The 72,089-nt window shown below is 38.9% G+C and overlaps 1 protein-coding gene across 3 annotated transcripts; it reads left to right on the plus strand.

The window, feature by feature from the left end:
- Window positions 1-1,704: 1,704 nt before the first annotated feature.
- LOC131240189 (vacuolar sorting protein 39) lies at window positions 1,705-45,426 on the plus strand. Of its 3 annotated transcripts, none has more exons than XM_058238299.1 (13): window positions 1,705-2,175; window positions 8,276-8,487; window positions 14,721-14,852; window positions 14,939-15,082; window positions 16,489-16,601; window positions 24,047-24,473; window positions 25,379-25,708; window positions 30,249-30,470; window positions 31,447-31,689; window positions 32,235-32,675; window positions 33,631-33,729; window positions 34,245-34,462; window positions 44,838-45,426. In XM_058238299.1, exons 1-12 carry the CDS (start codon window positions 1,749-1,751, stop codon window positions 34,443-34,445), a joined length of 2,991 nt encoding a protein of 996 aa, XP_058094282.1. In that variant the 5' UTR covers window positions 1,705-1,748; the 3' UTR covers window positions 34,446-34,462; window positions 44,838-45,426. The 3 variants fall into 3 exon arrangements, with proteins under 3 accessions (XP_058094282.1, XP_058094281.1, XP_058094283.1); XM_058238298.1 differs by having other exon boundaries at window positions 44,857-45,426; XM_058238300.1 differs by lacking the exon at window positions 44,838-45,426 and adding an exon at window positions 43,488-44,163.
- The last annotated feature ends 26,663 nt before the right edge of the window (window positions 45,427-72,089 follow it).

A 72,089-nucleotide genomic window follows, 5' to 3' on the forward strand; every position in this document is an offset into this window, starting at 1 on the left:
TTGGTGATGTAACTTTAGTAACCGGCTCGCTACTCAACCTGTCAGTATCTAATCCACCGCGTACATCCACTTAAACGTGGATTGCGTCCTACCCCACCCAGACGGTAATCCATCCGGGCATGGCTCTGTGGGGCCAACGTGATGTAAGTGTTTTATCCACGCCGTTCAACGATTTTCTCGTATCATTTTAATATATGAACCAAAAAATGAGGCAGGTCCAAGGCTTAAGTGGACCATAAGGTGGGGATTGAACGTCTATCATTAAAAACTTATTGCGAGCTAGAGAAGATTCGGATTAAATTGATATTTGTGTTTTCACTTCACTCACATCTACATGACCTTATGAATATGTTTGATGGTAAAGAAACATAACGCTGACACTTATAAATGTTTCAATGGTGAGCATCATTATCAGTGCAGCCTCTTTTATCATGGTCCACTAGAGCTGTGGACGTGCCTCATTTTTAGGATAATAACTTAAAACGATGAGAAAATCTTTTAATAGTGTGAATAAAACACTTACATTACGGTGGGCCCCACAAAGCCCTGCTCGGATGGATTACTGTATGTGCGGGGGTAGGACACAATACGCGTGCTATTAAAAGTCGTAATGGACTCGCTAGACGCGGATTCTATGGATAGGTTACGTCACCAAGTTATCTAGGACCGACCATAAATGTATGTGTTATATCCATACTGTCCATTCAGTTGGAGATATCAATTTAAGGCATGAGACAAAGAATGAGCTAAATCCAAAGCTAGAATGTACCCACTATAGCAAAGTGGATAGAGTGACGCCGACCATTAACATTTTATAAGGGCCACAAAAGTTTTCGATCAAGCTGAAATTTGTATTTCCCTTTCATTCATGTATGTCTTAACTCATGAACAGGTGGACCTCAAATAAATATCATAGTAGACCTTAGTAAGTTTTCAACGGCGGGTGCAAGACTTTTGCAGAAAATATGCGAGAGATAAAATTTTTACCATCCGCAGAATAACCTGCGGCCAACACTAGACCTTATGGAAGGTATAATACGATCAAGCGTATAGTACATTTTCCACACACACACATATATATATAAACCCTATAGCACCATGTGGCCCAAGATCTATAGGACTCACTGTGATGTATTTGTTTTATCCACACTGTCCACCTGTTTTGTCATATCGTTTTAGAACATCAGCCCAAAAATGATGCAGATCCAAAGCTCGAGTGCACCACACTATAGAAACAGTGGAGATTGAATGCCCACCATTGAAGATTTTCAAGGGCCTCACGATGTCCTATTTACCACTCAACCTGTTCATAAGGTCAAACCGACCTCGATGGAGGCAAAACACAAATATAAGCTTTATGTGGCCCCCAATAAGTTTTCAACAGTGGGCATTCAGTCTCCACTTTTTTTTTTTTTGGTGTGGTCCAAGGTCCGTGGGGCGCAACCTGTATGGACGGTGTGGATAAAACACATACACCATGGTGGGCCCCACAGAGCTTGGGACACACGTCGTCCTACGGAGATATCCCTGTGGCGGGTGCTGCAGAAAATCCACTTCCGAGTGAAAGTGGTCGTATCATTTGTTGCTTTGTAATAGTTATACGGTTTACCACTGAACTGATAATCCTACGAGTACATCAAGATGGGCCCCACGTTCAGGGCCGCACCTAATCGGCTCCCGCGTTTCTCTATAAATACCATTTCCCCAGCGCTTCTTCCCTTCTCTCTGAGAGAGGGAAAAAAAGAAAAATGGTTCACGGTGCCTACGACTCGATCGAGCTCTTGAAGAGCTCCCCGGCGAAAATCTCCACCATTTCATCATACGGCTCCAATCTCCTCGTCGGATGCATCGACGGCTCCCTCCGCATCTACGCCCCTCAATCCCTCCAATCCCAGCCGTCCGATCACCATTCCGCCGGTATCCAGCGAGATGCTTACGTCCTCGAGAAGTCCGTGGCCGGATTCTCCAAAAGGCCCTTGATTTCGATGACGGTGTCCGGATCGAGGGACATCTTGCTGTCGCTGTCGGAGACAGTCGTGGCCCACCGGCTCCCCAACATCGAGGCGGTCGCTGTGATCCCGAAGGCGAAGGGGGCCAACATGTACGCATGGGATGATCGGAGGGGGTTTTTGTGCTTCGGAAGGCAGAAGAGGGTCGGGATTTTCCGGTACGAGGGTAAGTTCTGTAATTTTCTCTGATTTCTCTGGCCAATTGTTGATATGGTATGCATGGTGTGAAATTCTCATTCCTGCTTAGTGTGTTGGAATGTAATTTCCGTAAATTCCTCTCTTTTTGGGGTTTATATGGAAATGTGGGTGGTAATGTAGCAATGCTATAAAGATTCCGTGGAGCAATTTATGGGAAGCTCTGAGCTTTTTTTTTACTGGGAGTGGTAATTTCTGTATTATTTTAAAAGTTTTTTGGGGGTTTTGGTAGGGTAGAGTGCTCACTGTACAAAAGTTACCATACGGGTGTGGGTTTTTAGCCTTGGATTGCATCTTAGATGATGATCTGAACCGTTCATATTCTAGATTCTAGGCTTTTGAATGAATGATTGTCTATGAAGATGCATTTGGAACATTGAAAAGTAAAGTTTGAATGGATCATGTTCAAATCCAAGACTGAAATGTTAGGATCATCAATAAAGCATGTGTTAGGATTTTCGAAACACGGTGGAATTTGGGAAAAAAAAAAAAAAAGCAGCTTTAATAAACCATAGTCCGAAGGATCCCCATCTAGATGCTATTAAGTTTCTACAAAAATCTTACAACTTGAATTACCTCTTGTTGATGGCACCAGAAACCAAGTAGATTGTTGATGCCATTCCTCCGAGCTAGACAGTTTCTCTGATCCATCCCAGATGGAGGAGAAGGATGAGAACCAACACACCAACCTTAGAGCAGGGCTAAGGATGTGCAAGAGAGGCGTCCAAGGTGTGAACCCCTCACGTGTGGATGCGTGGATGTGAACGAAGAGAGAAAGAAGTTTCTCTCTCCTCTCTCCAATGGTGACGCCTAAGGGGTTAGAGATGTCCAAAGCTCTCTCTCTGTCTCTCTCTCATAGGATATATTTATGAGGAGGTATCACATTGATGTTACTTCAGTCTAGTGTTTGCAGTGTCGATAATATCATCCAATATCTCGCACCACAGCAATCCAAAACACTACTAATGGACATTTATTTCAGTGAATCGACAATCATATCGTGATATATAGCATTGTATCAATGATATTGTTGATGCAATGTGATATTTTCAAAATATTGTTGCCATCATAAGGGTGTACTGACAATAAATTCAAATGTATTGTCGATATTATTGATACCAACAACGATATTGGCCCTTTTATCAACCATACTTACCCTTTTCTCTCAAAAAAAAAAAAAAATCCAAAAAACTATACAAATTCACATTTTTTTTCTTCAAGCCTTTCACTTCTAATCCCTTAGGTGAATCTAACCAAGTCCTTTTGATTATTTGGAGGATAAAGTGGATTTTTTTATTATTATTATGGAAATCAAGATTGGATAGTGGGTGGGCCCGATTTTGAAACGATGAGTTTTTCTTATTTGATTCTCTCTCTCTCTCTCTCTCTCTCTCTCTCTCTCTCTCTCTGGTGTAAATCACTTGGAATCAGTAGAAATAAGATAAGAATCAATAATTTTGCATGTTTTGCATGCTTAATCATGGATTTCAACCTTTGATTTGGGGTTTTGGAGAAAGTGGGGGAACTTGTTTATGTTTTTTCATACATGGTCTGTAATCATGCCTTTCCACATACCCAAATTCACCAATTCCTTCACTAATTATGGCCATCCACCTTTGATCTTATACCCATGCCATTCAAGTGATGGACCACAAGATCTCATCCATTTGATTACAATCAAGCATGCTTAAAACATTTGTAAGGGTTAAAGTAAAATATCAATAGTTTAAAGCATTTAATAATACATTTAAAACCATTTAAGTGCCGGGCCCAACTAAAAACAACTTGATGGATGATCAAGATTTGAGCTACAAGAGCGTTCCTAGGTAACGAGTGGATCCCTTTTTTCATCATATTGAACTCAGTTGCATCCAAATGCATGCACCCAACCATACCCACATATGAGCAAGTGGAATTGTGCAAATGACTTTGTCAAGCAAGCTGCACATTACACTAAAACTTGTACTCCTCATTTGTGCTAAAGTCTAAGGATTAGTTAAAGTCGGTCATACGCAAGTTGATCTAGTCTAGGCATGACGAATTTCTTATTCTAGAGACTTGAATTGATCCTCCGATGTAAGTGTCCAACATATCCAGTAACAAGATTCTGTATACATGAACACTCATATTCCTATGTGGGGTAGGGCAAGGGCGCCAACTCATTGTTATGCCTGATGGTGGAGATCTTCCATTGATGGTCCCCTCACACATGATGACCACATAAAAATAACCACAAGCTCATCCTAAAACCTACTAGGTGTTCATGGAATACAGGGCATTAAGATCAATGGAAAACAAATCTCACTTGGCCATTGGTTGTTCCCAAACTCAAGTTCCCAAGGACAACAGAGGAAACCCTCTCCTGTAACCTATGTTCACATAGATGATTGAAGTAAGCCCACAAATTGATTATGGCACATTGATTACTTGTCTACATAGGACCTATGGTCATCATGATGAATGGACCAGATCATCAATATCAATGGTCAAGATCATTATTTGTCAATGAGCATGATCCATATTGTCAATGGACAAGATCCATATTGTCTTTTTAGGGCATACAATACTAGTGTTCATAGTATCAATATCGTTACATGTATCGTTGGTTGGGGATATAGAAACATGTATTGATATCTCCGATATTATTGCTGATACCGGGAAATGTAGTGCTGACTAAGGGAAACATTGGGGACACACCAGAAAATGGTGGAATTTCTCAATGAAACTTCAGGATATGCTAAAATACACATATTTGCATATTTAGGAATCAAAAAATTGTAAAAAAAAAAAAAAAACAAAAAAAAAACTAAAAAAACTCATACATAATAAGTTTCTCTTTAATAGAGGTCTAAAAAATGTAACGCTGACTCAAGGAAACATTGGAGAAACAAGGAGAAAATGGTGGAATTTTTCACTGGTACTTCAGGAGATGTTAAAATACACACACACGCACATTTTTGAAAGATAAATAGTTTGCATATTTAGGAATGCAATAATAAGTTTCCCTTTAATTGGGCCTAAAAGCACGTATCGTTGACTCAAGGAAACATTGGGGAAAATGGTGGATCCATCCATCCATTTAGCCCATACATACATAAAACACATGCATGATCCATCCATCCAAACGTGCACCCTCGCGCACACACATCCATCCAGCCATCCATGCATCCATGATCCATTTATTTGCCCATGAATGTATACAAACGGCGCTAAAGAAAGAATCTAACTTGAGTTCAAAAAAGCCCTCCGAGCACGAACACTTATCACGGAACGAATCTTAGAGCAGCCACATCTCTAGAGCAGTAGGTCATAGAAAAAAAAAAACCTGCATCATCCCTGCGCGGAGTCTCTCGTCTCTCTCTTTCTTCCTCCACTACCCGACATCCCCATCCTCCAGTCACCCCTCTTTCTCAATCCCGTCATCATCCCACCCCCGACATATACACACATGCATTTCATTATACAACCATGTGCCCATAAAAAAAAATTGAAATTAATTTTTTTTAATAAACAAAATTTTGGTGATATCAATACATTTACGATATTATCGAAATATTGTCGATACAATGGCGATATGAGCAACACCTAGAATTTACACAATTGAAAGTATTGGCGATACATTGGCGCTATCGATACAAGCGACGCTTGGAATTTACATAGTCGAAAATATTGGATATACATTGGCGATACTTGGCTATATATCACTAATACCTAGAATTTATGATACTACCGGTGTTATTAGTATCGCGCTGCCAATGTTATTGGTATTACCAAGTTGGAGATACGGATAATATCGGGGATATTTTAATAATATCGGTGATACTCCGAACAATGTACAACACTAACAACATGATTATAATTTCATAGCTTCTATTAGGTAGTAACAAGAACGTGAATGGTTCAGATCATCATTTAAAATGAAATCCAAGGTGAAAACCCACCCTTGTATGATATTGTTATACGGACACACCGTACCCTATCAAAACACCTCTTTTGGGTGTTTTGTTGGAACACTACCATGTTTTAGATTGAATTGATGGAACCATCCTCATCTTTTCAGAGTGGACAACAATGCCTTTGAAAATAATCACAGTGGCGTTACTTCACCCTATAGAGTGTTACATTGGTTGTCATGGGTATTCATGTCAATTTGGAAACTTTGGTGTTTTCCACCATTTTTTTGAACTTATATGTGTGCATGTGTGAATTGATGTATGCATTTGTAGAGCTTGACCGAGTTTCAACGTGTGTTTGAGGCAACTCATGTGCACACAATGTCTTGTGCTAGCATGACACACAGGCACAAGATTCAACAAATCCATAATGAGTGTCCCACTATGTTGATGTCCTGGTCCAAGAATCCAGATGGTCTAATAATCGGGTGGGCCACTATCTATGAAACAAATGTATGGCTGTATAAAACTCACTTAATTAGTGGCCAACTTGATTTTTGGTTGAGAACATTTGGATGGTCAGATCGACCTGATGGGTAGCTTGGATATTGCACCTGTTTGCACATGTGGTGGCCTTGTGCACGCATGTGGTTTAGCAAACCTCTGCGTACGTGCGCGCTCTCAGTTGCTTAATGTCCATTGGTGAGTCGTGTTGGACTGGTGATGTGGTTTTTTCATGGGTCTATTGGAGATCCTGTAAAATATTCTCTTCTTTGCGATACTTTCGGGGGTGTAGAAGAAGAGGAATAGAAGAATCTTTGAAGGTGAAGCCATTTTGTTGGAATATCTTAAGAAAAGAATATTTCTCATGGTCTCAAATTGGGCATTGTCGAAAAAAGAGTTTCAGGGTGTTTATTGGTGGACCTGTTAGGGTTTTGGTCTTGGGCGAGGGATAACCAAAATCAGTAGCTGTGTTTTGTTGGGGGTGACGGCCTGCCTCCTTCTCCTTCTTCTTATTTTGCGCTTGTTTTTATTTTGTTTTGGCCTGACAGCAGAGTGATGAGAGGGTAATTTTTTGTTTGCGGCTTCTCTCTCTCTCTCTCTCTCTCTCTCTCTCTCTCTCTCGCTCTCACTCATTTTAATAAAAGCATAGCATTTCGAAAAAATAAAAGAAGCTTAGTTTCTCTCTATTAATTTGTATTATTCTTTTTGGTTGTTTGTGAATTAGGTAGTTGATAATTTCATAAAAAATGTATCCAATGCAAACATTGCCTATGCAACTTACACCAAAGTCTGGCCTTTAATTGTTTCCCTGCAAGTTTTAATAATTGGTCAGGGATTGCGGGTTTGTGTTTGTTCAATTATTTATTTATAAATTGGGTTGGTGTGAATGTGATGGTTTTCTAGAAAAAAATAGAAAAGAAAAGACTAGCACTGGTCTTATGGGAAATTAATCGGACAAGTTGCCGTTGTCATAACATTGGCCTTTGGTATTTCGAATAATGGTTAGTGGTAACATTGTTGTAGCAAAGATGCAAAAAGTGGCTAAAATTTTTAAATTCATTGAACAACTTGCAAGAAAACCACTGTCAAGAATATATATATATATATATATATATATATATATATATATACACGAACTTTTTTAAGAACTCATCATACGTGATGTGACTCCAAAATATGAACGGTCCACGTGAAGCAGCACCTCATGAAACCCCCCAAGCCCAATTTTTACTTTGATCCAAAACTTTGGTGGGCCATGAAAAATGAAAACAGTTTCCTCCCTTGATTTGCATTTCTCTTTGCCATGGCCCACCGGAATTTTAGATCAGGGTGAAATTTTTTCCGTTGGGGTTTCATGGGATTTCGCATCACATGGTCCGTTCGGATTAGGCGCCCATGACACGTGTGCAAAGGTGCGCACGTGCGTAGGTGTGCAGATGAGCATGACTCTATATATATGTATTATTGGTTATGTCAAAAACTATTTTGTCTACCATGTCACATAAGTTCTTGGCTACCATGTCTGTTAATGGGAATTATGCAATGTCTTTGGAAAGTGGATGTTGGGAATTCGTTGGCTATGTTCTTTGTCTTGGTTGTTTTTGTTAAAGATAGTTTCCTTAATCATCTTTTGTTTTACAATAATGGTGCAAATTTGATGTGCTTGTCTGGTAGGGGGTCGAGAATTCGTAGAGGTGAAAGAGTTTAACATTCCTGACGTGGTGAAATCGATGGCTTGGTGTGGTGAAAATATATGTTTGGGTATTCGAAGGGAATACATGATATTAAACAGCACAAATGGTGCATTGTCTGAGATATTCCCTTCTGGGAGGATTGCACCACCTTTAGTTGTCCCTCTTCCTTCAGGGGAGCTTCTTCTTGGAAAGGTACTCATCTTTGACCATTTTATTCATAACTGTGTTTATTTTGTTGGTTCCCTTCTTGTTTGCATCACCAATGCTCCTTCTGAGCATCATATAAGAGACAAACTGGTTTCATTGTTACTAGTAAAGTTTGGAGACTTAAAGTCGAAGGGATGAATCGTGAGTAAATTGTGAGATGAATCATGGGTCAGCCATTGGATGAATTATGAGTTGGCCACGGGATGAATCTCGAGTCGGATGTGGACCCATGGGCTGACCACGGGTGGATCACAAGTTGTCTGCATTAGAGATGTAGCTGTAACTTGTTATGCATGCACAGGGACAGGGAAATGACACGTCTATTGACAAGTAGGGATGGATGCCCAGCTACCTTGTAGGTCCTCGTCCTCCAACTTCTATCCATCACTTGTGGGACAGACTGCATCGGGGGACTTGTGACTTGGAAGATTGTAGGAACTGCAATTTACTGCTCTGGGCATCATGGCCCGCTGGAAGATTTGATACGTGTGTCACCAATTGAGTGGTAGCTCGGCGAGCCATGAGACATCAAATCCCAGCCTTGGATTTTTCCCACTCTTCGACAAGGGAGAGGGACGAATCGATTAGATGCAGGGCTGAATCTGAGTAGATCGTGGGCAGCATTGATACCCTGCCGCCTGCAATGTGCAATTGTGTATTCAAGTCATCTGTGAAAGGATTCAGCTTGCTGTCTGAAAGGAATTTCTTTTCAAGATGACCCAACATGGCTTGTCGACTGTGGGAGCTTTCCCCAATGACACAAGCCAATGTGAGCCCAGAGGCCCTTCAGGTTGGCAAACAGGTGGCAATGCCATGCAACGAGGCTCACACACATATAGTGATCAGTCACAATATATATTATGTGTTTTCTGCGATTGACTAGGTTGAGATAATGAAAAAATTGTGAAATTTATGAGAAATAAGAGCTGTGCACCAATAAACCAAGATGCCTTTTCTCTTTTTGCACTCGTTATCACCATCACCATCACCATCATCATCATTTAAGACTTATCCCAACCAATTGGGGTCGGGTGCATGAATCCTGTCTCGCCATTCCACTCTATCACGGGCCATAACTTCAGCTAGACCATAAGTCATCAAGTATTTTCTCATTACCTCTAGCCATGTCTTTTTGGGCCTTTCCATTGCTCTTTTAGAGCCTTCAACTTGTATTAACTCACTGCTCTCCTTCGGCACTACTCATTGAAAAGTAGGTGGCTTCTCTCCTTCCAAAGACATCTAAGCATAATGAGCCCATTTGTGTAGATAGAGAGAGGGTGCCACTGATGTTTATGATGCCCAACCCTTGTTATGGTGGTACCAAGGTCCCAGAGGCACTCTTTATGGGAAAACCAAATAGAATTGGTTAGGCAAACAATGATATGAAAGTGGAATTGAATTCCCATCAACTCTTGATGAAAACCCAAATGGCTGAAATATAAGAGCAAAATACAACTCTCATAAACTTCCGACTATCTTGAAAGGAGATGGATCGAGGTATTCCATGTAAAATAATCTAGGAGGAGAGAGTTGCAAGAGATGGATAGGAAGAATCAGTCACGAGCCAATTGGGAGGAGAGAGTTGCCGTAGATGATTGAGATAGGAGAGAGATCAGTGGCAAGTGATTGAAGGTAAGTTTCGGGATGGTGATAGGGTGGTTTTGGAAGGTCCGAATGGTGAGGGTACGGTAATTGCAGAACACAGGGAAGAGGGTGGTGAATGGAGCATGATGCTTGAGAAGGAATCAGTAACTACATGGCCTCAGGTAGATGAAAGGATCCTCTTGGAAGGGCCTTGCGACGCCAACCAGGTGATTGCAGAATGGTAAAGAAGGCGGTACATGGAGTGTGAATACTTGCCAGGGATGTCTCCTAGAGATGCTTCAGCAATAGACTTTAGTAAAGGCCAGATTCAAGTGGGGGCTGGTAAAGGGAGTGGAGGAGGTGAAGGCTCCTCCCGCTATGCGAGTTGCTCTAACCCCAGACCTAGGAGGACTTATGATGATCAATGGAATCAAGAGAAAGACATCAGTGCTAGGGATCTCTCGAAAGGGAAAGGGATGATTGGAGGATCATGGTGGTACGACCAAGTGGGTTGCAAAGGAAGAGGTGTGGATTCTGACAGGGAAAGGTCGAAAGAAGCCTCAATCCCAGAAATTTAGACATCAATAGAAGGGGAGGAAGGTCAACATCTTAGGGACCTCACCATGCTTTTTGTGGACAACTTCCTGGAAGCGTGGATGGAACTCCACTTTTCTCGTGTATTTGGACATTATGGCAAGGTCATGGATGTAGCGATCTCTAGGGTGAAGGGCTCTTTTGCTATTAGGGGCTTCACCTTTGGAAGGATCTAGGTATTCTGTAACGGTAACAATGGCAGTAAAAGCCACCACCGTTACCTTTACGACATGGGCCGTAATGGCCGTTACAGCCCCTGTAACAGCCATTATGGTCTCTCTGTTTATTTATTTATTTATTGGAAAATAAAATCCAAAAAACCTATATTGGACCAGTAATGGACTGTTACGAGGTCGTAGCCAGATGTGTATGTGAAATCCACTTTGTCCATTAGGTTAGCAAAAAAACGTTTAGTTGTATGGCTAAAAAAATCAGCCACGTCAATAATTACGATGGGCTACATGAAGGGGAACAAGCAGGAGATGCCCACCATCCAAACCATGTCATTTGGTTTGGCACACATAAATCAAGCATAGGTATAATTGTTATTCCCCATGCATGAATTTTCTCAATGAAGTTAATGGTTGGAGTGGATTTCACATAAAAAGTATGGTGGACCATATAAAAATTCAATGATATCCATCCCTTCTCCCATTGTTTCCTTTAGGGCATGTTTGATTTTCTAAACCATAGGTAAATACAGTGAAAATGGGGTAATGATTATTTCCTCTAGTAATTGCGGCATTGTTACTGATGCTTGATTTGACGGTTACTTTTTTGAGCTCAGAAACTGAGGACACTGCGAAATATATTTGGGGGCCCACCTTGATGTATGTGGCTTATCCACACCGTCCATTTGTTATGCTAACTAAATTTAGGGATTGCCAAAAAAACGAAGCTGATACAAAGCTCAAGTGGACCACACCACAGGATTTAGGGAATCGAACATCTACCGTTAAAAACTTATCAGTGCCACTATTTCCTTTAGTGTGGGCCACTTGAGTGTTGGATCAGCCTCATTTTTTGGCTCATGGCTCAAAATGTTACGCTAAAATGGATGGACGGTGCAGATATATCATATATATCAGGGTGGGGCCCAAAAATTTAAACCGGTTTTTTTTTACTCGGTTTTCAAAGCTAAAATGTAAGTGCATTTTCAAACGGGGTGGATGAATAATAATTACTAATTCACAGGGCATTTACATGGGATTTGGAAAATCAAACATGCCCTTAGTGTGGCCCACTCGAATCATAGGTCTACCCGTTTTCTTAGCCCTACGGCTAAATTGCCAACACTGACCTGATGGTCAGAGTAGATTTCACGTATGCATCACTATAGGGTCCACCCTATTTAAGTTTCCAAGAGGATAGGGAGATGGAGCACACAAAAGTCTCTTGCGGTACAGTTTGCAAGAGACCATCACTCTCTCTCTCTCTCTATATATATATATATATATATATATATATATATATATATCAGTGTTTTAAATAGCGGTAGCGTGTTGCGTAGCATTCAACCCTCCGTAGCGTGTAGCGTAAGCTACTCAATACTTCTATTTTTTTATTTTATATATATATATATATATATATATATATATATATATATGATAAATATTAAATAGTAAGGAAAAAGCAAAATATATAAATGTCACATTCTTTAAAATAAAAATCCCAAAGTTAAGAGCATTAAGTACAATACAAATGTTGGATCCTTACTCTTGCTCGGGTGTAGACTCTCAGGAGTTTCAACACCTGGTCAAGGGTTCGAGTATCCTTAGGTGGTGAAATTCCACTAGCCTGAGTGTTTGGGGTGTGTGTGCGTGTGTAAAAAAAAAAAAAAAAAGTACAATACAAATGTCACATTCCTCAAAATCAATATCTCAAATTCTCAATAATTAGTCTTTAGACTCTAGTGTCTAAACTCTAAAGGTCATCTACATCTAATAGATCATCGTCGTTGTCGTCATCCTCATTCACTTCGTCACCAGGTCTAGGCCTTTCATCATTAGCGTCGGCATCTACATCTGCATGTACATCATCCACACCATAAACACTCATTCCTATATCTCCTTCCTCTCTTATAGGAGTAAGAAATCTTCCCATGGGACTACCTACACATTAATAATAATAAAAAAAGAAATTCATTCCTCTCCCCACGTGGGCCACACCATCGAAAACAATACACATCCACCCCTTCACGCACCTCAGTGGGCCCCATGTGGGCCACACCATGGAAAACAATGCACATCCACCCCTTTACGCACCTCAGTGGGTCCCATGTGGGCCACACCATAGAAAATAATGCACATCCACCCCTTCACGCACCCAAGTGGGCCCCACGTGGGGCCATACCACAGAAAAAGAAATGAAAAAAAGTATAAAGAACAAAAAAAGACAGTAACCGACATTTTAAAAAGGAAAAAAATGAGAAAAAAAAACTCAAAATACCAAGTTATTTTCATTGTACATTGAAAAAAATTCAAAAAAAAGGAATGAGCGTACCTATTTTTGTCTCAAGATGAGGTTGAATCAATGAAAACTGCAAAAGTTGAAGCTCCACAGCCGATCGCAATTGGAATAGGGGAAATCCGATTTCTCCGTCATTTCTTCTCCATTGTTGATGAAACTGTACCAAATGAAGCTCCTTGTAGTCTCCAACAATCGTTCAAAGAAGCCCCTTCGAAGGGCTTTTTGATCGCAAGATTGAAGAGTGGGGAAAGGAGCAGCGTCGGTTTGCGTTTGGAAGCCCTTTCGAATAGGGTTGTTTTTTTTTTTTTTAAAAAGAAAAAAAAAACTTAATTGCTTGCTTGTGGTGTGAGTTCACCACTGTTTGATATAGTGAAAAAAAAAAAAAAAAAACAGGTAGCGCGTGCTACCTGCGCTACACGCTACGCATCTATAGCGTATGCTACGACCCCTATAGCGTGCGCTACATGGGATATACGCTATTTGTTGCGCTACGTAGTGATTTCGCTACGCTACGCTATGCACACTACTCACAACATTGATATATATATATATATATATATATATATATTTTCAAACATCGTCAAATTTGAACTTTAATGTCTTCATTCAAAACAGTCATGGAGTTCAAGCCTATAGAATTGGATCTCCAAATATAGACTTGAGACAATCTGGTGCTACAGGTTGCACCAGTTGATGCAAGAGTGAGCAATTTGTTTCATGTTTAAAGATTTTATTATTTATTATTATTATTATTTTTGTTCTACATGGTTAATACATTGAGGATTTTGTTTACTTCTAATCAGTGTTTTAAATATCAACGATATTGGCCGATGTATCCCACGATATATCTTGTATCTCACCCGTGCGATACGAAACTCGCAAGTAGTGTGATATAGCTCACATGTTCAATTCGGTGAGCATTTTCGATTTTTGATCCTCTTTTTTTTTTTTTTTTTTTTTTCCAGTAAATCATGTTAAATCAGTGTCTATTGTTACAAATACATGGATTGGGAGCTTCAATTTTGAGATTTGGAGGAGATGGGCCGAGTTGCGGAAAGTTGAAAAAATCATAATCTCTCACTTGGTCGCAAATCGGTTGCAATCCTTATGTCCAAACATAAAATCAAACATGTATGTAACCTAATCTAGTGATTCTTCTTTTGCTTTTGAATGTATTGGTTGTGTTTCCACACGTCTTCTTATATTTATAAATTATATGAATGAACTTTGAATATACTTGCATCAATTCAGTTAGACAACGCATAGATTAGGACCCCATACAAAGAAAACCTATTACGTGCACATATTTTTGGTAATGTTTTGATTTATAATTGTGTGTTGATGTGTTTTTATACGCGATACAACCAATATATCCCATACGATAACTGATACGTCTATGTATCCCAAAGGTGCGATACATAACGCGATACCGATATTTCGAACACTGCTTCTGGTTACATTGAATTGCAATGGACAATCTGAATCATGGAATGAAAAAGTTGAACTTTCAAATGCAACAGCAAGTGGATTAGTGGTAATTAAACTCTTTTTTTTTTCCTTGTGTGCTCAAGGATAACATTGGAGTTTTTGTGGACCAAAATGGGAAACTTCTTAAAGATGGCAGGATATGTTGGTCTGAGGCCCCTGCAGCTGTTGTCATCCACATGCCATATGGAATAGCTCGCTTACCTAGACATATTGAGGTAAATCCACTATTCCTGTTGCTGCTCACAGATATTTTTCATTCCTTTTATAATTTGACTTTTCTCGTATTTTTTTAATGTGGCAGATACGATCCCTTAGAGCTCCTTATCAGTTAGTACAGACTGTTGCCCTTCGGGATGTTCATCTTCTTGTCGAGAGCAACAATTGTGTTATTGCTGCATTAGAGAATTCTGTTTATGGGCTGCTACCTGTTCCTCTTGGTGCCCAGGTTTGCTTTCTGTGTGATATTGCATGAATTCTTCAGCTGCTACTTGTTCCTCGCATCTAAATAACATGTTTACAATATTGCTGATCCAATCATCCAATGCTTGTGTAGCTTTATTGCAAATTAAATGTTCCTTTGATGCTTAATCTGGAAATGATGGTTCAATCGCATTTGCAGATGTAATTCCATAAATCTAGTGGTGCTTCTTTAATGTTTATTTATTTCACTTATGGATGACAAGATTTTGGCAGTGCAAATTATGTCACAGACATGTAATTTAACTAATTTAATCTGGAAATGATGGTTCAATCGCATTTGCAGATGTAATTACATAAATCTAGTGGTCCTTCATTAATGTTTATCTATTTCACTTATGGACGAAAAGATTTTGGCAGTGCAAATTATGTCACAGTCATGTAATTTAACTAATTTCTGAAGGCATAAGGTTCAGTTTTTATTGGTTCCACAGTTTCCAGGCAGTTAAGTAGTAGCTCTAAGGGCCTGTTTGGCCGGGCGGATTGGAAGGGATTGGAAGGAAAATCCCGGGATTGGCCGGGCGAGCCAAACAGACTCGGGATTCTGATCCCGGGATATAGCAATCCACTGACATCACCATCATTACCTTGAAATCCATCCAATCCATCCTAATCCCATTCAATTTTTCCTTGGACGTGTTTGGTTCAACGGATTGGAAGGGATTGGAAGGTGCAATCCCGGGATTGGACGGGCGTGCCAAACAGACTCAGTGTTGAAATCCCAGGATATAGCAATCCCATGGATCTTGCACCAATCCACTGACGCAGCCATCATTACCTTGAAAGTGATGCCATCCATCCTAATACCATTCAATCCCTTCCAATCCGCCCGGCCAAACATGCCCTAAAGGGATTCTTTTGTACTGAATGGTATAAACATCATGACTCAAGGTTTTGGACCATGAGAACTATTTCCTGGCTGGGAGTCAGTCCGGTCATCAAGCATAAAAGTTTTGGATGGTTAACTTGGGTTTTTAGCTTAGCATTGTAGATTTGAGGTATATTCCTCAAATGAAGTGCGGGCACATTTTGTAGGAAGCATCATATCATTTACATTGCTGCCATATTTAAGTCAGTTTTAACTATTGACTCCAAGCCTTTTCAATGAAAGCATCCTTGATGAATCATTTTATTTCATTAGATGTAGTTGCTATTTTCTGCATTTCCTGCCCAGTTGGCTAATGTGAATCTCTCCCATATACGGTTTGAAGAACCCAGGTAAAAGAGGAAGGTTTATGTCTTGTGGGCAACTGACCCGTAGAACTTTTGCCAATCTACCATTTAAAATCTAACTGGGAAAAAGGCCAAGATGATGCTCAGTTGCCACTGTTCTTGCTCATGTTTCTTTTTATTGTTTTGTCTTTTGAATTGCAGATTGTACAATTAACAGCTTCTGGGAATTTTGAGGAGGCCTTGGCTTTATGTAAGCTTCTACCTCCAGAGGATTCAACCCTCCGAGTGGCAAAGGAGGGCTCCATTCACATCCGGTGATTATTCAATTATTTACCTTGAGAACATTTGTAGTTGAATGACAATAAGCCACTTCGAAATGGGATATTTGAATTGCACACTAGTTTCTTGATCTGAATGAAGATGCTATGTTCAAATTTATACATGAATGCATACATACATTGCACACATGCATAGGAGGATGGTTGTGTAAGGTTGGCAGCCAGTGTCAAACTTTTGCCATAAATTTCATCATGGATCCAGACAATATGACATTCCAAACTCATGCCAGGGGGGTCAAACTTTTGCCATAAATTCATCATGGATCCAAACAGTGACATTCCAAACTCATGCCAGGGGGGTTATAGCTCTTAATAGTGGAACGGCAGAAAAGGATTCATATAGCCGACTCCAATTAGTTGGGAGAAGGCTGATATATATATATATATATATATATATATATACATACATACATACATATATATATATATATATATATATATATATATATATAGGGAAAAGGTACTATGCGCTCGACCTCACGATAAGCTCCCGTGAGGTCGAGCTGTGTGGGCCCCACCGTGATGCGTGTCGACCATCAACACCGTGCATTTGATGGGTCCCCTCTAAATTATGGGATATCCCAAAAATCAGCCGTATACGGAACTCAGGTGGGCCATACCATCTAAAATCATGTGAAGACACCGTTAAAACATATAAAAGCACTTGGTGGGGCCCACCTGAGTTTTTAATGCTGTTGAAACTTGGTCTGAACCCTCATCCAAGTGGGACACACATAATGGATGGGTTGGATTTGCAAACTACATCTCGGTGGGCCCAAAAAACTGATTATGAATGTTTTAATGGTGCACAGCCCCTCCCCACTTTTGTACGTGGTGTGGCCCACACAAGTCACAGATTGCCTTGATTTTTGAGACCGAGGCCCACAATGGAATGGTGCATCTGACTGATGAGGTAGATGTTCTAAACGCATCACAGTGGGGTCCACATAGCTCGACCTCATGGGAACTTCCCATGAGGTCGAGCTGTGTGGACCCCACCATGATGTGTGTCGAGCATCAACATCGTGCATTTGATGGGTCCCCTTTAAATTATGGGATATCCCAAAAATCAGCTGTATACGGAACTCAGGTGGGCCATACCATCTAGAATCATGTGAAGACATGCCTAAAACATATTCATATCTCGGTGGGCCCAACAAATGATTATGAATGTTTTAATGGGAGGATAACCCCTCTCAACTGTTGTATGTGGTGTGGCCCAAACAAGTCATGGATTGAATTGATTTTTAAGCCCAAGGCCCACCATGGAATGGTGCATCTAACAGATGGGGTAGATGTTCGACACGCATCACGGTGGGCCCACACAGCTTGACCTCATGGGAAGTTCCCATGAGGTCGACTGCATAGAACCATTTCCCTATATATATATATAGAGTAGTGGTCTCCTGCGCACCATCCCGCAGGAGACTTTCTTACGCACCAAGGTAGGCTTTCTTAGACAGTTGGACTGGGGTGGGCCCATTGTGATGTATTCGTGAAATCCACCCCAACCATTAGGTCTGTGAGAGAAATTAAGCTGTGAGACTCCAACATCAAGTTGATACTTGATTCATGAGGGCTACACGAAGGGAAACAGTGGGAGAGGGGGACGGCTACTGTTGACTTTGTACAGGGTCCACCGTGATGTTTATCTGGCATTCACTCCAAACATTATCTACCTTATGAAAATTCATGTATGGGGACCAAATTTTATGCCCATAAGTGATTTATGTGAGCTACACCAAGTTAAACAGTTTGGATGGTGAGCATCCCTTGCATTGTTTGTGCATATGTGGTCCAACATAAGTTATGAATGTCTTATGTTTGATCCCTATGGCTATGTTTTCCTCATGCACCATATGATTGGAGTTGATTTCACATACTCATCACGATTGGGCCATCTTCGGCCCTCCCACCTTGTTTTCCCACCCGTCTCATGCATGTTGACGTGATTCTTGCAAGTGGCAACCTATACTGGACGGTGTTGAAACTGCAATGTGGACCCACCATGATACATGCATGATCCAGATTGTCCATCCATTTTTCGATATCATTTAAGGGTATCAGACCAAACTTGAGTAAGATCCAATTCTCAGGTAGGCCTTGTAAAAATCCAATGATATGCATCCTCTCCTACTTTTCCTCGGTGTGGCCCACTTAAATCATGAACCTGCATAGTTTATCAACTTTTTGGCTAACTTTTCATTACAGACTTAATCATCAGAATGGATTTCATGAACGCATCACAATGGGACCTGACCCCAGCCCAGCATGTAAGCAAGCCTGCCTTGGTGCGTATGAAAGTCTCCTGCGGGACGGTGCGCAGGAGACCACCACTGTGTATATATATATATATATATATATATATATAGGGAAAAGGTACTATGCGGTCGACCTCACGAGTCCGTCCCATGAGGTCGAGCTGTGTGGGCCCCACCGTGATGCGTTTTGAACATCTACCCCATCAGTCAGATGCACCATTCCTTCGTGGGCCTAGGTCTCAAAAATCAAGTCAATTCGTGACTTGTGTGGGCCACACCACATACAGAAGTGGGGAGGGGCCGTGCACCATTAAAACATTCATAATCATTTTTTGGGCCCACCGAGATGTGGTTTGCAAATCCAGCCCATCCATTATGTGTGTCCCACTTGGATGAGGGTTCAGACCAAGTTTTAGCAGCATTAAAAACTCAGGTGGGCCCCACCAAGTGCTTTTATATGTTTTAACGGTGTCTTCACATGATTTTAGATGGTGGCCCACCTGAGTTCCGTATACGGCTGATTTTTGGGATATCCCATAATTTAGAGGGGACCCATCAAATGCACGGTGTTGATGGTCGACACGCATCACGGTGGGGCCCACACAGCTCGACTCACGGGAGCTTATCGTGAGGTCGAGCGCATAGTACCTTTTCTATATATATATATATATATATATATAGTCCTGCCATTGTATTCTTGCACCGTTTTAGTCAAGTGTTAGGTAACCTTTTTTTATGTAACAAATGTGTTTGGGACAATAAGAGGTCTTCCATTGAGCAACTTTTTCTTTTCAAAGATACCCTTTTTGATTGGCCCTTGTTCTTAAGGGCCTGTTTGGATAGAATGTAAACTGGGGAATGCAACCAGTTTGCATCGACAAGACATTTTCACCTGTTTGGGAAGCAACTGATGCTTCAGCAAAATGTATGCATTATTGCATTTGCTTTCCCCTCAACGGGAGAGTACAGCCTTTTTTTTTTTTTTTTGAAAGTAATGATTTTATTAACGAGAAGGAGGCGAAACAGCTTCACACAATTACAAAGCTGCCGAAGAGAATGACGATAAGGGACACTCAACAAGAGCCTTTCTATTTGACACACACTACATTACGTCTGATTTAGCCCTCCCAAAGACATTAGAGACCCACTTACACTGATTATGAAAGAACTGGTTATTCCTCTCCCCATAAGGCCCAAATTCCGGGCAAGGAAGAGGCTATCAGTCGAGGGAAAAGAGTTTTTCTCAAATGTGATGTTTAAAATGCCAATTTTGGAGGGAAAAAGATTTCCTTGTGTGGGATTGCAATCCTGATAGTTACATATGCAAAGAAAAAGCATTTTCCAAGACTTTTCTTTAGCAAAACAAACATGTGCGAAGGGTTTGCTTCCCCTAGTGCTTATGTTGGTTTACCTCTCGCTTATGCCATGTTTTTGCTTTCCCTTGCATTTCCCTAGTTTACATTCAATTCAAACAGGCCCTAGGATTTCCAAGTTTTTGCAGCATTGGACTTCAGAAATTGATTGGATTGTGGATTAATATTGTTAATGTGCTTGGCAATAATAAATAGGATAGGATATTCTCTGGCCACCCAATTGGGGAATGCTCAAATGAAGTAGAAGTTAGAGCTATCTTGGTTGGCAGAAATTGTTATCCTTGTCTTTTAATGGGCCATGTGATCATTGAAGGCGATTCTAGTAGTGCCATCTTGTGTGCAGCAGGGAAATGCAAGAAAATTGTAGCTTTAGTTTTTCACAAATGAAATCTGGATGTTTACAATGTCTCTACCTGTATCCTTTTCTCATATCCCCTGTGATGCTAATACTGTAGTTGATACCCTTGCCAAGTTGTAGATAAACTCAGTCTTTGCCTTAGCTCTTTGTATCCATTATATTGATGGATTTTGTGCTATTTTAGTTTATGAATAAAGTTCTCGGTATTTATCATCGTCATAATCGCCATCGTCGTGTCCCAGCTAAGGGATTTACGTGGCAATAAGTTCGATGACTGGCTGCCCACCTAACATTTATCATCCTTTCCCTACGCCTAGGATTGGCTAGGGCGTTGCTACCACAAAACGTACGTCTAATTTTTCCATTATTGATTGAAATTTTTTACCCTTGTGTTCCATCTCATTATTATGAATGCGGACCTTCATGGATGGAAGCACAACATTGCTTCGCTATGTTTGCAGTGTGCTGACTCAACAACGATTTGTTAAGTTTTCTTTGTGCTCAATCTTGATCTTCCTTTTTTTTTTTGAAAGGCAATGATTTTATTAAGCAAGGGACCAAGACAGTCCAAAGAATACGAAAACAATCAGTTTACGAAAAGGGAGTCTCAATCGATATCTTTGATTGAGATTGTAACCTAATCATTTACATCCAACCTAGCTTTCCAAAAAATACCTGTAGAATAATCAAAATGAGAACTAGCTGGACTTGTCTTTGGACCAAACCATTATGTCCAATGTCGACAAAAGAGGGGCATATACCCAATAGACATTTTGGCAAAGAGGAATTCTTCCTCCTCTTCTAATCGCTAGTTCCTCCAACACACCGCTTCGGTTAAATGTATCGAGTATTTATGGAACAAGTGGAACACTATTGAATATCTTTCGGGTGCTGGGGAGTCCTCATCAACCCCAAATCAGATAGCGAGCAACAAAGGCTAACCGTAACTCTCGGATCCAAGGCCATACTTGCTAGATGTGGGAAATTGTCACTCAGCCTTTTGTCACCCAACCCTGAATCAGACAACGAGCAACAGTAACCGTAACTCTTGGATCCAAGGCCATACGTGCCAGACGTGGGAAATTGTCACTTGGCCTTTTGTCACCCAGCCACACATCCTCCCAATATTTGATTCTTCTCCCATCACCTAGAGCAAACCTTATCCCCTCCTTGAACTTTTTCCTCAGTTTGGATATAGCCTTCCACAACCCAGTAGGTCTATGCAAAGATGATTCTTTCAAACACCAGTCCCCTCCCACTCTCCCTGCCGTTCTCCTACAAGCACCTTTGGAGATGTTGCCACTTCTTGTCGCCACCCGCTTCATACTCACCGCCTTTGCTTGTGCTGTCGATCGGCCTCTTCTGGATTTCGATTGTCCTCTTGAGTGCTTCTTCTCTCTTACTTCTAACATAATAAGAGAAGGATAGATGAAGTGGAGATCTCAATCTTGATCTTACTCATATTTTCATACATGTATCGTTTATGATTTGGGTATCTCCACGTGCTTGAGTGCTTTATGCTTTGTAGGTTGTAAATGCTTCTAGTTTTGGAGATGTAGCTTATACTTGGTTTTTTTTTTTCTCTCCTCTGTCAGAGATTGATCTATTGGATCCTGTTGGCTGCAATTAACAGAAGCCATCTCTGTTATAGTTCAAATGGATTTGGAGATAATGTCACTCTAATATTTGTTTGGCTGTCAAACATATTTCTATCATCTAAGAGCTTCTGTTGAGTAGGATTTTGACACATATTTCAATCCATGAAGTAATTTAGAATCTGATAATTTTTCTTCAGTCGATTGTCTTTTATATACATTCTGAATTTTGTTCCTGAAGATGATGATTTCTTTTACTGTTGAAAGACGCTTATATGAGTTTATTGGCTAGGACATAGTTGGTCATTTCTTCAGGTTCATCTACTTCAACCCCATTGACTCAATCAGGTTATGAAAGAGAAGCCCCCTTAGATTTACATGGGCTTCCACTAATGCAAGAAATTCTCATTCATTCCAAGAAACTTGATTAATTATGTGTTTTTTTTTTCCTCACTTTTACTCATCACCAATGTTGACATGGCAAGTATATGGGCCTTTTGACCAATGTTTCAAATAACGCTCGTAGCGTAGTTGTAGCGTACACTACGTAGCGTAGCTAAATAGCATAAATTCTCTGTAGCTTACACTACATGGGTCGTAGCATACGCTACAGCTACGTGTCGTGTACAGTTTGTAGCATACACTGCAGTGTTTATATATATATATATATATATATATATATAGTTTTGTTTGTTAAAATTTGTGTAAAACTCACATTATTAAAAAACTTAAAATGTAACGTTAAAACCAAACCTTTCTTTGTTTACTTTTACTTAAAATAGCGGTGATCCTTTGTTGAAGTTGGTGTGAAACTCACATGCTAAAAAACCTTTAAAGCTGAAGTTAAAAGAAAAAAAGGGTTTTCGAGAACCCCTCCTTGTATAGATGACATTTGTATTGTACTTCATTCTCTTAACCTATGGGAATTTTATTTCTTTTCATACTTGTGAGTTGTGACTTGTGGTTTTCAATTATACATTATTAATTAAAGTGGTTTGCTTAGAAAGTTGTTGATGTGATAATTATTTGATTTGGTTTATGACTTTATATATGTGGACTGGCTTTTGATAAATGAAAATTAATAACTTGTTTGAACATGCTTATACTTGAAAAATGAATAATCTTTTACGCTGCACGCTACAGAGGGTTGAACGCTACGCAGCACACTACCACTACTTAAAACACTGCTTCTGACTAATGCATAAGGTCACACCTGTTGTGATGATGACCTATGTAAAAATAAGGTTGGTTCGGATTGTGCGTGTAAATTGAAGACCATTGTCAAGTTCTAGGCTGTCAAATCCTTCAGTGCAGGGTGGCCCAATTGAAGAGTGGACTGGCACAAATTTTGGGATTGCCATCTTCGCGTTGGGGGACCTTAGGCAGCACTCAGATGTCCCACACACTTGCCAAGTTGGAACATGTGCTGTGTGTCATGGTTAAGGTGCATATGGAGACGGTTTGAGTGGGCGTAGCAAGCTTCTTTTGCTACAGGGTATTAAGGTTTTGATAAATAAGCAGCAGACCTATTAATCTTTTTCACACGAATATTATCTAAAGCAAAATGAAGACAATTTCTTCATGATGTTTGCTTCTTCTTCTTCTTCTGCTTCTTCATTAAAAAAATTAAAAAAAATTAAAAAAATTAAAAAATTAAAAAAAATCCTGAAAATCATTCGCATCATTGGAATTCCGTTGAGCAGTTTCACTTGGCTCTTCAGCAAGTTATAGCATCATGTCCCTCATTTTGTAATGTGTCCATGTCACTCTAAATTCTTCCTTCTAATATTGGGGTCTCTTTTCTAACCTGATCTTCCTGATTGGCTGTTTTCAGATATGGACACTATCTGTTTGAGAATGGAAGCTATGAGGAGGCAATGGAACAATTTTTAGCGTCTTCAGTTGACATCACCTACATACTTTCTTTGTATCCATCTATAGTTCTTCCAAAAACGCTTACCGTTTCCGAACCTGAGAAGGTGTTGGACTTTGCATCTGATGCTTTGGATCTCTCAAGAGTTTCATCTAATGCATCAGATGAGATGGAATTATCGTCTCCATCACGGGAATCTGATGAGAAATCAACACTCGAGTTCAAGAAAATGAATCACAACTCTCTGATGGCCCTCATCAAGTTTTTGCAGAAGAAGCGATTTAGCATAATTGAAAAGGCCACTGCTGAGGTAACAGAGGAGGTTATCTCAGATGCACATGATAGTATCACACCATATGATTCCAGCCGTTCAAAGAGCTCAATCAAGGTAGAGCACTATAACGAGGACTTGGGGGCTTTTAATTCGGATTCATGAGCACCGCTATACAAATATTGAAGAAATAAAATATTGTACGTCTAATTGTGCCCTTGATAGAGTGGAATGACTGACAGAAAAGGATTCATGTATCCAACCCCAATTATTTGGGATCAGGCTTATGATGATACTTCTATTTGTATAATGTACTTATTTACATGCAAATTTGGCACAATAATTAAATAACCGTTTTATTATACCTATAATTATTTATTTATTTGTACAATAGTATCCCAAAAGTTAAAGATGATGATAATTAAATGTATAGAACTTAGGAAATGGACACTTGTCGACATCCAAGGATTGGCAACTCATTTGGGTCAATTGGACTCTGTCGAGCCCACTTCATTTTGGCACCACGAGTCTGGAATGAGTGTGACTCACCCCAACTTGACTTGGGACCATACAAGTTGGCCCAATTCATAGAGACAATTCAATTTCAAAACAGTCCTATTTCCTGATAGGAAAATTGCCAAGCTGTTATTACATCTTTTTAGTATGAATTATTTATGTCAAATTTTTTGAAATTATTTTTAAGGAAATACACTTATGGTATATTTTCCAGTGAATGATCATTTTCTCTTTTTAAAATACTTTATACTATGTAAGGGGGTACATCCACTTTCTAAAAAATAGCATAATTTTCATGCATATTTCAATGTTGTCATATAATTTTACAGATGAATCAACATGAGGTTTGTCAATGCTGCCATTACAGGCACCTCGGAGCATTGGCACCTGAGTCCATGTCTTAACTGGCATAGAGTATCCTTATGAATAAATATGTAGATGGATATTTTACGAAGTATTAGATTTTGCTTCCAACTCACTAAAAAGGGTTTTGTCTGCTCCATCAGAGCCGTGGCCACATCCATATCAGCTCAAGTGCCAGGGAGACGGCAGCTATACTGGATACAGCACTCATCCAAGCTCTGCTTCTTACCGGACAGTCTTCTGCCGCATTAGAGCTAGCAAAGGGCCCAAACTATTGTGATATAAAAATATGTGAGGAATTTTTGCGGCAAAGGAACTCCTACATAGCATTATTAGAACTATATAAGTGTAATGGAATGCACAGTGAGGCTCTCAAACTTCTGAATCAACTAGTGGAGGAATCAAACTCAGATCAACCACAGCTTGAACTCACCCAAAAGTTCAGACCAGAAATGATTGTTGATTATCTCAAGGTATAATAGCTCATCGATTCAACTTCCTAATGCATCTTTTTGGGGGAAAGGGCTGGCTATAGTTTGTGCTCACCTGGTGTTTTGTGAACCCCACCCCTAAAGGCACTCCTGCTACCTTTGAATAGTGACTTGAGTCATTTAAGGGGTCATTTGGGAGCATGGATTTGAAACCCCAGATTTCTAACCCTGGATTTCAAATCTTGGATTTTTAGTTGTGTTTGGCAGCCTATATTTTCGAAATCCTATGAATTCAGGAATTGTGTTCGGCAGGTTCGATTTTGACTTTGGGGATTCCTGGAATTATTTTGTGTTTGTTCACAGGATTTAGGAATGTGGTGAAGTAAATTGTCCCAAATATTTTAACTTGACACACATGTAACATGTAAGAAAATAATTGTATTGAGCCCTTGTAAGATAGCCTTTGTTCCAAAAGAAGGCAATTCCAAGGCTTAGGTAGCCCACAAAAGTGGCCCCACTAATTTCATAAGTGAAACAAAATCCCATATATATTTGGGTAGTTGTTAATTTTTTCTATGGGGTGGCCCTCATAATGATTGCATAGGCTTGATTTTTGTAGCATCCCATCATCATTGTGTGAGTGCAAGTAAAAATATCCAACGGTGTAAATGAGCATGAGAGGAGAAGAGGGTAGTTATGACAGCTGGAGAGGATTGAAAATCTTGGATTTTACAACTTATCTTTTTCCTAGGTTTTATAAGAGGACCAAAATCTTGGATTTGAAATCTAGGATTTTCAGGGGTTTCAAACACGACCCGGTTTTCAAATACTGGATTTCAATTCCCAACCGGCCCAAAATCCTGATTTTCAAGGGTGCCTTATAACCCCTTTTGCAATTTGGATTGGTTAATGGTGAAACAATTATTAGTTGCATGTCATAAACTTTTCAAAAGCATAGAAAGAAAATCATTGAAAAGAATCCTTCAAAAAAAAAAAAAAATTTTAAAAAAAGTAAAGAAAAACATTAAAAAAAATAAATCAACCAAGCCTGAAAAGTTGTAGAAATAAAAATAAGAAAAAAAGAAAAGAAAAGAAGGGCTCATATAATGGTATTATTCTTCCCTATTTCTTTGAACTTGTATATAGGTAAGAGATCCAGTGCATTTAGAAGCACTGAATTTCCGCACCTCCATATCTTGGATCATACACGTAGCACGTGTATAATAATCCGAGCCATGCTTCTCATGAGCTTTGCCATTGATTGGACACTAACATTAATTGCCTTGTTCAGACTATCCTAATCATCTAATACATGAATTTCTCATTGAATGTGAGCTGTTGCTGATTTTTGTCTTCTAGTATCCTTTTTTATGTCATGTATTAAGGGTTAAGATCATACAAAGAGCGTGATTTTTGGTCCATGGCCCATTCATTGTAAATGGGATACAATCATGCAATTTTTCTACAAGCAGTGAGCAATGATTGCAATATTGATAATATCGGTATCGCACAGTACTGATAAAATACTGGGTTTTAGTTGGGAAACTTCCCAATATCTGTCAATATGTTGCAATGTATCACTATGTATTGTAATGTTCCGCAATGTATCCCATGTATCGTAACGTATCAACGATACCTTAAATGCATTAGTCCCCTTGTGAAAATATTGAAAAATTTACCAAAAATCCTTTAAAAAATCTGTTTTTTTTTTTTGTGATTTTTTTTTTCCTTTCATTATCCTAAGGAAATTTTGACTTTTCCTTTTTGTACTATTTGGAGAGAAAAAGGGATTTGGTGGCAAAAACCGAGACCGGAGTGTACGGTACTAGAACCCAAATTAGTGAGTTTTTGTGAGTTTGAATAGTTTTTCTTGTAAATATTCCTTGGAATCAATGGAATGAGGTTCATAATTCGTGAATTTGCTTGTTTTTTGTGCTCAATCAAGAGTTTCCACCTTCTATTTTTTGAATTTGGAAAAATGGAGGGAAATCGGTGAAATCCAAAATTTCCTCCATTTCGCCCATTTAACTTAAAATTGTAGGTTGAAAAAAATCGCATTAGAGTGCTTGGATGCTAATTTACAAATTGACGGCATCCCTCAAAAAAAATAAAAATAAAAAAAATATGATCTACAAATTGATTGAACATTTTGAAATTTGAATATATATATATATATATATATATATATATATATATATTCTTAATTGGAAATGTTGAAAATTAATTACAAATAATTTTATTTGGAAACAATTAGATTAACTAGATGTTATGTACACCTAATATTTTGTATTTATGAGTGTATATTGATTTTAACATCTGCCCCACACTGATTTATTTTTAAATTTTTGAAAAATTGTAAAAATAGTCAAAATTTTATTTTTAAATAAATGCATCATATATTATAGGACATATCTAATGTTAATATTTAGTACATTGAATGTGCTAATAAGTGATATGAATTATTGAAGTATTGGTGATTTCTTTATTTATTATTTTATATGAACTGATTCTTAATACAATTGCATGACAACGCATAGTTTAGAACCCTATACAAAGAAAACTTATTGTGTGTACTTGATTTTTGTAATCTTTTGAGTTCCAAGTGTGTAATGATGTCTTTTTCGACATCTCTTGAAATTCCATTGAAAATTTTGACCAATTTCTCAATGTTTCCCAAAAATTGCGATACACTACGCGATACATCCGATATTTCCCATGTGATACCCGGTATGTTTTTGTATCCCAACTCGATACCGATACTGAAAACATTGGCAGTGAGTATAAATTAACTTTTTAAAAAACATATCATATGATCATCTTATCTTAATATGTTCTTAGATGTTCTTATTTTAATTGCTTTTCTTGTAAAGCGTAGGATAAGGCTTTTTATTTTAAAGAGTGGAAAGATATTTTATGGAAAAACAAATAACAAAAAGATTACAACAGGAGGGCATTTCAAGTAGCAAATGTTGAAAGGAAGAGACTTCCTTTGCAAGATTATTGGGAAGAGTTGACTTCCCATTAAATATAAGCAAAGGACACCAAGAAAGTGTTCCTTAACTCCCTAGTTTCCCCCACCCATTTTCCAAATCTTCATGAGTAGATACGATCCGAAGTCACACCCAATTGATGCCATTTGAAGAATCACTCTAGGATTGTGGAGCCTTCAATTGGATGAGTTGTTTTAGATCCATCCACAATACCTTGATATCTGCCTTGTTTGAATCTGCAATTCCAATAAGACCGGCAAAATTGCGACAAACCTCACCCTAATCACTCCTCGTGATTCCTCCAAGTTGGACCTGGTTTGCCCCTTGAGTAGACATCAAAATAAATTTTCCCCATGCAGTTAGTAGATTGTCCACCTTTGAGGCAGTGTCCATCTGATTTTGAAGAGACTCAGGATGGATGTCTACAATTTTTAGGAGAAAGGATAATTAATGAGGAGATGACTCTTTAACACACATAGCAATGATTAGCAATATATCTTTGTCTACTACAGAGGTGATCCAGTCTGAGAACTTTATCTTTCCATGCCACCCAACAAATGGGGCAACTCTTGCAGGGCAATTAAAGTTCTGTAAGGAGCTCTTCTAGGATTGTAAGCAACTTCCCTACCCATGATTCTACTGCAGAATGATGACACTGAGCTTGGGACAAGGCATTATAGATATGCTTTTGCCTTTTTAATCTTTTTTAATCCTTTCTTTTTTATCCTTCTCAAATTCCTTCATTTTCTCGTTAATGTATGAAACACTGCCTGGTAGCAATTACACCAGCCTGTCCCCAGCCTGGGTAAAGGATGGCTTACGGCAGTTGGGCAGCCGGTCGTCAAGCTTTTTCCAAGCTACAAGGAAAATTCCTGTTTCAATTGATGGAACTGGATTCATATAGCCGACCCAAATAGCTGGGATGAGGATATGATGATGATGGTTTTCCCTTTTCTTTTCTTAACGACGACAAATTTATTAAATTGATGATGGTGATTTTTCTCATTTGTGTACTTTTCTCGAGCTCTAAAAAATTCTTAAACTTTATGCCTTTTTTAGGGCACATGTGCTTCACCGACAAACCGAAACTCACAAGCTGGCACAGTTGGCACCATGCACAGGTTTGTCTAGCAGCATGCGACATGCTGTCAATGCCAAGCTGACATTAAGTGGCATATGTGACCGTTAGGCTGACCTAGGGCCTCTTTTGATGCCCGAACCCAAATGTTTGTTGAGTGGAACACTCCAGTCACAGAATTGGCGTCAAATTTCCTGGTCATTCTAAGTCAGTTGATTTGGTGTTTTATTTGCTTTGGGATTTATTATATAAAGTGAGAGAGAAGTCACTAACAACCAGGGGATGCTAAACTAAAATCTATCATATTTCTCATTTCATGTCAATGCGTTTGTCTTCTTATTCCATTACTTGCCATGAGCTCTTGTTTTCCATTGCCCACCGAATCAGATGTCTGGGAATTGTGATTGTGGTGTTTCTTCTAGAATAAATTAAAATATTGAGGGTCAATGAGCTCGGTTTGCAGCCTATATATAGTTCTCAAATTCTGACACAATCTCAATGGATTTTCTTGCAGCCTCTTTGCAGTACAGATCCGATGCTTGTTTTGGAATTCTCAACACATGCTCTTGAAAGCTGTCCAACTCAAACTATTGAGCTCTTTTTGTCTGGAAATCTCCCGGCTGACTTGGTCAATTCTTACTTAAAACAGCATGCACCAAACATGCAGGCTACATATTTAGAGCTTATGCTTGCGATGAATGAAAATGGCGTCTCCACAAAGATGCAGAATGAACTGGTGTGGTACTTCCTCCTCTCCTTAATCCATTTGAGACTTTTTCTGTAAGAGGTAGTATGCAATGGTTGATTGAGAGAAACATCAATCTTTTGTTCAGCAGCAATGGTACAGATTGACCTGTCTTTCATTGACCCAAGCTGTTGACCTAGCAGGCCCCCATCATGGGATGATTCATGCTCCAATGTCTCCCCCTGTTGGATGATGCTAACTGTCCAATGACAATGGATAGTTACAACTTATGGTCCATATTTGGTGGGGGCCAAATGAAATGTTTAGGATAATCTTTTGATAAATATTTTGGGGTGTCTCCCATCTGCCATGGAAACCACCATATGAATTGTTTGGATCGGCAAAAGGTGAGCTCTGCATGTACAGTTCTTTTGTCATGAAAAATAAAAGTAAAAATTCTATTGAGCATTTCGCATATTTCATTGTTTTTTAATCAAGGGAACTTTACTTACTAATAAAAAGATTTTACAGAAATTATGTGACAAGATTATGGATCCATACAGAGCGCCTTCAGCTTGGTTAAAGTTACACCATAGTTTGCCTAACTGTCAGCCTTAGTTCCCTTTGATAGAAATATGCGAAATCTGTCTAACAGTATAGCAATAAGCTGTTCAATGTCTTGGTACTTGAGGATGAACCAGATGGAGGAGAGTTATCTTTTCTTCACTCCCAGACCACATTGAGCAAACTGCCATTGATCTGTTGGATTTGTCCTGTAGCGCATGAATACGTTGACTTGAATCTCATTTGAGTTGCCCAAGTCGCTGCCCTCTGAAGATGCTACTTCCCCTACCCAAAAGAAAATAAAATTTGCGCGCCCTGCTTACTGAGAGCTTATTTTGTTTGTGGAAATATTCACATCTATAAACCCCTTCTCAGTTTTTTCCTGTTTTTATTTGTTAACTATTAGATCATGTTACGAGTGGTTGCGAAGACCCATTCATTTATTGAAACTGATGTGTGGCAGGTGCAAATTTATCTTTTGGAAGTACTTGACTGGTATTCAGATCTTACATCTCAGCAGAAATGGGATGAGGAAGCTTATTCCCCAACTCGAAAAAAGTTATTGTCTGCTTTGGAGAGCATCTCAGGATATAATGCAGAGATTCTGTTAAAGCGTCTTCCATCAGATGCTCTGTATGAGGAACGTGCAATTTTGCTGGGGAAAATGAATCAACACCATCTTGCATTGTCTCTTTATGTTCATAAGGTATTTGTATATCAATATACTGTTGTACCATGTTGTATTTAAGGCTATAGAGACCTGCTATGGTACTTGCCTGTGTGAGATGGAGAGCTCAATCACACAAATGCCAACATGGCACGTGTGAGAGATAGGGACCATTTGTCAGGTGGAGACCACTGTGAACATGCCTGGCCTTAAAATAACAGTTATGCATATCACATGGGTCTCACTTGTATGAGAAAAATGGATGGTTAGTGAAAATTGACCAAGAGTCCACAGGCACACTTGTGGCGGAACTGATTAGTCGAATGGCCAGACTTTTGGGTCAATGAATGTTCATGGTAGGTCACACCTGATGTATTGTCTGGATCACTTACATGTGTGCTAGTTTGGCTTGTCCAAAGCTGTATGTACCAATGTTCCATTTAGTTTCAACTTCAAGAAAGTTGCTTGGAGGCCATGTTACTTCAACTTGGCTCTCAAGCTTCTAAAAATAAAATAATTCTCAATGCATTATTATTTCAACTGATTCCTGATGGTCAAATCTCCTACTCTATTGAATCGTGTAGCTTCATCTGCCCGAACTGGCGCTGGCGTACTGTGACCGTCTTTATGAGAGTGGGCAGCACCAACCTTCTTTGAAGTCACATACTAACATCTATCTGACTCTTCTGCAAATTTATCTTAATCCTCGGAGGACAACAAAAGAATTTGAACAAGGGATAGGTAACCTGGTATCTCCCCAGAGTGCTGGCTATCAGAAGGTTAGTTCTGTCAAAATCAAGGGTAGCCGTGTGGCTAAGAAAATTGCTGAGATAGAAGGGGCAGAGGATACACGCTTTTGCCCCAGCAGCACTGATAGTGGGCGGAGTGATGTTGATGGAGACGAATCGAGTGAGGAAGGAGGTTCTATTATGCTTGATGAAGCCCTTGATCTGTTGAACCGAAAGTGGGACCGAATCAATGGAGCTCAGGCCCTTAAGCTCTTACCAAGAGAGACCAAGTTGCAGGTATGAATTGAATGGGCAAGCTGGAAAGCTGTCATATTTGCTCCTAGGTTTCTGGAAACTGCTGAACATTTAACTTAGAAAAGGAGAGTACCAAACATGGCATCTTCAGGTCGCCTATGCCAAGCCATCTTTGAATGTGGTAAAAGAAATAAATATAATATATAAAATAGAAAATAATCTAAAATATAAGGTCAAATAGAAAAGGCGTCGAAAAAGTTGTGAAAGTACATAAAAGCCATTACCATGTCCACCCATGTCTACCTGTGCATCTGTATTAATATGTGTGGACATGCCTTGAGAACCTAGAAGTTGCCATTGCATGGCTTCTGAAATATATCTCTGTTCTATTTGAAGGAGTGTGAGGAAAGAGTGGCCATTTGCTTACAGGTTTTGCTTCTTACTGGAAAACAATAAATCCCAAAGAGTTTGAATCTAGTTTTTGGAAATTTTCATTATTGGTTTTGCAGTGATCTCCTGGCTAGGCAGCAGGAAAACCTGACGTGGCAAGACCAGCTAAATCTTTATTACTTGAAAACCAAGATCATGGAAGGTCCCACTTTGAAATGTAGCCTTGAGAGTTTTGTCATTGACACCATCTTGATACATGCCAATCTTTTAAAAAACTGTAGTGGCTTGGTGTCCTTTTTGTATAGGTAGGAATTTTGTCTGCTTAAGTCTTGGTAATTGCAATTAATAAGATTCTGAGTTTCTTAAATTTTGCTAAAATAGCTATAGTTTGGTGCCATTTTGTTGAAGAAACATGCTTGATCATGTTACTGCATGCAGCTGATTGAAAGAGTTCCTTGTCCTGCCTCAGTCCTTTAATCAATGCCAATTCATCAATCTAATCAAGCCTTTTCGTTTTCTTTTAATTCTGGGAAATATTTCTTGCTGTAGTTTGTTTTATAATTTATAAATTTTGCACACGATCTTAAGGTTTTTTCCTTATGAACAGAATTTGCTGTCATTTCTTGAGCCCCTCCTGAAGAAATCTAGTGAAGGACGCCGTAACTTTTCAGTGATCAGGAGCTTGAGGCACAGCGAGAGCTTACAGGTATGTTGGTGTTGAGCTTAAAATTTTGAAATGCAAACCCAACCACGATGAAGACCTGAATTAAGGTGATCGACTCATGAACTCAAATAGAGTTTAAGGATGTCTTTGGATGATACTGGAATTCCTCAGGTAGTATTGACTTTCCCTCGAAACAACATTCCACTCACTTAAACCCATTCTGCTTGATTTGGGATGTGGTTTTCACGCTTTCCTAACCACGTAACTTTTGTTTTATGATCCGAGGCATCAATTATTTCCGCCAGAAACATATTTTGAGCACACTTCCAAATGCAAACTAGTAAGCTTATGTTGTAACATGGTTTTTCTAGTTTTTCTTAATGCCCCAATGAGTTTTCTTGGTTTATCGGTAAAAGAATTTTTCCTTGACCTGAGCCTGGCCATGAGTCAACTCATGAGTTGCCAAAGTTGTAGAACCCATACAATATCGCCATCTACTGTATCCTGTTGAAACACTCAATGGCTGATTGGTCTAATAATCTTTTTTCATGCTTCAGGTGAAGGATGAGCTTTATAAGCTTCGAAGAACGGTTGTGAAGATCACTAGTGATAGCACTTGTTCTCTTTGCAACAAAAAAATTGGGAGTAGTGTATTTGCAGTCTACCCCAATGGGAAAACTCTCGTGCATTTTGTTTGCTTTCGAGATTCTCAAAGTATAAAGGCTGTGAGAGGAAATCCATCGAAGAAGCGAGGATAGTTGGTTCTTAGCTCAAGGTAAGAGAGAAATTTTTTTTTTTAATAAGTGACAACATTTTTATTAAAGAAGAGCCATAGGCTCAAACTACAAGCAACTATTACATCCCATACAGAAAAGACCTGACTTTGGTCCCCTCATACAAGAGACCCACCCTATTACTGACATCTTAGCCTTCTTCTAGATTTCCGCCTCCGTCCCACATTCATTATGAAAACATCAATGATGCAGGACAATTAACCACTTGCTTTAAAAGCTCGAACTATTAGAGCATGGGGAATTAATATATTTATCTCATAGCACAGGCCCCACATCTCATGGGTTAGGACCTCGGCCAAACCCCCCTCGTGGGCCCCAAATCACATGGGTACTGCCTCACACGAGCCGCCCACCTCGAGTGTGTCCCCGCATCTCACAGGCTACCCCACTCGAGCTCGGTGTGAAATGCGCATTAATCACCCCCGGCGAGGAGTCTCAAACACGAGACCTCCCCCGTGGGCCCCGCCCACACCGAGTGTGCCCTTGCATCCCACAGGCGACCCCACTCGAGCCCGGTGTGAAAATGCCCCTGCATTAATCAATAGTTCCTCTCCCCCCATATAACCCATATAATGGCCAATAAAACTAACCTTCTCACCACTTTCTCTTTTTCCCCTAAACTCTCCCCCAATCCAAATTAGAAAGACTCTCAATGGACTGCAATTTTACCCAATGTTTTAGTTGTTGGTATCGTTGCAAGTTTCGCTAGCCGGAGACAGAGATATAATATTGTTATCGCCTATAATCGAAAAAAGGGAGAAACATGGGGAAACTGGCGGAATTTTTCAGTGAAACTTCAGGACATGCCTAAATACACATTTGCATATTCAAGAATAAAAAATTATATATATATATATATATATATATATATATATATATATATATATATAAACATTAAATAATAAGTTTTCATTTAATTGGGCCCAAAAAGCATGCATCGTCATACGAAATCACTCCAATGGTAATCAAAATGAGTTTATATTATACAAATGCAGCTAGCATACAATAATTAAGACATAAAAGTAAATGAATCCAAAAGTACACCTTTTCAGCCATATTTCATCCTCACACGGGGTGATGAGGTGGCTCACAGTCATCATCTGGATCTCATTACAGTTGGTTGTGGTATTGTTGCCCAACATGTTGGCAATACTGTTCTCAGGTCATCCTCTGCTTGTACCAATTAAGGAACTCTCTTATGTATCTTTGATAGTCGTCCTCCCTGAACTGTACGAGTATACCTAGACGTGGATACTACGTGACATACATCGACAGCATTATCTGAGTAGGGTCATGAGGGAACAAATCGAGTCCAACCCCAACTCCCTGATAGTATTACTGTCAGTCATACGGGTGCCCCGTATATCCTCTCGTCAAAGGGTCATGACTCGTAGAGCTATCTCTCATGTGCATAAGGTGGAACGGAGGTGGATCTCTCCTGCTTTGAATTGATGTCCATGATGACAAGTTGCGTGCGAGAGCGTCAGCCATAACGCGTCCGACTTTCTTCTTCAAATGACTCTCGAAAATATGTGCGGGCTCTGATGCTCTCACCCTGGATGGTGGACAAGATCCATGGTTCTTGTCCAAAAAATCAAGCAAATGCAAGTTTCAAGTGGACCACACCACAGAAAACACCGTTTATTGACTATTACAAACCTTTTGTGGGCTACAAAAGTTTTGGATCAAGTTGATAATTGTTTTTTTCCTTCCATCCAGGTCTGCATGACCTTATCAACACATTAGATGGTCAATAAAAATTACGGTGGACTCCAGGAAGTTTTTAATGGTGGGCTTTCAACGGCCACTGTTTATTGTGGTCTGGTCCACCTGAAACTTGCATCTACTTCATTGTTGGGATCTTGCCCTAAAATGAGCTGGAAAAATGGATGGATATACAATACACACATTGAGGTGGGCCCCACAGTCAGGGATGCACCCACATTGTTGGTTCTTAGTCACAGCGAAGTTGCGCTCTGCCAACTTAAGAGGGGAGCACGAATTAGGTGAGACCCTGGATCCACCGAGGTGCATGGGGCCCATCTTGATGTATGTGACTACATCCACGCTGTCCATCTCCATTGAAAATTCATTTTAGGCATGATTCAAAAAATGAAGCAAATCCAAATCTCAGATAGACCATGGTATAGGAAACAATAGTAATTGACCATTAAAAACTTCTCGTGGGCCGCAAAATCTTTGGATCAAGATGATATTTGTGTAGTCTCTTCATATAGGTCTTTGTGACCTTACTAACAAGTTGGATGGAAAATAAACATTTTGGTGGACTCCATGAAAATTTTAATTGTGGGGATTCAATCATGACTGTTTGTTGTGTAGTCCACCTAAGATTTGGGCATGCTTCATTTTTGGTATCATGACCTAAAATGAGCTTTGAAAAATGTTCGACGGTGTGGATTTAAGGCACATACATCACCGTGAGCCCCCCAGTCAGGGGTCCTACCCACCTCCGTGGATTCAGGGTCTCACCTAATCCGCTCCCCTTAAAAGGAGCCTACTTTATCGGCACGAGTTGGGTACTACCCCCAATAGACCTAGCTAGAGACGGACGGTCCTGTCAGGGGCTTTGTGGGGCCCACCATAATGTATGTGTTTTATCCACACTGTCCATCCATTTTGAATTGTCATTTTAGGGCATGAGCCCAAAAAAGAGGTAGATCTAAGGCTCAGGTGGACCACACCATAGGAAGCAGTGAGGATTGAACTCTTATTATTGAGAACATCCTAGGGCCCACCGTGATGTTTATTTGCCATCCAAACTGTTCATAAGGTCTCGTAGACCTGGATGAATGGAAAACATAAATATTAGCTTGATCCAAAACTTCTGCGGCACCCAAGACATTTTTAACGATAGGCGTTCAATCCCCACTAGTAACTATGGTGTGGTCCACTTGAGCCTTAGATCTGCCTAATGTTTGGGCTCATGCCCTAAAACGTTCTATTAAAATGGATGGACGGCGTGGGGCAAGACACAATTCGATTCCTTTTCTTTTGTCTCTTGCATAAATCTTTGTAACTGTGTTACTCCCTCATCTATACACAACCCACCCTTTTTGATAAATACACTTTTTCTTTTTCTTTTTTTCTACTTGGTGCTATATTATGGATTTTGATCAAAGTAGCTTTGTGGTATTGATAAACGCTTCAAAAATCAAAAAATGCCCTAGGTAGCCCTCTGATACCTTTTAAAAATTTTGAGATGAAATTGCTCACGCTTGGAGGCTAGTGCTCATATGAATCATTTTTATTTTATTTTCTTTTATTGTTTTCATAGGACTATTCTTCTTCATTTTCAAGCATTTTTTCAGAACCACCCCCGATTGCATTTTTCGACGTATGATCATCATCATAAACTTCTTCGGCATATGGACAGTACCAACAACTTCTACGGCCCTAAAAACCAATGTTGTTTTTACTCCGACGACCATATTTCTTAGAGATGGAAGCCATTGATAGGTGGAAGACATTTTTGAATAGATTTTTTATTATTATTATTACCAGAGGAGGAGGCGTCGCCGACAAAGTACTAGAGCAGATGAGTTGATGTGGATGGACGCTGGGTCCATCAGACCCACTTTCTGACGCGCTACGAGTGCAGAAGCGACATGACCGCACCTTGACTATAGATCCATGCGTCGGATTTCTCACCCTACCACACGAGTGTTTTAGTTTTAGACGTTTTATTTTATCTTTTTTCTTATTTCAGGGGCTTTATTGTACTTTCTTTATTTTCTTGTCTTTTTGTTATTTTTCTTGTTTCATAGGCTTTGTTGCACTTTCTTTATTTTTTTTGTCTTTTCTTTATTTTTCTTGTTTTCAGGGGCTTTAGTGCACTTTTACTTTTTCTATAGCTTATATATATGTTGTGAGAAACCGTATTTTCATTATTATTGAATAAATAAAAATTTGTATCTTTTCTTCCTCTTTATTCAAGAGATTAGAGTTTTAGGATTGGCCCTTGGGTGTTGAGAATTCCATCCCGATTTTAGGTTTCCTTCTTTCTAGATTTTCGAGGTATAGGAAAATGTAAGAATCATTCTCCTTTTCTTTTGATGACAAAAGAACTTGTACTTTCTTCATCTCAAACGCTTCATTCTTCACCCTTTTCGTTCCTCTCTGGATATCCCCTTTCTAGTTTGAACGGAAAAGAGGGATGGTTAGTTAGTAGAATCAGATACAAACTTGATGGTGGACTGACTTATGCTAGATCTGGGATATCCTCATATCCCTAGGTCCTCCCTTTTTACTGTTTACGCGATTTTTGCTAAGGGACATGATCCTAACGGAATTACCTCATCTTTGTGTTGAAATTTACCTAATCCCTTTTATTGAAAATGGTTAGTTAATTCGTGTATTTATTTGAACATTCTTTAACCTGATTATACATGCATCTAGGATTAGGTCATCACATATCCCTACATCAATCCACAACGAGAGAAATACATGTATTTTCCTTTTTTTGTTTTTTCTTATTGAATTTATTAGTAGGCAGAGTCGCCCTTTTATTGGAAAAAAAATGTGATAGTTGGCTACAGTTCCCACCCATGGCAGGTGGGAACAATATTTTATCGACAATATTGCGAAAATATCAAAAAAACAGAAAAAAAAAATTGCTGACATTTCGGCAATATCTAGAAGGGAGATGGAAAAATGGGCTTTCGGTATTGACAGGCCAACGATATCGAAAATATCAGCTACAATTAGATATTGTCATCGATAATTTAAACACTGGTTTTACCTAAAGATGTTCGAAAGAAAAAAGAATTTTTCTCACACCTTTCGAACGAACAAGCAATGGACAAACAAATGATCTATGACTCCACATTCCCCATGCAAATAGCGTAGCAATTGGGAACCACCATCAATCTTTTTAGCAGTTGGGAACCACCATCGATCTTTTCTTGAGGTTATCAATTGTGAGGATCTTGTTCCTATGCACCAACCACGCAAGCATCGGGACTTTGGGGTGTAGCACTAAGGACCAAGTCAAATAACCTTTAGTCTCAACTGATGAGGAAGACATAGGGACTTGTAGAAGGATTGGACAAAAAATCTTCCCAATTTCTCCAGGACCACACCATGGAATCCTTTTCTCCTAGGGTCAACTTGAGACAATGAAGCCACCCGAATAGCCGAACCAGCTCATCCGTTTCCGGGCAATCTATTGCATTGCCAACGAATGAGAAGCATCTGTCAACATTCAAGTCCATATTCAAAGCAACTCCAGCTAACCTCATAAACACAAGCTGGAGCGGCCTTTCCCTGAGCCGCTAGGTCCTAAAATCCAATCCTTTTCCCATCACCCCATGAGAACTAGATTCCTTGAATTTGTTTGTCAAACTAGTAACTAACATCCACAATCTTGATGCCTTGTAAGAAGATGAGTGTTTCCTCCGCCAGCGCCCTACCCAACTACCATATTTGCTAGCAATTACCCCTCTCCACAACCTTCCTTCCTCGGAGTCAAACTCCGACAACCATTTATGCGGAAGTGTGAGATTCATCTGTCCGAAATTCCTGACACCAGCTTCGCCTTGTACAACTTGCACACCTCTTCCCAATTTAAGAGGTGAAATTTCTGCTTCACCTTCGCTCCTTGCCACATGAAAATCTGCCTTAGTCTTTTTAATCTTTTCAACACCAAAGCTAGACATTTGAAGATGGACATGAAATAGGTTGGGAGATTTGACATGACGAACTTTATCAATGTCAACCTTCCTCCTGACAAGAGGTGCCTACTCTTTCACGTGGAAAGCTTCCTTTTCACCATTTCAATTATCTTCTCACAAATGTTTAGTAGGCTTGCCAATACACAAGCGAAGCTCGAGATACATCAACGGGAGTGACCTGACCCCAATTCCAAAGACATCTGCTAAGGTGGCCATCTCATCACCATGTTAACTTTTAGGCCAAACACCACTTTGAAGCATCTAACCAATTTTCTCAAATTATCCACCCATTTCAAGTTCCACATCACAGAAGAGAATGGTGTCATCAACAACCTGAAGATGAGAGATCGGAAAATCCACACCTCCCACCATGAAATCCTCAACCAAGTGACTGGCCTCTATCCAACATCTTGCTTAGTGCTTCAGCCGCCATCACGAAAAGAAAAGGAGGCAGTAGATCCCCCTGCCTAAGGTCTCTGGAAGCTCAGAAGAAGCCTGTGGATGAACAGTTAACAAGCACTGAGAATCTCGCTAAATGCACACATTTTGCATTCACCTTCTCCGCCTTTGCCTGCATCCCAATTTCCTCTGCATATAATCAAGGAAGCCCCAATCTGCTTGATCATATGCTTTTTCCGATTTCCAGCTTGCTTGAGCCTCGAGTCAAAGTATTCATGGATGATAAGAGCACTATCTAGGATTTGCCTCCCTGCCATAAATGCTCCTTGAGCTTCAGAAATAACCTAGGCTAAGACTGCAAGAAATCTTGTAGCTAATATTTTTGTGAAAATCTTATATGGACCCGATCAAGTTAATAGAATGAAGTGACGCAGACATTCTGCCCTTTCCACATTCGGGTTAATAGGTATGAATGAAGCCCCCGATTCCAGAGATAGCCGATCCCTCTCCCAAAATTGGGTGAGAAAACTAAGCAAATCCCCCTTGAGGTCCCAAAGAACCTGGTAGAACACCATGGGAAAGCCATCTGAGCCTGGAGCTTTATCCCCCTCCCAAGGAATCCACAGCCTCTTTAACCTCCTCCACTGAGAAAGGGACCTCCAGACTACCTCTTTCACTGCCGACATCTGATTGAAAGACGACTTATCCAATCAAGGTCTCTTCCATCCGTCAACAAGTTCTCATTATACCGCATAATGACATTGCAAACTTGATATTTATCTTCTACTCTCATAGTTTCCACGACCACACTATGGATCCTTTTATTTCTTGCTCAAGCACTAGTGATGCTGTGGAAGAAGAACGTAATTTTGTCCCCTTCTTTCAACCATGTCTCATTAGAGTGTTGTCCCCATTTTATATCCTCTTCTACCAACCGGTTCATGTAGTATTAGGATAGTTTGACCCTCAAAGCTCTTTCATTTACTGACAATTCGCCACTTTCCTCCTTCGCATTGATAGCTTGAATACTCTGCAATATGGCTTCAGCTTCCACCTCACTTTCCCCTAATACTTCCATCTTCCATTCATTGATCTTGCCCTTGAGCAGCTTCAAATTCTTATCTAATTTAAACCCTGTGTATTCTTAGACATGGAAAGAGTTCCACCAATTCTTTACTAGATTAAAAAAGCCTTCAACTTTAAGCTAAATTAATCAAATCTAAATGGCTTGGGCCCCCAGTTCTCCTTGTTCACCTCCATGAAGTATTAGACAGTGGTCAGAGACAGGCCTTGTTAGGCCCCTTTTCTGTTGAAGTGATAAAGTCCCTCAATATACATTGATACACCACACTCTGACAGCTTAAGCTTTTGGAGTAAATGGTTGTTTGACATGGTATCAGAGCGGAAGGTCCTATGTTCGAATCTCGAGAGCAGCAAATATGCCTTGCTAATATATTATTCTCCCACGAGGGGTCAGGAAAATCAGGTCCGGCCTAGGGACCGGGAAATTAAGCCCGGCCTATTTATGGTGTGAGTGTCCCTCCACCTTTGTCAATATGTTCCCGTGCGGAGTTCCCACCTTGCACGTGCGGGGGGGTGTTGAAGTGATAAAGTCCCTCAATATACATTGATACATTGATATACATTTTCCACTCAAGAGGGTAGTCGTCCACCCAATCTGAGGAAACGAACTATTGTGCTTCAACATAATGGCCCTTGCCTGCCCATTACACCAAGTAAACTTGACATCGTTCATAGGAATGTCTACTAGCTTGTTCCTTTACCCCCAATTCGAGAATTCCCGCATGTTATGAGTTATCCGACTGCCATTCAACTTTTCAAATGTGAACTAAACCATGTTGAAAACCATCCATCTACTCCGAATTGAATCGAGTTCCTCCCACATTACTTGCCGAAGAACTGCATGATTCGGCCCATAGACAGAAGTGAACGCCTGCCTATATCTGGAAGCTACCCTCGATAAGAGCACTGATATTGAATATTTCCCACCCCACCATTATTCCTTCCTCCACATCCTAGAGCACCATGCCACCAGCAGTACCGACTGCATCAATCGCCGTCCACTCTTTCTCCTTACCACCCCAAACAGAGTCAACAACTTCTTATCCATTGCCTGGAGCTTTGTCTACTGAAATGCCACCAGCTGAACTTTGGCACGCCCACACAAGTCTTTAATCTGAACCAGCTTCTCCCGACACCCCAATCCCCTCACATTCCAACTACGGATCTTCATTATGCAATGATCGATCCCCTATGCCCTTCTTACCACTTCTGGAAAAGGTGCCTGACTCATTGTTGATACAAGACTTAAGTCTCGCCGACTCCCTCCTAGGGTTTCCAGCCGAAGATGATTCAAGGAGACCTCAGCTGAAGATTTCCTTCTGTATCGAGTAGAAGAGATCCCAGCCAAAGATACCGTAGGTGGAGTAGAGGACTCGAGTTTATATCTTTTAACATAACAAAATTTATTTCAAATGATTTTGATCTAATTATTAAATGCAAACTCGAGCCAAGTAAAATCTCTGAGTCAGCCTGACATGGTGACTGGACAGTCTGGTTTCAGGTTTTTGCACCATAGTCGAATGCATGTGCCACATGGGGAAACTCTACTCTCACAAGTAGCCATGGGAGGTTGTTTTCTATGATAACAGCAGTATCTATATTAAACTATAGAACATAACTTGTGATGGCATTTAAGCATATAAATAAAAACTAGGCAAGTGAACTGATTCAGCCAGACTTAAATCTGTAGTTGACAGAAGTTTTATTTGAATTGGAGTAAGCTCCACATATCATACTAGTCCAACTTATTAGTTATTGGAATCTCATACTGCTCATGCGTTTGGATGCACTATCACATTGCAATTTTTTTATTTTTTTATTTTAATGACGACAGGGTGTCCCCGCCCCTTTTTTTAAGGCGAGACTAATCCCTGCGGATGCACGCAATCACCCGCAAACCACGTGCATCGGGTAAAGCACGGGGAGGGGAATCGAACTCGCATCTGTGGGGAGCAAACCCACGGCGCTAGCCATTCGCCCAAACCCCAGGCGGGTATCACATTGCAATTATCGGTTTGATAAAGTGGAAATAACCAAATTGTAGTTTGGTCCGGGCTTCAAATGGCATACGCCTCACTTTCAAGCTCAAGGGCTGCTTCCTCATTACAGATATGAGGAATCATCATTAAGTTTTGTGATTTCCTTTTGATTAAGTCAAATATTTGTGATTCAATTAATCCACTCGTCTAAATGCAGCCTAAGCTCTCATTGGTTTTCTTGTCAGCACTATGGACAGATTTTTTTTTTATTATTATTTTATACATTTGGTTATTACTTGTATTTCTGTCCTATTTAGGTAACTGATTTCTGACATGGCTATTATACTATTTGGAGGAAAAACATCTAGAATGTTGCAAGGAGGCATTTATGTTTCTAAGCCATACCAAGATGTCGACGCGGGGCCATGGCACTCCTTTGTTTTTTAGCCATTTCAGATTTATCAACAGAGTCATACATGCCTACATGTATGGGCACAATTCTTGGTCTTTTCAAGTAAGTTTTGCAACAAAGTGAGTTTTGCAAAAAAAAATTCCCCGGTGAGTACTTTTATTTCCCTTTTCTCCACCCTGAATGATGCACCCATTTCGGGGTTATGTAGAACTCAATAACCTAAGGCCTATTCAAAACTGAGAAAGTCAAACACATAAATGACTGGGGTCTGAAGGTATACAGTGAGATGGTTTGCTTTCTTAAAAGTTGCAGTGGTGGGCATGCTTATTGGATTTCTTTTGGACATGGGCTGCACTGCAAGTAGGACAAGCCCTATTAAACATTTTTTTTTAACTCTTTTCATATTAGTTTTAAATATCTTTCTTTATGCATTAGGTATAACATACACTAAGATATATGCATATTGAGGTTTGGGTATTATACACAAACATGCATGCAGGAGGATGCATGCCTCATGTGCAACATCCAAGCTGCACATCCGGCAGGCTCCACTGTGCAGATGCCCTAGCCTAAAAATCAGCATGGCTCCGTAATTAAGTGGTCTCTATGCATTGAATATGGAATTCTGTTCTAACCCTTTTTCTTCCACTGTAATTAGTTTTCTGTATACGTGGCCAACCTATCCTATTTTGGGGCCTGGCCATCTACATGGTGGGGCTCACCTAATGAGCATGTTGGACATGTTGGCACATGCTAGTAAACAGAATATTGTAATTTGTTTTGACTATTGTAGGATCTAAATCACTGTACAGGTGGTGTCCAATTAAGTTTCCCGAGGCTGCATGTCTGGAGTCCGATGCTGGCGAGGAGTTCTAGATACCATGATCTACTGTGAAGTTTGATTCTGATCTTGAAGAATGTTTCCAAGTGAGATCATAGTCTAATCAGGTGATGTCAAGTAAATTTCGAAGCTCTGGTTGCGAAAATGAAATTCAGGCTTGATTCTTCATCTTTCAAGTAAACCCCAGCTGGTGGTTCTTTTGAAATAAGACTGGCAACATGAATTTGGTTTTCATGCCAATCCTGAGCCAAGCAAGTGGAGTGTTCTTGTTAGTTATTCCAAAGGCTTTCCGTGTTGTATTTTCCGTCATGCCAAACTGGTGTTTGAAAGGGAACTACTTGTGATATAGTGCTCTCTATACCCCACCAGGTCAATGGTGCCTGACCTGTTTCGATGGTGCCAGAGTTCTGCATTGTAGAAATATCCAAATGCTGTTGGTTGAGATATGATTTCTATCTTGTTTGGCACAATAACTATTTTGTATTTGGAGATTTCTGTTAAAGGTAGTCGAAGTTTTAATGCTGATTTGATATTGGGACCAGGTACTGCCTTTCCCCCTGATTTTATCTTTCCTGAAATCATGGTTGTATATAGGGTTCTTATTTGTTTATTGATTTTAGTTACATAGGAATGTTTGAAGGAGATTTGAAGATTACATTACCAGAAAACCTAAATCAAGCAACCATAAGAAATAGAAACCAGTTAAGTTAGAATCCGTACTTGATAGGTGTAATTTCATATACCCGTATTTTTTCCCCCCCACGTAGGGTAGAAAGTTACCCCAAATTGACTTTTGGTCACATAAATGTGAAAGCAAGCAAAACCACTGATAACTTTCGACGGTTAGGCATGCAAATAACTTATTTGCCCTCATTCTCTGTAAAGAGCACCAAAAGACATTTGCCCCTCCCTATGAAAGAGCTTTATGTAGCTGGCATGTGAACATCAAGTTGGAAAACGTACATTTGTTCAATGATCAAAGTAGGCCATAGCATAAGTCGAGTGATCTAGGTGGGCCACACGTTTGTTCTAGCAATCCAAACTGTCAGGTAGTTAGCACGTGGTGATGATATAAAAAAAAAAAAACATGGACACATTGTTTTGTACGTGGCACCATCCAATCAATCTATTGTTGGCACATTGGGGCCTGATCACTAATCTAATCCCTCTATAATTGGCATGTGGGGTCCTGTCCACTGATCCAGCGTCCATATAATTTCACACCACACGGAGACCATGTTCAACAATCCAAACTGTCTATCTGTTTACATGTGGAGCAATGGATTGATGCGAGAACAGAGTAATACAGCAAAAGAGTTGATTAATGCAGATATACTCTAAAATTGCATGGGTTGCATCTATGCAACTCCAAGTAGGCCATCTAAATCACACGGACCACAGAAGATAGGTTACATATATATATTAGAGAGAGAGAGAGAGAGAGAGAGAGAGAGAGAGCTGGTTTTTTTGTCAACCCATGCCTGCCAGAAGACTAATTAGACCATTATTTCAGATAAAATTTTGGTGTATGATCAATCTAAATTGAGGCTCACAATTTGAGTAGTTAAATTTAAAATTTAAAATATGATTATGTTGAATTTATTATTGCATATGTTTGCACCATTACACTAGTCCAGATTATGTTACATTGAGAAGTAACGAACCTCCCCGAAATTCTAACGGCTGTTGATATGATAGATATGTGCCTATCATATCATTACAGTGCCACCATCCCAACCTTGTCATGGAGAGTGCTAATGAAGAGAGTCTACCATGTGTTATGTTACCTTACACAGATCACTTTTTTTTTTCTGAAAGCTAAGAGTTTATTTGGGCATAGTCACAAGGGAATCATTTCTATGGAAATAGCCCAAAAGAGGGATGAGTATGTTAAACAACCTTGTGTATAGTATTGTTAGTGGAAACAATTTCTTATTCCATTTTGTATGTAGCTAAGGGTACACGTATCCAAACATGACACAAATGATTGAAAAGACTAAGCTTTTGCATGCTTTAAGTTCGAAATAGATTACATCGGAGAAGCATCTTATGTTTCTAAAAATAAAAATGGCTAGAGATAGAAAATATTAGTTGTGTTTGAGGTAGAAAACATTGTTATTGTCATAAAAAAGGATTGAAATGGATAACTTCAATTTAGTATCTATACCAATTTATTAAAAAAAAAAAAACCTAGAGGTATCTAAAAATAATTCTTGAGAAGATGGATATATATATAGTGCTTAGACAATAGTTAGCTCATTTGCAATAGGTCTTGTAAAGTATATATCAAAGTAATTTTGGATTTATACCACGAAATTTCTCTTAGAGCCTGTTTGGATTCATCAAAGTATAGGAAATGAAATAGTGTTTTCCATAGGGGCTGTTTGATTTTCTAGTCTCGTGTAATTTGGGAATTTTACCACAAACATTCTTAAAAACTCACTTTCAATTATTTGGTAAGCCTTTCTTTGTGGGAAATTGGTCAAAATTCCCTTTAGATTCACGGAAAGTATAGGAAATAAAATAGTATTTCTCATGAAACTCACTTTCCATTGTTTAGTAAGCCTCTTTTTTTGTGGGAAATACTACTTCCCACTTTCTATCTTTGTAAGAAAATAACTGAACTTCTTTTTCCGCCTCCACCCCTAAGAAATGCATTTTCCCACCATGGAAGGAAAATAGATTTCTCAAGGGTTAAAGTTCAAATGCACTAGTATTCATGTTCAATTACCTCACTTATGTCATATGTGCTAAATGAAACATTGTCCATCTTCAGTCATGCCCCACACGTGCCACTATGCGACATGTCCCACCATCCATTTTATCTTATGCCCCACATATGTAAAGAACCCCCAATGTGCTAATATGTTACATATGTCACCATTTCTCTTACACCCGACATGAGCTATTGTGCCACATGTACCATCATTTATCTTACTTGTGCCCTACATGTGCCACATGCACCAATGTGCCACATATGCCATTGTCCTTCTTTAGTTATCCAAATATGCCAATGGTGCCAATGTGTATAAGTGTCATCATCTAGCCTTAGTGTTCACATGTCAAATGTGTCAATGCATGGCTTGTGCCACATAAGCCACGGTATAACTTCAAACACCTCACATGTACCACGCATGCTACAATTTAACTTTAGGTGCCCACATATTTTGTGTATGCCACACGTGCCATTATTCATCTCTAAGCATTCCACATGCACCATATGTGCTAATCTAGCACATGCTAGTGACTACCTAAAATCTTTTTAAGAAAAGTTTTTGTTTTAGTGAACAACAAACTTGAAAATAGATTCTAAATTTTTATGAATCAAAAATAAAGAAAACAATATTTCATTTCCTATAGTTTCTTGAAAATAAGGTTTCCTAAGAAACACTATTTCCTTTCTCATGCTTTTTATGAATCTAAACAAGCCCTTAAATATTAATTTTACTAGAAAATGCATTTAAATGTTATATTTATCAATTCATGCTTCCTACTTTATAGTTGTGTGTAAAAAGACATTTTTACCCCATCCATTCTCATCCTACTTTATAGCATCTAAGCTAGACTCGTAAATAGCTTCCTTGCTAGGAATGGATAGGCCACATGGAGTGGGACCCACCATATTGTATTTCTGAAGTCCACTCCAACCATCAAGTGTGTGACTCATTTTTTAAGTATAGGGTTCAAAATTCGGCGACATTTGTGATTTCAAGTGGACTTACACAATTGGAAAGTGTATAGGACGACACCCACCCTCCAAACTATTTCCCTCGATGTGCCCCACCTAAACCACGAACTATCCTAATTTTTTTGTCCTAGACCTAAATAATTGGTGCATTTAATGTTTTGAGTGGATTTCATATAATTATCATGATGAGATCTGTAAAAAAAAATCAACGTTGGATGTTTATTTCCCAATCGTTTCCTTTGGTGTGGCTCATCTAAATCATAGATCAACCTGATTTCTTTGTGGACGTTAGTCCCGTGCAATGTGGCGCGTCTATGATTTCCTGTGTTTGTGGTTTTGGATAGACATGGTATGGACTCAGGATGCTACTGTTTGAATGGTTTGGAGTTGACATTAGCTGAAAAATGCCTAGAATATATGGGTGGCTAGATTAGTAGAATCGCATTGGGTTTAGAATCAGAGATTCACTAATTAAGATGACTCCTTGATTAGTTCTAAAACCAGGAATTCTAAGTAAAAACCTTGGTGACACTGACACTGAGGAAAGGGGTTAGCACTCTCGATCGCCCGTGCTTACGCACAATCTTTACTATACAGGATTTAAGCATTTTTGGAAATTTTAGAAGTTTCAGAAAGCCTTATGCTAATAGACTGGCTGGTTACAGACGGTGCCAAAAACTAACTAGCAAGCCACTACTCTCTGAAGTCACTACTAAGGAAATCTTGATGTTTCAACCTATGGTGGGTTCGGAGAAGATAATAACTACAAAGAAAGGGAAGAAAGGTAATCTAGGTGCATTGTGTGAATGATGCAAAATGTATATTAACAACTTAATATTTATTACCAGCCCGCTCAAATCACCCCTAAGGAGATTCGCAGTGTCTCAACTTAAGGTGAAATCAAGGAGTTAACAACTACCAGTACGAGAACTGATGCAATATGCAAATGATCAAAGAAGCAAAAGGGTCGAACAAGACTTGACTTCTAATACACCAGGATCTAAATGCTTTGAAAGGTGTAGAGCATACAATCGGGAATTAGCTAAATTGTAAGCATGGGGTGTCGGATGAAGAGTTATGCAGAGTATAAATAGAAAGGAAATAAGGTGGATGGCTGAATGGTCATTAATGCACATGGAGATATAATAAAATGAAATGAGAATTAGGGCACTCCTTCTAAGAGGAGATTGATCATAGATCTCAGATCCCAACTCTACTCCATCAATTTTGGACAGTAGAGACTACTTGAATATGCTTGTATAGAGTGGGTTGAATGGCCTGGATGGATGCTAGGGCGGAATGAGTTAGAAGGTTCAGATGAATGAGGTACGCTCTCTACACTAACTCTCGCTCTCTTTGCTAGCAATAGATTTTGGTAACATTGTACTTGTCTTGTAAGTTTACTTCATTTATCTTCTCTCTCCATCTCTCTATTATGTTGTCTTTTTTAAATGAGAAAGGTCGGCCTCTATTAATAGACGTTGGCCTGGAAATTTGGTAATTTATGGTGATATGGAAGGCAAACATTTCATGTGGCAAGATTTGAACAGTTGGACGACAAGTTGTATTATGGATTTTCTTTGATAAGTGCTAAAATAGGTAATTTTGGACATTGGGAAGGTAAAATAACCATTTTCCTTTGGGACGGCAATTGGATTGCCACTTGGCTGCTGATTTTACTTAACCGTCATATGAGAAAATTTTGTGATCTGCCCTAATTTGGGAAGATTGAAGTGACAATGGGATTGCCAGCCATACATAGTTTTTTCTTTTAGTCCCAACAACTTTGGGCACCCTGTTCACTGCATAGGCTTGTTGACAGGGGCGACTCACACAAAGATTAGTTCTCCAAATTTGCTCATGAAGCTCTATGGCCTAAAGGGGGCCATGGACCTTAATGCAAATTAGAACTGAGTATTTCACATCCAATCCGATGGATCCGACTCGATCAGTTTCGATCCAACCCGATTCGAACAGAACCAATGGTTAGGATTGATTAAGATCGGGTAACATAATCTAGATCCAAAATATTTTCGTATCAAATCCGGATACGCCTGTTCCGAACCGACCCGAAATCCAATCCTATTGGATCGGATTCGGACTGACCCGTTCCGAACCGTGTGTGTATATATATATATATATACACACTTTTACTTACCTGACTTTTTTTACCGTACAGAACAAGGAAAGCAAAGTACTCCCCCGTTTGGACCAGATTTCTCAGCAACACCATGGGGCGGGCGGATTGGCTACTCCCTGCCACCCGCCAATGGCTGGCGGTTAGTGCTTTATGAGCCCCACCATGATGTATGTGTTTCATCCACGCCATCTATCTATTTTTTTAGATCATTTTGTTGTACGAGACCAAAACTGAGATATATCCCAATCTCAAATGGACCACGTTACAGGAAACGGTGTCGAATGAACGTCGACCATTAAAAACTTTTTGAAGGCCATAAAGTTTTTAATCACGCTGAACTTTGTTTTTTCATTTCATCTATGTGTGTATGACCTAATCACCAGATTGGATGTCAAATAAACAGTACAGTGGGCCTTAGGAGGATTTTAATGGTGGATATCCAATCACCGTTCTTTTCCTGTGGTGTGGTCTATTTTACATTTATGTCCTTTTCATTTTTGGGATTAAGCCATAAAATGTTCTGTAAAAATGGATGAACGGAATGGATGAAACACATATATCATGGTGGGACCCACCGGGCTGGTGCCGGGGAAGTAGCTAATCCGTTTCCCACCGCGATGTATGTCAGTCTGTCTGACATCCACTCCATCAAGGTACGTCTCATGCGAAGACGAGCACTGACGCTCCTCGAGCTCCGAGTTGTACGAACGGTTCAAAGGATATCAAAGTTACATGGCCGCCCCACAGTGATGTATTTATTATATTTACACCGTTCATATATTTTTAGAGATAATTATATAACATTATTTAAAAAATGAATAATATTCAAAGATTACGTGGACCACACCACAAATAGCATTAGAGAATGATTTTCACCGTTAAAAAATTCATGTGGTCCACTTGATAGTTAGATCTGTCTTATTTTTTGTTTAAAGCCTTAAGACGACCTCGCCAAATGGATGGACGGTTTAGATATAACACATGCCCCATGATTATACCCACTGAACTTGCTAACGTCGATCACCAGGTCACAGCACAGCCTTGCGTGAAAAAGATGTCACTGCACGAAAGTGCAGTGTACGGCAATACTATAATCGTCGATGTAAGCGCGGAGACCGTTATTTTAGGGTCGTACAGGCCCACCTTAGTGTATATGTTTTATCTAAGCCGTTCATTCATTTTACCGTATCATTTTAACCCTTGAACACAAAAGTTCAGTCATTTTGCCATATCATTTTAACCCTTGAATACAAAAATACGGTATAGTCAAAGTTGAAGTGGATTACACTAAGTAAAATAGTTGAATTAAATTTATACTATTCGAATCATACCCAACCCGATCCAACTTGATTTCCCTGAAGTCGAATAGGGATCAGGTCATGCCAAGTATGCATCGGATCGATTCGAATCAGATGACACGGACCCAGTCCTAAATAAGATTGAGTTCGAATAAGACCATTGAGATTTCAAATCAGATCAAGTTGGACCCAATTCGACTCGGACCAATGCCCAGTAGTGCAAATTGAGCTTTGGACGAAAAGAGGGCCATGAGCCTTACCGTAGGCCTAATGTGGGATTACACATCTAATGATCGGAGTGGATTTCACCTTCACATCAAGGTGGACTCGAGCATACGATCCATAATTTTTTTTTAATACATGCAAGTGAAGATCTTGTCAAACAATTGGGAGAGGGACTCTGGCTAATTTTTGGCGTGGCCCACCATGTTGTGTATGTAAAATCCACTGAGAGCTTTGGATGTGCAATCCCACGTGAAATCGGATTGCCTACTGAGTTACACAGTATGCTCTCATCGTATTGAGTAAACTCATTTGGGCCCTATCTACAATGTCCATCCATTTTTCCATCTAATTTAAGGGGTTGAGCCCAAAATTAAAGTATATTCAAATATCAAGTGGATCATATCAAGGGAAACAGTGGGGATAATGATTTCCACCGTTGAAACCTTTCTAGGCCCCACAATGATGTTTATTTGTCATCCAACCTGTTAATAAGATTATGCAGACATGGATGAAGGCAAAACACAAATATATGCTTGATCCAAAACCTCTGTGGCCCCCAAGAATATTTCAACGGTAGACGTTCAATTCAAATGTTTCCTGTGCTGTGGTCCATTTGAACATTCTATATGCTTCATTTTTGGGCTGAGGCTCTAAAATTATTTAGTAAAATTGATGGAAGGAGTGGATCAGATACAAAAATCATGGTGGACCTCACAGAGTTTACTAAGTACACTAAGCGTAGTGAGTTACTCACTACGCGATCCGCTTCCATCCCCCGTTAAGCCCACAAAGGTAGAGAAAATCAGGTTGACTTGTGATTCAGATGAGCCGCACCAAAGAAAACGGTTAGGAGTGAGATGACCAACGTTGACTTTTACAGGTCCCACCATGATGAGTATGTGAAATCCACTTGAACTATTGGTGCCACAAAAACATTTAGACATGGAGCCCAAATGTCAGGACAATTTGTGATTTAGGTGGGCCATAATGAGGGAAATAGTTTAGAGGGTGGGCATTGTCATGTACATTGTTTTCAATCGTATGGTCCACCTTAATCAGGAATGGAGTTGATTTTTGAGACCAAAGTCTAAAATTGAATCATGCAACTGTTGATCGGATTGGATTTGAAAATCACAGTCAAGGCCCACATAGCTTCGGCTCTCTCCTTAAGTCTCTATGAGGGCAAATTACACTTTTCATCCTCTGCCCTTAAATAAGATGAGTGGTTTGGTAAATACGAAAAGTCTATAAATGCTCTTAGAATACAATATACTTCAAGAATTTTCATATAATAACCCCGAGTAATATCATTATTAAACATCATCAAACTATTAAAAGAATGCTTGGGCATCCAAAGGAAACAAAGCATCTTAAATTATGTTTATAAGTAAATAAGTTCAAAATATTATAATATAGATGATTTTAAAAGGATGAAGATGATAATAAATCTACCTGTTATCATATTGCTCTATTTGGAGTTGTAATTATTGCTTTGCCTAACAAGAAGCAAGGATTCTGGTATGCTTATGAAGTTGAAAAGATTGCCTTTAGCACGTTCTTTTCACCCAGATGCGGAGTTTGACACAGGTAGCAAGACGATTCACATATTTTTAAATGATAAGATTTTGATGAGCTTAATAAAAATGAAGCTAATAGTTCAAATGGCAAACATGTTGAGCTACAGTATTAGTATATTGAAAATGGTGAGCTAACTGCAAGTTTTTTATCTTCATAAGATACAGAAGTTGATTCCTTGACAAACGAAATGCAAAAAAATTTCAAAGCATTAAGGCTTAATAGGACCTATGATGCTTGAGTTGTTCAGCTGTAAAGCACTTGCATATACAATCATAAATGTTGTATATTTATAATATGCGAAGAAATGAATTCATAAAAAATAGAACTGAAATTTATTAGAAGCAAACTTTATGGTATGTTAGTGAGTTCATCCCATATAACTAATTTTGGGAGCAACGGAAGTAAATCCCGACTCCGAATCACACAATGAAAGATAAACGTAAACAAAACAACCACAGATAACACGAATTTACATTTTAAAAAATCATTGCAGGAAAAACACCACGGCACAAAGTGATGAGCTATCCACTACAAAAACAAAGTACAAGAGATTAGATGAACTTACATATGCAAAAATCATAATTTTCTTCTTTCCAAACCTTAGAAATGATTTTGTTATCTTTGTTCTACCCTAATCCCGTATTACACCCATATATATAGTGTTACCCCTGGAATAAGATGTGCATAGTCGATCCAAGCTTTGATCGATCAACATCAATCGAGCAACCCTCAATTCATCGAACCTCCATATTCGATCAATCGAAGATGGCCAAAATTATCCAACGAGCGAACTAGTAAATTCAAGGAATTTCGATCAATTGATCAGTCTGATCGGTGGATCGATGACACCTGTTTAAACATAGATTAGAGGCATCTAATTTCAACAATCTCCACTATAGCTTTAATCTCCATGCTTCACTGCCCCAAGTTTCATCCTCCATCTCTAATCGTCTTCATCATAATTCCACCATCATTATCGCTTTTCGTGCACACTCCGTCTTCATTAAACTTTTGTCAAGCTTAGAAAAGTAAAATATAATATGAACTTCTCTTCGTGAACCACCTTTGTAAACATATCCGTTGGATTCACGTTCATGTAGATCTCCTAAAGAGTAACACTACCTTCCTCGAGTATCTATCGGACAAAATGATGGCAAATATCAATATGTTTAGTATAAGAATGATATATCAAATTCATTGCCAAATTAATCGAGCTTTCACTGTCACAATTAACCGACACAGCCTCCTTTTGAAGCCCAAGCTTGTTCATCATTCCTTTCAACCAAATAGCTTTCTTGAATACCTCTATCACTATTATATACTTAACTTCAGTTATAGAAAGAGCAACCACATACTGAAGCTTCAACATCCAACTGATTGCTCCACCCATTAACATAAATGAGTAACTGAAAGTCGACATTCTATTGCCTACATTTCCAACACAATTCGAATCCACATAACCTACAAGTTTTTCATCTAATTTTTTTAATGTCAAGACATAGTTTTTCGTATTTCGTAGATACCGAAGTAACGATTTCATTGTCTCTCAACATTACTTGCCAAGGTTTGACATATATCTGCTCATAACACTGACTGCATGTGAAATATCCAGTCTCGTAGAGATCATCAAACTGTCAGTCGTGCTCGAGTAGGGCAAACAAGACACAAACTGATTTTCTTCATCTGTAGTAGGTCATTGCTCTGAAGAAAACCAAAAGTGAGCATCATATGATGTGTTAACCAATTTAGCATTGTCCATCATAAACTTGACTAACACATTCTCAAGGTATTCTATCTGAGACAAGTGTAACTTACTCCTCTCCCTATCTTTATGTATATCAATGCCGAGAATCCTTTTTACAGCTCTAGATCTTTCATCTCAAATGACTCTGATAACTGAGTCTTTAATATATTGATCTCATATATATTATAGATGGCGATAAGCATGCCATCAACATATAATACAAATACAATGAATTCTCCATTACTCAGTGCCTTGAAGTAGAGATAATGATCATATTCACTTCTGGTAAACCATTGAGTCACCATAAAAGAATCAAATCTTTTATACTATTACCTAGGCAACTATTTTAGGATGTACAATGACTTCTTTAACCTACAAATCTTATTCTCCGACCCTTGTACCTCGAATCCATCTGGTTACTTCATGTAAATATGCTTTTCCAATTCCCCATGTAAGAAAGCAATCTTCACGTTCATTTATTTTAGATCCATATTGTATTGGGTGACCAGTGTCAACACAAATCTGATAGATACATGCTTGACCATTAGTGCAAATAGCTCATTGAAGTTAACACCTTCTTTCTAAGGAAACCTTTCACTACCAATCTGACCTTATCTTTATCATTTCTTTTTATAAATCCACTTGGATTAGATCACTTTCCGTCCACTGAGAAGTTCCACTAGCTCCCTAGTCTCATTCCTGTATAAAGAATCTATCTCGTCTTATATCATCGTCATCCACTTTTTAACATCTGTGTCATCCAATGCTTCTTATAAAGTAGATGGGTCCTTCTCATCCGTAATGAAAGTGAATACAACATTTGAGTCATCTCTCTATCTTGCCGATAATCTGTAATCTCTCGGTTAATTTCTTCTCATAAGTGACTACTCCACCTACTCATGTACCTCTTCTTTCGGGTCATCTTCTACTTGTATCTCACCATTGTCAATATCAACATCAAACACTGCTGATTTTTTTGTTTTCTTATGTTCATCCTTGTGGAACAATGAATCCTCATTGAACCTGACGTTACGGCTAATCGTGATCTTTTATATGACTCGGTCCTATAACCTGTACTCGCTTATCTCTCTTAACGGACGATACACGAGAATAAGTATCACAACCAAATACTCATAGCCTTGAATAGTTTACATCATGACCACTCCACACTTCCTCTGAAATTTTACAATTTATGGTCGTAGATGGGTACTGATTTACTAAGTAATAAGTTGTATTGACAGCCTCAATCCATAGTTCCTTCCCCAATACAACATTACTCAACATACTTCGGGCTCTCTCCAAGAGAGTCTGGTTCATACGTTCCGCCACACTATGTCATTCTAGTGTATGTTTTACTAGATTGTGCCTCACTATCCCCTCATCTTTATAAAACTAATTAAATTCCCTATAAGTGAATTCTCCACCATTGTTTGTCATTAGTATTTTCAACTTTTGGCTTAATTATTTTTCTACAATCGGCTTACACATCTTAAAGGTGGCGAAAACATCGAATTTATTTTTCATAAAATAAACCCACACCTTTATGAAGAAATCGTCAATTAATGTGACAAATAATGATGATCATCCACCAAAAACCACGGGCATTGACCTCCATACATCCGAATACATATAATCAAACACACATTTACTTACATGTTTTTCAAACTTAAAAGACACCCGTAATTGTTTACCATATATATAATGCTTACATACATTAAAATCAACACTTTTAAATGCATAACTCAAACAATGATAAAAAAGTACCTTCATGCTGCGCTCGCTCATGTGGCCTAGGTGTGCATGCTGCAAACGTATAGGTGTGGATTTTGTTATAGACGTTGCAGCTCCACCCGATATGGTATTCCCGATCAGATTGTAATGGTTATTGTTTTGATGTGCTTTCATAAAAATAAGTGACCCCTTTGAAACTTTTAGGACACGATCAAATCTGGTAAATTTGCATCCTACTGCTTCAAGAGCTCCCAGAGATATTATATTCTTCCTTAGATCAGGAACGTGTCTCACGTCAGTTAGGATATGCTACATCCCATCAAACATTTTGATATGCACCAATCTGATACTAACTACCTGACAAGCAATGTCATTGCTTATAAACACATGGCCACCATCGTACTCGTTCTAACTGGTGAACAAATTCTAATGAGAGGTCATGTGGTATGAAGTCCCAAATCCAAAATCCACTCATTGCTGAGATACCCGAATTTTGATGCGGTTAATACGTTACAACCACCTGCCTCCTCCTTAAATTTTGTTGCGTTGGCCTCCTTCGGTAAATCATTCGACTTCTCTACTTTTCGGGTTTTAGGATTCCGACACTCTTTCGTATGTCCCTGTCTACCACAATTACAACACTTCATCCTCCCTTTGTCCATCGACTTGGACATAGATCGTGAATTTCCCTTCTCCCACTCAAAAGCTCTTTCCCTAGCAACTACCGCATTTGTAGAGGAACCCCACCATTGTCCACCTTTCTCAATTACTTCGAATGAAGGGCTAAGATAACAGTTTTGACGTCAATAGTCTTCCTACTATGGCACATAGTATCTACGAAACTCTCCTATGACTCTGGAAGATAATCTAATAGGATTAGGTCTTGGTCTTCTTCGTTGAACTTCACCTCCGCACTTATCAACTTACAAAGTAATTGATTGAACATGTTAATGTGTTTATTAAGATCTGACCCTTCTACTATCTTCATATTATAAAATTGTTTCTTCAAATACAGACGATTATTGAGAGTTTTGTAATGTACAAATTTTCTAACTTCATCCAAAGTTCTGCAGTGGTCTTTCAATCAATGACATTATAAAGGACATCATCTGTCAAACACAATTGGATTGAGGTAATCGCTCAGTGGTCAAATTCTTCTCACTCTTCATTGTTCATAGTCGCATGACGCTTTGCTATACCAAGCAATGATTGCAGTAATCATTGCTGAATTAGAAGGCCTTTCATCTTTATCTTTCATAGTTCAAAGTTATTTTTCCCGGTGAACTTCTCTGTCTCATACTTCATGCTTGATCCTTTCATCATCATGTTTTAAATTCAAACTCTGATCCCAACGTACGCTTTGATACCACTTGTTAGGAGCCGAGGAAGCAAACCCCAAATAAAATCACACAAACAAAGATGAACACAAATAAAGCAATCATTAAGAACACACGAATTTACATGGGAAAACCCATGCGAGAAAAAACCATAGCACAAAATGACAAACGATCCACTATAAAAATGAAAGTACAAGAGATGAGATCTATAGATGTGAAAATCTTAGTTTCCTCCCTTCCAAACCTTATAAACGATTTTTCTTTCCTTATTCTACCCTAATCCCGTATTACACCCATATATATATAGTATTACACTCAGAATAGAAAACAAATCGCGCAATTATATAAAATCACGCGTGCCATCGATTAAAGTTTCGATCAATCAAACCTCCATATTGATTGACCTAACATGACCAAAATTGTCCAGCAAGCAAACTAATAAATTCAGAAAATGTCGATAGTTCGATCAGTCTAATCAATCGATCAATGACCCATGTTTCAGCATAGATTAAAGATACCCAATTTCAACAACCAAGTGGATATGTAGCATATGGATGGTACATGTTATGAGGCTATAATGACCGTCTTATACAGTTTAATCTCAAGAAATTTTCAATGACATTGCACTCTACCTTTATTTTTTACGCACTCAACACCGCATGGACACTCAAACTTATGATTTTAATGTTGAAATGCAATTTGTCTACCACTGAGCTATGGAACCAGACCTATGCTGCACTTTACATGTTATAAAACCAAATATCAAATTAAGATGGTCATTGCACTGACTTTCATCATAAAAAGTTCAAACCTAGCAAGATGCTTATAAAATGTAAACACTAAGCCTCTACAATAGGATCATCACATCAATGGTTGGATCACTAAGCCCATGGTCCAAAATAAAAACCATATGTAAAAACTGTAGTGCACCCATGCATGTAATTTATCTATATGACTTGAAGAGAGGAAGTTCCCACTTTTTGTAAAATACCATTTATGCCTTGTGAGTACACTCGTGTACTAGGTTTGCTAGCCTTTTGCTGATGTGTACTAGCAGTCCATATCTATGCCTGATCTGATACATACATCTCATGGGTCTCATTTAAGTGTGCCATGGGCAAGAAATGGAGGGGATGATTATGTGATGTTATGGAGAATTAGGATCAAGTTTCTCCCATCGGTCGATTTGTTCCTCCTACTGAAGACAATCATCCAAGTAAGCATGTCTGATTTCAATACCAGCCAATTTATGGGATGGGACCCTCACGATCAACGACTTGGATTATGTACTTTCTATCATTTTGTAAGGCTAAACTCCTTTTAGCTTTGAACCATTTTGTAGGCCCGAATGCAGATGGTGCATATATATCTGGAGGCAGGCATTGAGTCAAGTTGGACCAAGTTGGGGCTGATACGACTCGATCCGGGTTTGAAATAGGCCTGACCCGAACTTGACCCAACTTGGTACCGAGTCCAGCATGCCTAACCTGATCCAAGTTAGGGTCTGGCCTAGACTAATCCGGACCGAGTCCGACCCGGTCACAAGCACTGAGTCAGGTTAAGTCAGATCGGGTGCAGCGGGTATCCACGGGCTGAAATCACAACTCAAAACTTATATTCACTTGCCGAATTGCAGCCTCTCCATCAGTCTAAGATCTAAAAACATCATATTTGATTTATTTTTTTCAAAATATATATGTACGAGTCAAGTTTTGAATTGAGTTGAGTCAGTATTGAGTTGGATTTTCGGGTCGAGTCGAGTTACTGGGTGACTCGAACTCTACTCGGTTTGAGTTCGGATTGGACGAAGTCAACTCGATTCGGATCGACTCACCCACTCGGTTCAGATCGAGTCAAATCTAAATGAATTTAGATCAGACAAGTCGAGTTTGCCGAGTCATCCCATGCCCAGCTCTGCATATATCTTTAATAATACTGAGCAACCGGTCCTAACCATCCATTTAGTGGATATCAAATGGAAGGTTAAGATAATGAGTGGTTCAACTACTGAGACAAATCAAACAATGGATATCAAATGGGAGGTTAAGATAGTGAGTAGTTCAGCTACTGAGGAAAATCAAATGGTACTTTGTTGGTGAGGTCCATCTACCATTAGGTCAGCAATTTGGACGGTCTGAATTATGGCAAACCATATCGTGTGTAAGATTAAAGAGTTGGCCACCATTTTTTTAATAGGGCTAAACTAGCTCATGAGATAGCCCTACACAAGAGGTTGGCTCCAATACATCCCAAGGTGATACAATACACCTATAGACCTTCAGGGCGTGTTTGGCCGGACCGATCCTATGGGATTAGGAGGGATGAAATGGATTTTAAGGTAATGATGGTGGTGTCAGTGTTTGTTCATTGATCCCATGGGTTTGCAATAGCCCATGGGATATACAACAGCATGTTTGGACCGTCACAAATGGATGGGTTTACATCTCCACTACTTCTTGTGGTGTGCCCCACTCGCTATTTTATATCTACCTCAAAATAGGTTCATGGCTGAATGTAGGTTGGTGAAAATGATGGAGGGAGTGGATATCTCATTGATATCTTGGTGGGCCCCACATAGCGGTGAAAACTCGCATCCTAGGATTGGCTGAATCCGTCTCAAACTTGGGCCCCACAAAACACATAAATTATGGGGCACGGCAGATGAAATACATCCCGCCATCCCAAACAGCAGACGGGATGGGATGGCACACAATAACCCTCCTAATCTCATCTAATACCATATCTAGCACCCGGCCAAACACGCCCTCAGCCTTTTGAATCTGGGACATCTTCCAGTCATCCAAGTCGTTTATACGGTGGGCACACTTTATATGGCGGATACATTATAAATAAAGGTTCTTAAATTGAATTATTTCAACCTTTGATAATCTACGTGTTTTGTGACAATCATCATGTCCTTTGTATAATCAAAGGTTTGAAAAAATATTCAATGCCCCTCAAAGAGGAGCTCTATCATATAAAGAGTTTTGAACATTTAAAAGAATCCAAATCCAATGGTGAAAATTCCAATATTGGGTCCACCAAGTTGTATATGTGAAATCCTATCCGTCAATCGGATGAGCTCCTTGATGATAGACTATGGGGCCAAAAAACATCTAGATGTACAACTTAGGTGGCCACATCACTAGCAACAATAGGGATGAGATGACAGCCATACGTTTGTTCGTGGGGATGCCATAGTATATATCATTCATCAAACCCGTTCATCGTGTGTGAATAGCCAAGATGAAGAAGGGAATTTACAAAAATCAGACCTATATAAATGCAGGTTGGCCACAACGTGTAAACTTAAGTTTTAGGAACAACTTTACATTCCTCCCGTTGATGTAGCCCACTTGATCTTTTTTTTGTATTATCTTTAGTACATACTATGAAAATAAAGGGCTCTCGCACAACCTATATCGTGAATTTTACATATACAATATGATGGGTTGTAGACTATTTTGGATGGTAGTAATCATTGTGAGTTTGTTTTGCAGGCATGTGAATTTCCTACAACATCTGTTAATGGGAACCCATGCAACAAGAGTTCTGTGGAGCCCATCCTGATGTCTGTGTGATATCAAATCCATCCATCACTTTCTCAAGATCCTATTACAACATGATTTTAAAAATGAGGGAGATCAATATCTTAAGCGGGTCACACCTAGGGCTGGGCACGGGACGACTCGACTTGGCAGACTTGAATATATCGTCCCACTCATTCACACCCGACTTGACCCAAACCAAGTGGATGAGTTGATCCGAACATAGTAGACTTTGTCCCATCCGAACTCAAATCAAGTCAAGTTCAGGTCACCCAGTAACTCGACTCAACCCAAAATCCAACTCGGTATTGACTCAATTCGATCTGAAACCTAACTCGTACATATTTAAAAAAATAATAATTTAAAGAAAACCCAAATTTGACATTTTAGATTTGAGATGTCGTGTAGCTTATGGAGAGGTTGTAATTCTGACAAGTGCACCTAGGTCCTGAGTTGTGATTTCAGCCCGCGGATACCCACTGCACCCGACCCGACTCGGTGTTGACTCAACCCGACTCAGTACCTGTGACCGGGTCGGACTGAATCCGGATTAGTCCAGGTCAGACCTAGACTCGGATCAAGTTAGGCATGCTGGTATCAGTACTGAGTCGGGTCAAGTTCGGGTCAGGTTTATTCCAAAACTGGGTTGAGTCAAGTCAACCCTAACTCGGTCCAACTTAACTCGATGCCCATCTCTATTCACACCACAAGAAAAGGTAAGAGCGAGAATGTCCACAATTTAAATATTACTAGGACATGCATGATGTTTATATGCAATCTAATCCATTCATACTTTAAGTCTTGTCAAGATCAAGGTAAGTGCTGTCAAGATGGAGGAAAACACAAATATCAGCCTAACCCCACAACATTCCATGCATTCAAGCAAATGCGATCACCCGATGCACTAAACCTTCCAGGGGACAACTATAATGTTTATATGTCATCTATCCGATGATCATAAGGTGAGTACCACCAAGTCTATGGGGAAACCCATATATCAAATTGATTTAAAACTTTCATAGACTTAGAAAGTTTTAATAATAAGCATCTCATTCTTACTTTTTTCGGTGTTGAGATTCATTTGAATTTTAGATCAACATCGTTTTGCACTCATGCCATAACACCATTTGCAAGGGTGTCAATGGCTAGAATCGAGCTTAAAAAATTAAAATTTTGAATAGAACCAGCCCGACAAACCAGCTCGAAATAGTTCAAAATTCGGCCCAAGACCTACCCCAGGCCTAGCCAGATGACAGCCCTAACCAATAAGAAAGTTTGGTCGGACACACCATAGAGAGCAATGTAAAAACATGTCAATCACCTCTATTTTATGCGTGTGTAGGGTGGTCCACTTGAGTTAGAAAATGACATGTTTCCACTGCGCCCCTTCATCACTGTCGTCTCATCGGAATAATGAGTTGGGTGGCATATAATAAATACAATGGGTCCCACATTTCATCTGCAAATTCCTACAATAAATGTCACTCTTTCCAACGTCCACATTCAATCTTCTTGGTGTGGCCCACCTAGGTTATGAATCAGCATTGATTTTGGTGTGCACTGCTGGACGCGTGTAATGGATGAGTTGAATCATACTAGGAAACTATGGTGGGCCTCACAAAATTATTCTAACCATCTGATTGTAATATGATAGGAACCAATTAAACATGGATCATCGGTTGGCATGCACCATATCTTGGCACGTGCCACACGTCTCTAGTTATTTAAAAAGAGAAGGTTTCAAGTCCAACAACCTATTATGTTTATTCGACATCCAACCGTTCCAATAGGTTGTCCCTAACATGAGAATTGCGTTGTGGAAAGATCAACCATATAGACTCATAAGGTGGGCCACACCATAGAAAACAACTTTTAACCATTGATTAATTGGGCCAACTTATTGGACGGGTTGGATGTCACACACACATTAAAGGTTAGAAATTATTCATTGTATGTACAGTAAATAATATTCCAACCGGCTGGACTCAAAACCTTCACATTTAAAAAGCAAGAAGGGGGAGCGGTCCATAATTTTTAAAGGGTAAAACAGCATCGGCATGCTTGCATGACCGTAGGTTTTCAAAGGTATAGATGGAAATAGAATGATTGTGGGTGCATGATCAAAATGGTTGGCTGGTTATTCCGAAATCAACAATGGGAATCACATTATGCAAAAATCAAATTGATCCACTCATCAAGTGGACCACACCTGCATTTTTTATTACATCAATGGTTATCTATTGTTTTATGTTGTGGATCAATTAATTAGTGAATGAGGCTCATTTTGGCCATGGTAGATTCTTGTGATGAGACTAACCTAGTGGATAGATTGGATTTTGAATGAACATGATAGTTTAGAACTTATCAGCTCGTTGGACAGGCTTACTGTCCAACACGTGGGTAAGAAGCATGACAATTAGGGCGGTAAATGAGCCGGATTTTGAACTGTTTCGGGCCAGGCCGTCGAGCCACTCCTATGCAAAATTCTATTTATTTATTTTTCACGCTTGAGCCCGGCTCATTGACACCCCTAACACTCTAACATAGAACAATAGTACACTGGGTCGGATTGGAATCCTTTACAACACCTGTTTTACATACTCAAGTCTGTGAGACCCACCATAAATATAAAATCCACTCCATCCATTTGGTTCTATACTTAATAATAGACCATGCAGTAAAAAGTCAGATAAATTCATAACTCATATTTACTACACCACATGGAATAGGGGGAATGGGATGCCAAACGATAGGTTTGTGTATGTGGGGCTACAATTTTTATTTATCTTTCATCAAACCCATTAATCAGGTCGAAATCATTAGATTAGGAATGGAATCCTCTACAAGACATGTTTTACGTAGTCACATAAAATACCCACTCTCTTTGGGACCACCTAGTTGTGTATGTGAAATCCTATACGTCCATCAAATGAGCTTCTTCATGATAGACCATGGGGCCAAAAAGCATCCAGATGTACAACTTAGGTGGGTCACGCCACTGGGAACAATGGGCAGAGGTCGTGATTGGATTAGGTGTTGCCTGAGTAACAGCTTAGTGGGTGTTACCCTTATGGGGGGCCCACCTTGATGATGTGTTGTATATCCACGTCTTCCATTCTTTGCTCTAGCCTATTTTAGGACTTGGACTCATAAATTAAGCAGATCACTCATGTTTGTTTTGCAATTGCACCAACCATATGATGGAAGAGTAGCGCAGGATGATGGCACATTGGAGGATACACCTATGGAGCCTAATGAGGAGCATGGAGTAGATGAGCCATATATGAGTGTGGCTAAGCTCTATGAGCTCAATCAGTAGACAACATATTTCTCTTTTAGTAGTTTTGATGAACTTGGCTACATGGTTTGTACAAGTCCATTGTGTAGGCATTTGGATATGTTTGTGATGTTGATTTGAAACTTTATATCTCAATGCGCAGTTTACCTTGCTTACATTTTAATGCATACTCCATGGATGTTAATGTGATTATATGAAATTTTTAGAAACCACACATGCATGTCTTTTCCTTAAGCTTAATACTTAAGATTTCATTGCAAGAGTACTATACTTGAGCTACGAAATCCGGAGTGTTATAGTTAGTCATTCCTGATATATTCTTTTTGCCTAATGACTTTAGGACTTTTCTTTCACAAGTTATTACAACCAATATTTTTCAAGGAAATAGAGATGAATAGATAAATAAAATAACGTTAAAACAATGCCAATTTCATTAATATTTAAATGAAGCTCATTACAATCGACTAAGTGTTAAAACAAACTAGAGAACTAAACAAAATGAGAGATAAATACTAGATTTGTCTATAAGAACGGATGATCGTGGCAATGGTCAGCATGATGTGACTAGAAAGGCAATCACCTAAGTAAGGACTCGGTTGATTGAGATCCAGTAAATTAGGATTGTTGATATTTAATATAATCCTATGATACTATAGTGGTATCGCTAGATAGTAACGATCTATGCTCAGACTAGGCTATGCTAATATAAACATAAAAAGATATATTGTGTTTGACATGAGCTTCAAGCTCTTCATCGCGTTCTCCTTTTATAGGTTGTTAAGGTGACAAAACCTTTACTGATCATGTATCCTTCGCATTTTTACAACATGTTTTCCGAATAGGAAGGCCTCCGTAAATCTAAAGCCAGTGGGTTTCAAATCTCCACTTTTACATAAATGGTCTCATATTGGAGACCTTTGAGACCCTATTACATATAGATTTGGGATCGATCATGGGAACCTCTACCGTTAATCCCGAACCTCAAATCGATTATACCGTTCATGCATCTTAATGACCCAATCGACGATGTGCATCCTTTCACGATCCCGGTCCCTTCTGATTGTATAATTGGTGAAATTGGATCGGTCAAATCTAGATCTTGCATTCTTTTAATTTCAATTATTGCACGGCTAGGGACCCAATATGCTGCTGTCCACCCTTTCCTGATTTGGGTATGTGTTGCGATCAATCTGCTCGGATATCGATCTAGTCTTTGAATATTTAAAACCTTTGTGATTACCATACACCTCTCGAACATCTCTAGGAAGATCTCTCATTTTAAAAGGACTACGAGAGACGACCTTACCGAGTGTATCATAATCAAATCCATGGTTGGTTTCTTTCTATCACACTCTGACCTCGATTTCTAAGCGTCTTTGGTCCATCCACTGAGATTCCTGAGCGTGATGATGAGGATTGTAACTATTTGCATTTATGAGCACACATTTCAAAGCACACAACCCATAAATAAATAACTATCAATAAATTAGTTTTGCAATAGCTCAATTAGTCTCCAACACTTATTCCCAAAATCAAATGGATAAATCAACTAAATAAATCAAATAAATATTCTAAACTATCAATAAATTCCCATCATGGCTTAGATATGACTGTAACAAGACTCTCAGACATCATCCTCTGCACTACACCATCCACAGTGGTCTTAAAAAACTGGTGGTGGCATCCTTGGGGGTATACTCTAGAGACACGGATCTGTAAATGATTTCCTTTGTCACCTTAATCTTCTTAATCTGAATGTCGCCTGGCTCATATCGATGTGTTGTCTTGTGAGGTGACCTTATTTTATTTTTATTAGGGAACTGTCAAATGGCCCATTTAAAGGGTAGGGCCTCACTAAATGGAGACTGTGAAGTTGAACTCTTTCTGGAACCATAAATGATTAGTGTAGTAATAATCCAGATGAGATAATGCTTAGCAAATAATATTGTAGCATGAGTTATTTATCGTGTACAAAATGCATATATCACATGCGATTGCACATATCATAGTGAATGAATATCAATAAATTTCATGTTCTCAATAAAACCACATTTCAACAATTCAATACCATATCTTCTATAGACATCCATGTCCTACTCCATTTGTGTGGGTTGGGCCTACCAACACCTACCTGGCATCGCAAGTGAATCTATTGTCTTATTGACTTTGCAGTACGGAACTGATTGCTTTCCTCCAAGTGCAGAGGTTCATAAGTAATATCCCGTGAATACAGGGTCGATCCCACAGGGAGATGAATTGCGATAATGAGAAAATCAAATTCAAAACAAACTAAGTAATAAAAACAAAACTGATGATTTAATTTTGAGAGTTTTGAATGGATGTAATTCAACTGAATTAAAATAACACCCAAGTTTCAAAGTTCCACAAATAGGTTAATATTCCAAAATCACAATGACTTGGATAACACAACTAGGATCCGAGCACTATGGTCGACCTAATCGGAAAATAAAACAGTTTAAACATTTTAAATAAATTATATAAAAGATTAGAAAATCATGAATTTGCACCATTGATATATATTCTCAAGCACCAGTGATTTTAAGAATTCATATTCATAAGATAATGAATATCAAAGAATGTAGCAGGTTGAGAACCTCTCCTATCTAGAAAATCTAATTGATTCAGGGTAAGCCTATCCATCAATGTGGATCTTATATGATGGAAACATATAGATCTCATATTAAGATAAAAATAAAACCTAAACAATTGATAACATGCATACACCATTATTCTCATCATTAAAATAATTAATCATCATAACTATGAAAACATTAAACCAATGTGCTTTAGAAAAATATAATTAAATTACAGAAATAAAAAACAACAAGAAAGAATAAAAAGCTTATAAAAAAATAAATTAAAACTATGAAATTTTTCAAAAACCCTAAATAAAACTCTCTAAAAACCCTATATCTTGCTTTGGAATGCCTTGAATGATTCTTAGGAATGCCCTGAGATGCCCTATTTATAGGTGGGGAACTCTTGCCTTCAAATAGAATTGAAAAAAATTGAAAACTTCTTGAAAACTGCTCATTCCGCGTAGGCTCCTTGTAAACCCTTTCGATATCATCGAACTGACTTCGATTTCATCGAAGACTGGCTTCAATGTACCTAAGACTGCATCCAATTTGACCAGCAACCAAACTTGATTTTTCTATAATTCTTCGATGTCATCTAAGGCCTTCAATGTCATCAAAGACTGGCTTCGATGATGGCTTCGATGTCATCCAAGCTCAGATCCTGCGAATTTCTGCACTTCCTTCCTTTTTCACTTGGTTTTCTTGACTCTTGGGGTCTTGAAATCTTCAATCTTGGTCTCCAAATATCCATTATTTTACTTGTGTTGCATCAAATCCATGCTTTTAACATTCTTTTCAATCTAAGCTCTTAAACTCACCTTGCAACACAAACATGTATAAAATATACTATTAAGCAGTATCATGTTCATAAAAACAAGATATAAATGGGAGAAAATATGCAATATTTACCACTCAACACACCCCCTAACCAGCATTTTGCTAGTCCCAAGCGAAAGAAGCGAAGAAAGATAAAAACTAATTTTAGAAAAATTAAAACGAAAAATAAAAATTCTAACTACACTTTCGCAGGTAATCTCAATTGCATTTAGCATAGCAACAAGCCTTTAAACCCTAGGTTTCTTCTAGTGGACGAGTTATAGTCTTGTGAGGGTTTCCAGAAATGTTACCCACAAACATTGAAAAATAAATAAAAATTCAACATTCAGAAATTTATACAATTATGCCTTCATTCATCATACTAATTCTAAAATAAAATAATACTTACTCTAAGTCTGAAGTTAGTTAGAATCTCAACTTCCTAATCCATTACATCCTTAAGTTCAGAGACCTAATTAAAATTTAAAATAGTTATGATCCAATATACATAGATGCTCAGTGACACTAGTCTAACTTTGAGAAATATGCACGTTTCTTATCCTAACTCCTTTCAATCATCCCAAGAATATGAAATCTCTAGTTATCTCATTTTCTTCATGCCTTTTCTTCTTTTATCATTATATCCTCATTATTATAGACCACCCTTAGATGAAGATTCCCACCGAATTTGCTTCATAACCTAAGGTATAGTACTTGTAATGGTAACAATAATGAATACTTAGGTATCCTTACTCCGGATTACTGATGCGATTGTTATAGTCATTGCATTCATGCTCTTTAATGGTAATTTTTTCTTCTTCTTTTTCGATCACTTTTTCTTTCAATATTCTCTGTTTAAGCATATGTCAATGGTACTAGATCATTCAACCTTGTTTGAAGCAAAATTAGTTATTATAGTTCACATATCATATTTCTTACTGAGTTAGCTAGGGTGTATTGTGAATTCAGTACATCAAATTACAACTGACTCTAAACTAATGATTAGAAAATCGAACTCAAGTCTATAATTATCAATTATCAGAATTCTAACTACTATCAACTTAGAATAAGTATTAACTTAGCCTTTGGAATTCGCATAATATCATGTTTACATACTTATATATAAATATATTATTTTGAAAATGTTAGAAAAATTTTTCCCATAAACCTAAAAAAATAAACTTAAACCTAAAAAGAAACTCACATGGATGACTATCCACACCACCCAACCTGAAATCTACATTGTCCCCAATGTAATGAAAATGTAATGCAGAGATCAATAAAAATAAAAGAAATAGTGGATAATACCTGCCATGAAGAAACGCAAATGCTAAGTGACACTAAAAAAAGAAAATTTAAATATGATACAAATCCTACGCAAATGCTAAGTGACACTAAAAAAGAAATTTTAAATATGATACAAATCCTACACAAATGCTCTGTCAAAGTAGGAGCATCAATCTGAATATCCTGGCTCATGAAGAGGGACAAACTCCTCTCTCAAATGAAAATTTTTCACATAAGGCTTCAATCTTTGACCATTAACCTTGTATACATTGCCATTACATGAATTTTCAATTTCAACAGCCCCATGAGTATAAACATTTTTCACAATGAAGGGGCCTGTCCATCTTGATTTCAATTTTTTCAAAAAGAACTGGAGACGTGAATTATATAATAGGACTTTTTACTGATGTTCAAAATTTTTCCTAAAAACATTTTTGTCATCAAAAGCTTTGGTCATTTCTTTGTAGATTTTAGAATTTTCATAAGAGTCTCTCTTCAGCTCCTCTAATTCATTCAACTCTAATTTTCTTTGTCCACTTACTTAGTTCATGTCAAAGTTTAACTTCTTTATTGCCCATTATACTCTATTTTTCAATTCCACAGACAAATGACAAGCCTTCTCATACACCGGTCTGTATGGGGACATTCCCATCGGGGTCTTATAAGCAGTCTTATAAGCCCATAAAGCGCAAATAGTCTGAGAGACCAATCCTTCCTATCTGACCTTATAATTTTCTCCAAAATGTATTTGATTTCCCGATTAGAAATCTCAGCTTGCCCACTCGTTCATAGGTGGTAAGGGGTGCTCACTTTATGCTTGATGCTATATTTTGTCATCAAAGCCTCAAATGTCCTAGTGAAAAAGTGAGACCTGTCATCACTAATGATGACTTTTAAAGTTCCAAATTTAGAAAAAATATTTTCCTTGAGAAATTGTATGACCACTTTGTTGTCATTGGTCCTACTTGAAACTGCCTCAATCCACTTGGAAACATAGTCCACACCAATCAATATATAAAGAAATCCAAAAGAGGATGGAAATGGGCCCATAAAATTAATACCCCAACAATAAAAAATCTTCAATGGTAAAATTGGGGATAAAGATATCATGTTGCGCTGGGACATTTTTTCCAATCTTTGACATCTATCACAAGCAATGCAAAAAGTGTAGGTATCTTTAAACATGGTGAGTCAGTAAAAACCACACTGCAGGATTTTTGCAGTGGTTTTCTTAGCAGAAAAATGACCACCACATACTTCCATGTGGCAAAAGGAAATAACACTCTGAATTTCATCTTCTGGGACACAACGTCTAAAAATTTGATCTATCCCATATTTATATAAATACGGGTCATTCCAGAAGAAGTTCCTAATCTCAGTTTCAAAATGCTTCCTATATTGTGACTTCCAATGATATGGCATTTTTTCCGTCACAAGATAGTTCACAATAACCGCATACCAAGGCAATTTGGAGATAGCAAATAATTGTTCATCAGGAAAAGTGTCCTGGATATGCATCTCCTCATTGGAATCATCTAGCACCAATCTTAAAAGGTGATGGCCACTACGTTTTTTACTTATTTCTTATCTTTTATCTCTAAGTCAAATTCATGGAGTAGGAGGATCCATCTTAAAAGTCTCAGCTTTGCATCCTTCTTAGATAACAAATATTTTAAAGCCGAGTGGTCCATGAAAATGACCACTTTGGATCCCAGCAAGTAGGACCTAAACTTATCCAAAGCAAAAACTACTACAAGTAACTCTTTTTCAATTGTTAAGTAGTTCACTTGGGCCGAGTTTAGAGTTTTACTCGCATGGTGAATAACGTTGGGTTGTTTATCTTTCCTTTGACCCAAAACAACCCCTATGGCATAATCACTTGCATTGTACATTAGTTGAAAAGGAAGTGTCCAA

This window comes from Magnolia sinica, chromosome 3 (assembly GCF_029962835.1).
Source record: "Magnolia sinica isolate HGM2019 chromosome 3, MsV1, whole genome shotgun sequence".
NCBI lineage: Eukaryota > Viridiplantae > Streptophyta > Magnoliopsida > Magnoliales > Magnoliaceae > Magnolia > Magnolia sinica.

Bases quoted from the DNA above. Each gene is read 5' to 3' on its own strand.
- LOC131240189 (XM_058238299.1), top strand. From the start codon at position 1,749: ATGGTTCACGGTGCCTACGACTCGATCGAGCTCTTGAAGAGCTCCCCG. The intron at 24,474-25,378 runs GTAGAGCACTAT...CTGCTCCATCAG, and splicing joins GTTCAAAGAGCTCAATCAAG to AGCCGTGGCCACATCCATAT. The intron at 32,676-33,630 runs GTATGAATTGAA...CCTTATGAACAG, and splicing joins CAAGAGAGACCAAGTTGCAG to AATTTGCTGTCATTTCTTGA.